This window comes from Abramis brama (genome assembly GCF_963993115.1).
Source record: "Abramis brama genome assembly, chromosome: 16".
Lineage (NCBI taxonomy): Eukaryota > Metazoa > Chordata > Actinopteri > Cypriniformes > Leuciscidae > Abramis > Abramis brama.
Window position 1 is genome coordinate 3,296,179 of NC_139978.1, and position 72,089 is coordinate 3,368,267.

The window sequence follows — 72,089 nt, forward strand, 5'->3', positions numbered from 1 at the left end:
TTAAATACAAGAGAAGTTCTGCTGGGAAATTACTGTGAAATTACGGTAATTTCACAATAAAAATTTTAACAGTTGATATCAAATATGTTGGTAACACTTTACAATAAGGTTCATTAGTTAACATTAGTTAATGTATTAACTAACATGAACTAACAATGAGCAATACATTTGTTACAGTGTTTATTAATCTTTGTTAAATGTTAGTTAAAAATCCAGCTGTTCATTGTGTGTTCAGTGTTAGTTCACAGTGCATTAACTAATGCTAACAAATACAACCTTTGATTTTAATAAAATATTAGTAAATGTTGAAATTAATATTAACTAAGATAAACTACTAGATTAACTAATAAATTCTGTAGAAGTAGCCTATTGTTCATTCTTAGTTCCTGTTAACGTAGTTAACTAATGTTAACTATGAACCTTATTGTAAAGTGTTACCAATATGTTATACTGTATATTGCTATATCTACCTTGTGAACAAAAGCAGAAAACACTCTAACTCTCTTTCTCACAAACACACACACACACACACACACACACACACACACACACACACACACACACACACACACACATTATTGTCAATGGTCTACAGTCACAGTGGGTTGACTGATGGTCAGTGTCAGATCACCCGTACGTTCACACACAGAGAGGGAACTGCATGACCCATGTGAGTACTGTACAACTTCTTGTTTCTTTATTCTGCTGTACAATTGCCTTTTTAGAAACAATAATGGGTAAACATCAATTTCTATATGATTTATTTTCAGTACTGCATTTGAAGTGTCATAATTTAATTTTGCAACTGAGTAAAAGCTAATAAGCATGTGGTCTGACAGTAATATATTTTGTGTTGAGTATCTTATTCTCATGTTTGTTTTTAAAACCAAATGTGTTTGTTTTAGCTTGAGCTGTTACAACGAATCCATTAAACAAATAAAAGTTGTGTGAATCGCTTTGAATCATTTACATTTCTCCATGAATGATTTCAAATGTCTTGTCTTATTCACAAAAATGAAAATCTAATTAACAAATAACAAATCGTGCCAACAAATGATTTAAAATTAATGATGAAAAACATTTGTAACTAATTTATTTAGTAACGTTGGCAGTAATATCTGCACAATTTTATTGTTTTTCTAATCATTGTAATATTTCTTCCTCTATGATGCTTGACTGAGCCATAACCAAAACTGTGACCAACAAAAACAAAGTGTTTCTGCAAAATCTCACAGATACACTGAAGCGAGCAATATCACTTACTCTAAAAGGATATTATACTTTTTCCATAAATTACCTAATAATTTCTCACTACAGAAATGGCAATCTAATGTTATTTATCACCTAATAGTCTGACAGTGATTATTAGATTATACATATAGTTCCTTTCACAAATCTGTACATATATCTGTATGTATATATAGATAAACACACACACACACACACACACACACAGACATGGAGAAATGTTGGGCTTAGGTTGCCTGGTTTTCTTTTCCTTGACTATAGCACAACTTTAGACAATAAATATCTGTATACAGAACTAATGTCAAGCAATATATAGATGCCAGCCGCTAGAAGAGCATGTGTCGGACAGTCTGTAGCTGTGTCACCCTCCTCTCCTCTCCAGAACGCACTGGATCTCGGCCCACAGAGGTGCTGTCACACTGCCTGCATTGATGTGATTCAGCTCAACACAATGCCACTTTTACACAGCACTGAATGGCTGATGCAACGCTCTGTGTGTGGGTTAGGTTTGCCGACACTGATGCGACCAAATGTAAATCCCCAGCAAAAAAGTAAGAACTTAATTCACTACTATTAAAAAACAGAGAATGTGTGTGTGCACACACTCAATCACATTCACACCAAGAACGATAACTGTAAAGATAACTATATTAGCATCCACATCAGCACAAAATATTATTCTGTTCACAATAGGCTAGTTGCATATGGCCGCCATGTTGGATTTTCGATCTAGCGAGTGAAGCAGTGAACAGCTGTAAAGCAGCTCTGTAGAAAACAGTGATTTCAACGTCCAGCTCAGTTCAGTTCGCATCCAATAGTGTCAGTACAGTCAAATCAGTAATATTGCTGAATATTATTTGTCCCCAACTAGGCACGCCAGAGGAACCTAAACTCCATTAGGTGACGGAATGGAGAAACAAACCTTGGGTGAAACCATCCTCGATCTCTGACATCTGAACTGCGCCTTGATGAAACGGCCGTTCAAGATGCTAACATTGAGACAAATCCTCTAGCAAGTATGCCCAGGGGACTGGTTATTCTCAGTGGATCTGAAAGATGCCTACTTTCACATCCAGATAGCTCCTCATCACAGACCTTTTTGAGATTCGCTCTTATCAGGATACTGTCCTTCCATTCGGACTGTCTCTGGCACGCGCACATTCACGAAATGCATGTCAAGTCACCTTTCTTTATATACCGCTTTTTACAAGACTGAGTGTTTCAAAGCAGCTTTACAGAGATAACAGGAAAATAATGCAACAAAGTTTGTTTCTAGAAGAAAATAGCGTCACAGTCCAGCTTATTCATTAATTTTATTCATTTAATTGATTTATAAAGCACAATTACAGCTTAAGTAAGTTCAGTGATGGTTCATTTTTGTTGTAAAAAAGTTATTAATTTAGTCCATTTATATATATAGCCACTCTGGAGAAAACCGTGATGTCATCGTCCAGCTCAGTTCAGTTCTCATATAATGGTGTCAATGCAGGCAAATATTATTTGGGCCCATGGATGCGGCCCTCTCCCCTCTAAGACAGAATGGGGTGTGATCCTGAATTATTCGACGATTGGCTTGTATTGGCCCGGTCCGAGATCGCGTTGGACACTCACAGATCCTTGCTCCTCAGCCATTTGGAACACCTGGGACTCAGGAGCAACTTAGCCAAGAGCTCTCTGTTTCCAGCTAGCGAATTGCCTTCCTGGGAGCAGTTTTCGATCCGGCCCAAATGTGGTTCAAGCTCATGTCAAGTCAAGTCATCTTCATTTATATAGCGCTTTTAACAGTGTAGTTTGTTTCAAAGCGGCTTTACAGTAACAAACGGATAATTTAAGGTAACAGAGATTGTTTTGGCTTTATAGCGGTTCTTGAATAAAGATATTTTCCAGCTAAAGTTAGTTTTGATTGATTACTGGAGCGCGTTGTGGCTATCCTTTCAGAGGATTCTGGGCCTAATGGCGTCCACATCATCTTTAAACCAAGGAACGGCTATGTACTTGAGGTGCTCTCTACTCCGTTCAAAGCACAGGTCATTACTCTCTCTGCTCTTTCCGTTTCAGAGGATGATCAAGTGTTGCACTTACTCTGTCTGGTTCGGGCCTTAAGAGTATAAATCGAGTGCTCTGCCCAGTTCAGGCAGTCGAGCAGCTCTTCGTGTGCTTCGGGGCTGCACCAAAAGGCATCTGGTTAAGAAGCAAAGATTATCGCACTGGAAAGAGGACGCAATTGCGTTAGCTTAAGCTTCATTGGGCCTCCAATGCCCCATCAGAGTGAAGGCCCACTCCACTAGAGGCATGGCCTCCTCCTGGGCGCGGTCCAGTGGAAAATCCTTTGGCGACATCTGTGTGGCGGCCCGCTGGTCCTCACCGTCCACCTTCGCCAGATTTTATAATTTCGACGTCCCTGCTCTTCAAGCAGTGGTCCTATCTGTTTAGCTGGGCTTTGACCTCTATGCGAGCTCAACCCACTAGAACTCTTTCCCTTGGTGCTCCGGCCTAGTGGTCTAAGCCCCTTAGTCTCAGGCGAATGCCTCGCCCTATCTTAGCCTTGCTGCCTTAAGGACCCTTATCCTCAAGTGTCTTAGGCTAGGGTCTTAGAACGATTGTCGTTCTGCAGTTATAGCATTGCACCATTGGATTGGGTTCCCGTAGCATCTAGCGATGCAGTACAAGTGAACCGTATCAATAGGGAACGTACTCGGTTACTAATGTTACCTCTTTTCCCTGAGATAACAGGAACGGGAATACTGAGTACTGCGTAACTGGCCATGCTACGCTGCACAAATCGGCGTTCGGCGTTTCAGTTGAATTGTCCTGAGATCCTATGGCAGGTGGCCCGCTTATATCGTATTGTAGCATTTGCATTATCCATTGTAGCATTATAGCATTATCTTTTACCCAAAAGACTTTAAAACGGACTACTTGCACTTCTACTTCTGCGTACTACTTATTACGGCTCAGGTGTTTCTGAAAGCAGTGTTCAGACCTACAGACCTCATGAGAATGCAGATTATACTACTTATACTACTACTAAAAGTTGTCAGGTGATTTAAAACAGCGCACCATAGTTTCAGCATTAACATGATTTATCGTAAAAACGAACTTACTGAAACATTCCTATAAATATATTTTTGTTTGTATAAATGTGAATCCTTAATAATTAATAAAATGTATTTCTCCACTATCTTGCAGCAGTTTTATCCTGGTCTTCTCATGAACTCTGTTTTCACTCACTGATCATATCCCAGATTTCAAGTAAATATTGAAACAATGCTGAAAGTCAATGTTGATGCATCAACGTTAGTGGAACTGAACTAACATCAAAGTGCTGTTTGTTCATCATCACTTTTGTACCCTCAGTTAATGTTGAAACTGAAATAATGTTGAAAATCAATGCTTTTAAATCAATGCAAGTTAACATAAAACAATCAATGGTCATGTGATTGAAACAATGTTACAATATGATATGTTGAAAATGCTGAAATTCCAACAAAAAAAAATCAATCGTTATAGGTTAGATAATAGTGTTGATTCTAGATCACTATTGGTTGAAAGAACATTGAAAATGTAATGTTAACATAGTTAAATAAATGTTAATAATTAAAAACAGAAAAGAAGAGTTGAGTCTTTTCAGTAGTTGAGTCACTTTTTTTACACAGTTTAACACGATCAATGATAAAAAAGACAAAGGTAAAGGTGGGACAAAGAACAAAATATTACATCAGACTTCTGCCTCTTTTCCTTCTGAAAAAGAACGCATGATGTCACCTAATACTGATTTAGTTCTGTGAATGATTACATGATAAAGCTGTAATCAGGGAGCCAGAGTTTAAAGTGTAATTTTCTTGCTCACATACGTGTCATTTGCTCCTGAAGGGATCTACTAAATAATGCTGGAACTTAATCGAGACAAAGACTTTAAATCTTTACTCCAACTTATAAAATGTATGGTTTATTCAAACCCTTTAATGACCTTTAAAATTAATATATTTAATTTTTTTTTAATCAGTAACAAAAAAAACACAGAAAATCACAGAAATCGCACACTCTCGAGTGGGTACTTATTTTGAATAATTACTAGTATAGCTGAATAAGTACTACATCCGCCATGTTGTCATTATCATGTGATCTACTAGCGTCAGTTGCGTCGCTTCAGTGTCATTCATAAATCCTCTCCCGTGGCCTCATGGGATAGTAAAGTGTCCATCGAATGCACACTTCAGAAGTAGTCCGTCATCCAGGTGCTCTTTTATGAGTACTGTGAATTCCGACACACTACTCTTGTTTTTCACCTACTATAAAGTAGGGAAGTATGCAATTTCGGATGCAGCTGTAGAGAATTTGAGTTTGTCAGGTGGTTCATCTAACAAGACTAATAGGGAAGCATCGGTTTGCAGTTCACATGATCTTGTGGTCATCAACTACAACCCACCAGGCTCATTTGAGATGTCTTGAAAGTAGGCGAGAGTAGATGACTGCGGTCAGTGGAGTGAAATACGTGCAGTCAAGAAATTCTCACTTCTCATAGTGTATCAAACTCCTATGAAATCATGTGACGGAGATGTGATTTAATTATGTGATCTACTCTCATGCGCTTGGTTGCTAAAAAACTGGATGTAATTTAAGTTCTGTTGCTTTAATATTAAATGAAATATGATGAACTCAAAGTACCGGTTATAAAGTATTCACTGATGTAAATCCCCCAGAATGCAGTGCGGGCTGAAATGTCCAGTGATCACGAGGAGAGGTGGCGTCCCGCAGGAGCGTCAGCTGAGAGCATCTGTGCCAGAAACACTTTCTAAAGGGATCTGCACTGACACACCTGTCGAGACCGTCCTCATCATCTCATCATTCCTGCAGTCCACCGACCACACACGACGGGTGAGTAACGTATGTGTGTGTGCCTGCTGCACGTTTATACAGTTAGAGAAAGAATTAGAGCCAATGGGTGGAGCTTGACGTCCAGCCACACCCAAACCCTAACCATAACCATAGACTGTAAAAAAAATATGGACGTAGTATCCGTGACGTCACTCGTAGTGTTTCTGAAGAGCATTTTTCAGAGCCGGCCGTCGCCATCTTGGCAGCGCGTCACTATCATGGCAGCGCGTCACTCCCAGATAAACAAAAATGGGCAGTGAGGCGGATTAGCTGAGGTGACGTGACGCTAACAGACAGCAGACAAACGGCAAGTAGTGACATCAGCGGCAATCCACCTGTCACTCGAGGACACGCCCTTAATTATGCATAACTTTAAGGCTTAATATAATTTAAATGGATGCGTTATAAAAAAATGCATATCCCTCACAGTTACATTTGTTTTTCTGTAAACATTTGTTTTTCTTTTTGAGAAAAGAAAGAGGGATTGACTCTCTTTTGGAGCCTGTCTCTAGTGGCCAGTCGGTGAATTGCAGTTTAAGTCACTTCAGTGTTGGATTCAAGAGAGAGACAGGAAGGTTGTCGCTTGATCATAACCCTATTCTAAACCTAAATAGCACAGGTGGAGCTGGACTAGCTCAAACTCCACCCATGATGTCCAGAGAGACGGAGCTGGACGTAACTTGGCTCTGCAGTGAGCACCACTTGGAAAAAATGTAACTCCTTTTGAAAGAAAGTCACTCTGTGACTCTGTGTTCACTCTGTGGCCATATTTGCAACGCAGCTGTTTCGGGCTATCTACTTGAATGGGGGAATCCTGTATTCTCAAAAACTGCTCAAATACTAACCGAGTCTCAAAAACATGTTGTTTCTTATGCTCAAATAGTGTTAAAAACGTATTTTTCAGGCTAGACCAGCCAATCAGCCGCGATGACTTTTATCAATCAGTGATTGGCTTTTTATTTAGATGGCCATTTTGCGCTTTGCACTTTCTCCCATTCATAAATAATATGAGTGCGGCGTCTTTGGAAAATCCACAAATATCTGGACTTCACCATCATCTACTCAAGCCAATCAGATAACGGACATCTTGGCCCTGTTTACAGCTGTATTTAGATGTGTTTTGGTCGATCGGATCACGAGTGGACGACTCTAAATACAGGAGTAAACGGGTCTAAAACGCTTTGAGCTCGTCCAGTTTCCTCCACTTCCAGAGTTAGTTGAAAACACATTCGACCGGATTGCTTTCGTAGTGTAAACGCTCATGTGACCGAATGTGTTCAAACAGCCACTAAAGACCGTCTTCTCTCCGTCTACTGGTCTAATGCGGGAACATTATGGGAAGAGCGACAGCCAGACGGGATTTAAACTCTGTCGACTGAAGACTCAAGTTTGGTTTGAAGATGAAAAACGTACGAAGCTCAATGTTCTCTCTCCATTCCTGATTTCTAACACACACTCACAGCGTTCGGCTGATCTCGCGTCTGTCAGAGCAGAAACTGAAGCTGATGTTCTCTGTGTGTTTCTCCGTCGTCTCCGAACGTGTTCATATGTAAATTACATGAGCTTATTGTCCATTACATTGAAAGATCTGAAAAACCCATACATTTACTCACCCATAGACCCTCCCCTCGAAGAAATCAGGACAGAAGTGTTTGAAAGTGGACAGAAGAGACGGATTAAAACACCAGGTGTAAACGGGAATGTGTTTCCCTCGTCTACTTGTGATCCGATCGACCGAAACGCATCTTAACACCAGCTGTAAACAGAGCCCTTGAGCCCAATAGCAGCATGTTCTAGCTTCAACCAATCACGCTTTGTTGGGAAACAGACTTGTTTTGAACTCCTCGACCTGAAAAGAAATGCATTATTTATTTAGTAATATTAAAGAACTCAGCCCATACAGTATATGCGTCTGTGAATGCCAGAAACCCTGTTTAACAGCTCCAGTGAAGAACTAAACCGCCCATAACGCTGAGAAGAGTGTGTTGAAGTGTTCGACAACACAGCTGCTCTGCCATCAGTACAAATAAAATATGTGCACTTATAACAAGTATAGAGTGTTTTGTTCTAATGCACACCACTGTATTTTGTTGTTGTTTTATATGCAAGTTGCTTCTGCATAAGGACATGATGGTCCAAATCACTAAGCACTGAAACTTACATAATTTATAGTCTTTATTTAGTTGAGTTGAGTTGAGTTTGAGTTTAGCACCTTATCTAAGAATTAACATTAGCTGCATCATTTATTTAAGGATTATTGTTTATGTTTAGATGGAGTGTGTTTTTGGTAGATAATAACATGTTTTTGTGGTTCTTGTGTATTGTGTGTATGATGGTATAGTCTGTAACAGCAGCTGAGCAGATGTAGAAAACACATGAATGGTTGTTGTAGTTGAGAATACGGTTTCATGTTTAAAGTCGGGATGAAAAGGAAGTTGCGCTAGTGTTTTCTTCCCTATTGTGACAATTAAGTTTTTAGTTAGTTAGTTTTTAGTTCCCTGTTTAACTCTAACAAAACCATCACCAGCTCCCTTTTTTCTTCTTATATCAGCTCAGAGAGCCGTTTATTTAAAATACAAATGAAGAAAATATTTGAAAAGTGTGAATAAGGTGTTTAACGTGTAGTTGAAACTGTATGTGGTGTTGATGGGATCGGTGTGACGTGAGCATCTCGTATCAGATCCCTTCAGTTACTGACCAACAGGTTTAATACAGGAGGAGTGATTACAGTAGGTGTAGGAGAAACTTCTGGGATTGAGACAAGCAATGTCCCAAAAAGGCAGCAACAAAAATAATCATATATACTGAATACACTACTAATATACTATTGCAACTCTCTTTACTTTGGAATTGCATTGGCGTGTCTTCAAAAAATACAGAATGCTGCTGCAAGAATGCTTAAGTCAGCCAAGACATTTGAGTCAATTACTCCGTTTTTAATTTCGTTAATAATCGAGATAGAACTACCTATAAGATCCTGTTACTTGTTTTTAAGGCCCCTTCTTATCTTTCAAGTATGCTGGCATTTTATAATCCATCTATATCTTTGAGATCCGAAAATCAAAATCTTCTCTGTGTTGTCAGAACAAAACACAAACATAAGGGCGACAGAGCGTTTTCCCGTGTCGGACGCCAGACTTTGGAATGATCTCCTTCTTTCTGTAAGGTCAGTAAAGTCACTACCGAAAATTAAGGCCATGTTAAAAGCTCATCCTGGGCATCTTCATAATGGGTGTTTTGATCATTACCTTGCCCATGTTTTGTGCGTTTTTGTTTTATTTCTTTTATTTCTCTCTCTGTACTCTTATTTTTGTGTTTTTTTGTGATTGTGAAGCACTTTGGGCAACAGCTGTTGCATTAAATGTGTACGGTGGCCCAGTAGTGCACAACACAACGAAATTTAAAAAGCAAACATAAGTTCACAACACTACGAAATTAAGCCACAACACAACGGAAATGCTCCCGACCACTAGAGGGCTCTTGGAGCGCGGTAAAGTTAGTTTTCCTTGTCACTGTTCTAAAGAGTCGGCAGTCTTAAAGGTGCCATTGCATGGATTATTTTATTATTTTAGAATGTTTCCTGGGGTGCCCTTATAATGTTAGTATGTTTTTTAGATCAAAATTTGTTATAATTTAGAAATAAAAGGCATTTTTCCTAGCCTGATTTTAGCCTCTGATTTGAACACTCTGTTTGAAGGGGCGTGTCTGTGTGAGACTTCAGTGTAAACGCCCACTGCTGTGATTGGCTGCTGAGAGACTTCAGTGTAAACGCCCACTGCTGTGATTGGCTGCTGTGAGACTTCAATGTAAACGCCCACTGCTGTGATTGGCTGCTGTGAGACTTCAGTGTAAACACCCACTGCTGTGATTGGCTGCTGTGAGACTTCAGTGTAAGTCTGTTGATCACGTGAATGAAGATCTTATCATTGCAACACAGTTTTCTGCACTCTCACTAATGATTTCTCCAATGCAAACATGATGTACGTACAGTAAGAGCTTCGTTGTGCAGTGTAACAGCTTCATTGATTTCATAACGAGTTTTGGCAAGTGTCCAGATAAACTTGCGCCGTGTGATTGACAGTTTGGGCGATTGGAAAGGGATTGTTCTTTGATCGCTATCTGTATATTAATCACAGTTTAAGTAAGATTATTTTCATCCTACTAAGAGAAACGACGTGAAGTTGATCGTTCAGTCACTGGCTTGATTTGCTGATGCATAAACAGTATTGAACGACTTTGAGAGAATTGATAATCTGTCTGAACTTGAACAATTACACATCAGACATTCACATAACCCACTGGTTCTTCAGAGGCTCGGATGAAGGAACTAAAAAAATACCTTTGTGTTCATTTGTACATCCAAACACTGAGCAACTGCCATGCTTCGCTCGTTTGCAAGCCATGATGTCTCTCGAGGAAAAATGATTCGGACGATGATTCGGCTGCGCAGTTCCGCCTGGCCTTGAACATGGGCTGGCATATGCAAATTTTTGGAGGCGTACATATTAATGATCCCGACTGTTGCGTCACAGTCGGTGTTATGTGGATTATTATGTCGGTGTTATTCGCCTATTTTTCAGGGGTGTTTTTCAAAAACGAGATTTAAATAAGGAGAAAACAATGGTGTTTGAGACTCACTCTATGTCATGTCCATGTACTGAACTCTTGTTATTTAACTATGCCAAGATAAATTCAATTTCAAATTCTAGGGCACCTTTAATATATCAATACCACGATTAGTTTTAACAGTATGTAACCATTGTATATCGAAATAAAATATACTTCAAAATCACCTACATGAATTATAGCTGCGTATTTATACTGGAGAATGCTTTGACGCGCCTCCACAGCGCATGATCCCTAAGGGAAGGCAATTCCACCAAGTGCCACCAACGTATAATTTATTATAATATAATTTGATAAATAAAAATATAAAAACCATTTGGTGAATTGCAAACTTACAGGAAGGTATTGGCACAATTTCACCTGTAATAAGTCAGTCTGGTCACTAGGAACCTACCACAAGCTTTGGGACATGAAAACAAAAAACCTTTAGGTGAATTACAGTAGGCCTAATGTTTTTATAGAAAACAAATTGTGTACTGTGCATACAGGGAGCTATTGAGACAATTTCAGCTGTTGTAAGTCAGTCTGGTTAATAGGAAATACAACCTTTGAAACATGATAAAAGAAAAAAAAAACTTACAGAAATTTTCTACAAAATAATTGTTTACTGTAAATACATGAAGGGAGGAGTTGGAAAAAAGTCAGCTGTAGTAAATCAGTCTACTACCAATACATCAAGCTTTGGATTTGGAACATTTCTGTTTTTGAATGTTAAAAGTAATTTTAATTAATACAAATTATACGTTTTAACAACTTGAAAGAATTGGCGGACGTTCCCTTAGGGATCATGCGATGATAGCGCGACAAAGCATTCTAGAGTATAAATGCAGATATAATGCGTGATTTTTAATTAATTGATATACAATGGTTACATACTGTTAATATGTAATATGTTAATATGTGATATATTAAAGTCCAACTGAAATCAAAATTGACCCTACTTTGTTAGCGCATATTACTAGTCTTGTGGTGAACAATTAATCCGTGCAAGTTAATACACAGAAAAAAATTGTTTGCCATCGTAATCTTTAATCAAAGTCTGAAAAGTTACTTCTGGTCTGGAATGGCGTTCCTTCTCTGATGATGTAGGTTTGACGGCTTGGGTTGGGAAACGCTTAACCACTCCCCTAAAACCGCTAGTCTGCTATGAGCAGAGATGGAGAGGAGGAGCGCTAGAGTAAAACCCTGCCCTCTATTCAATATTCCCTTTCACTGGGAAATACGTCACAACACTGGAGAAAAGTCGTTTGCAACTTCCAGTTCACGCAGACTTTAAGACTGCCGACTCTTTAGAACAGTGACAAGGAAAACTAACTTTACCGCGCTCCAAGAGCCCTCTAGTGGTCGGGAGCATTTCCGTTGTGTTGTGGCTTAATTTCGTAGTGTTGTGAACTTATGTTTGCTTTTTAAATTTCGTTGTGTTGTGCACTACTGGGCCACCGTAAATGTGCTATATAAATAAATAAATGAAATGAACATGTTGTTATAATGTACTACACAACACTGGGGTGCAAATAGTATCTGCTACTATTTCCACTAAGTATAAATACCATCTAACTAACACTTGTGTACAGTTGTTCTCGATTGCTTAAACACTTTAACCAGGCTTTTGAACTAAAATTTCAAAATCATAACGCCATTTATCAAAAAGCACACCCATTTCCCTAAACTATAAACACGATTCCCCTGTTTTGACACATCACATTTGTTGAACTTCCACTGCAAAACTACATACACAAATCATTTCTCATTGCCTACACCATGTGGTCATTTAGAAAGCACTAGCATTCAATATTGTTCACTCAAGTCAGCACAGCTTCAGCTCAGTTAGCACACAATTACCCAGGTGGAAACTCTAAAGTTATGTTTACACAACAACGATATGCTTAAAACGGAGACACTGCGTACAGACGACACCAATGTCAAAATGATCCCCATTCACACGGATCCACGAAAACGACTAAAAACGCTGTATTCTGCTGCCAGGCCATTAGATGAAACACTATAGACTGAACACGTAATACGCATGTGCATGACGTCATCGTCTTCAGAGATTCATGTTTTTGTTGTTTACACAGAGACCGTTTTCAAAAACTTGCACTTTGAAACCTGTTTTCAAAAGTTTGTGTTTTCAGACGCCCAAAACGCTGTTGTCGTGTAAATGAACGGCCAAAATGCATAAAAAGTTTTAAGTTTTAAAGCTACACTGTGTCATTTTTTAAGTTGATTCTTAGCAAAAAAACACTTTGTTCTTTCAAAATGATATGTGCTCATTAATGTGTAATTACTTCTACCAACTAATCAAGTGTTCTCATAAGCGTAGAATCTGCCATTTAGAATACATACGAGCGAGCCATGTTGCGCCTCCATCTTGAAAATACATTAGCCAAAGAGGGACATACCTGGAAATTCAAGCTTCGCCTTTCGCGTTATACACTCAGTGGCACCGTGACGAATGCGAGGGGGAGATTACTCGCGACTGCCGGCAGATTTGAAATAATACAGCCACTGTAGGAGTTAAAACGCCCTCGGAATGGGAGGGGCTAGAAAGTAATATTCAGCTGGTAGTCATAAACAATTTCACCGCTAGATGGGAGAAAATCCTACACAGTGTAGCCTACAAAGTGTGAACAGCCCCTAAGAGTCAAAACTGATCACACACCAATCAGAACCTTCAATAGATAGTTTTGGAACAATGGATCCAGAGAGACGTGATAGAAGAGGTCGAGGACGCCTGAGATGAGGAGGACGAGGACGAGGAAGGGCAAGGAAACCAGCAGTCTCGGATGTTTCCCACAGGAACACACTCCCTCATCCGGACTGAGTGGCAGAAGAGCTGCTGAGGGCTGTATTTAATAAGGGAAACTGCGAAAACGCCAGTAAAACGAATGATTATCAGCTTAAACTAAAGGTTGGACTCTATATAGTGTTCCTTACAACTTACCAAAGATCCAGTGATTCATGGATGTTGACATGCCGGCCGCCAGGAATCGTGTTTCCGGACATTTATATGAGCCTGATTGTGACGCCGGGGAAAAACATAAAGCAAAGCTAGAAGCTTTCAGTTGATGCGTATCAGGAGTGGATCAGGCGTGCTAGAGGATTTTATCTTGACAATATTTTTGTTATTGTTGTTTGGTGAATTGAACTGTACAGTACATTCAGGAATAAAAATGTGCAAATATATACATTTGTTGTGTCTTTTGTTGTGTTCATCATGTGGAAAGGCTTTGAGAGGAAGAACCACAAGCAAAATAGCTCATTACCGGTTTTTGCAGTATTGTTTTGTATTCCTCTCAGCAGTGTGTTAGGGCGTTTTCACACATATAGATCGTTTGTTTTGTCCTGAAACAGGGACTTTCAGTTTCTCTGAATTGCTAAAACACTCAATGCCTTAACTATGTGAACTTGTTTAATGTTTTACAGAAAGAGTGATTTATTCGACAAATTGGTTTAGGCTATTGAGAATTTGCTTCAGAGAATGGGATTTAGTGTTTAGCAATTCAGAAAAACTGTAATTTGTTACAATGTTGCATTTTCTTCTTGGTTCGGTCGGCTTTCACAAGGGAACCTTTCAAAGCAAAATGTGTTTATGCAAGTCACATGCGAGTACAACTGTCCTCTTTTTAATCAGAGTTTCCTCTGCGTCATCCATCAAGGGTCTCATTACACCCCTAATATACGAATGATATAATGCAGATAGTGCAGGAATCAAGACGTCATCAGGACAGCATTCTGGCGCGGAGAAGCACAATTACACAACATTTTACAGTTTTTCTCGATTGTTTACACACATTTTCTGAAAGCATGCCTCATATTCTCAGAACAAATCAAAAAACACACACATCATGGGCAAACCCCCTCAATTCTCCTGCAAAATGAAACTTTACATTCAAAACAATGTTATTTCTTCTCAAAATGGTATTTTGTTTTCAAATGACACACACAAACCATCATATGAATAGACATTTATAAGAACCAGTTGAACACTGATGTGCTCAATGTAAAACACTGATGAATGGAAAACACTTCTTCTCCATTCATCATAATGACTTAGGCCTTTTTTTTGTTCAGTGTTACACTTTCTACAGACAGTACATACATAAGTCAAGTCAAGTGTATTTATATAGCGCTTTTCACAATACAGATTGCATCAAAGCAGCTTCACAGCATTAAACCAAAATAACACAACAAGGTTGTTTCTAGTGTAAATTTATTGATTGATAAAATTAAATTAATATCCCCAAAATATCCCCAACTGAGCAAGCCAAAGGCAACAGTGGCAAGGAACCGAAAACTCTATCAAGTGACCTAATGGTGTCCTAAAACTCCATCAGGTGACCCAATGGAGAAAAAAAACCTTGGGAGAACCCAGGCTCAGTCGGGGGCCAGTTCTCCTCTGGCATTTATGAACTAGAGGCCAGATTGTAGTTTGAACAGTAAGATTTAAAATGTTATATGAATGCCTGGCTGAAGAGATGCGTCTTTAATCTAGTTTTAAACTGGGAGAGCGAGTCTGAGCAACGAACAGTATCAGGAAGGCTATTCCAGAGTTTCGGAGCTAAATGTGAAAATGCTCTCCCTCCTTTGGTGGATCTGGATATCCTAGGTATGACCAAAAGTCTCGAATTTAGTGATCTTAAAGAGCGCGATGGATTATAGGGCGATAGAAGATCCGTTAAATAGACTGGAGCTAAGCCGTTTAGGGCTTTATAAGTCAGTAGCAATACCTTGTAATTAATACGGAACTTTATAGGTAACCAATGTAGTGATGATAAAATCGGTGTTATATGATCATATTTTCTTGATCTAGTAAGAACTCTAGTGGCTGCATTTTGGACTAACTGTAGCTTGTTTATTGAGGATGCAGGACAACCAGCTAATAAAGCATTACAGTAATCTAGTCTCGAGGTCATGAATGCATGAATTAACTTTTCTGCATCGGAAACTGATAGCATATTACGTAGCTTAGCAATGTTTCTAAGGTGGAAAAAGGCTGTTCTTGTAACATATGAAATATGATTTTCAAAAGACAGGTTGCAGTCTAGTATAACACCCAGGTCTTTTACTGTAGAGGATAAAGTAACAGGACATCCTACGATGTTAAAATTGTATTGTGAGAGGTTTTGTGGGCGTTTTTTTGAACCGATAAGTATTACCTCTGTCTTGTATGGATTTAATAAAAGAAAATTACGCGTCATCCAATCTTTGATATCTTTAACACATTCTGTCAATTTGGATAATTTAGCGTTTTCATCCGGCCGTGATGAAATATATATTTGAGTGTCATCAGCATAACAATGGAAACTAATTCCATGTTTCCTTATAATATTTCCAAGTGGCAGCATATATATTGAGAATAATAGAGGGCCCAACACAGATCCCTGCGGCACTCCATAGTTTACTGGAGTTATGATCGATTTTTCTCCATTTAAAGAGACAAAATGGTCTCTTAAACATAAGTGTGTTGTAAAATATTTGAGAATATTGTTTTTATACTCAGAACCCACAAATACACCGTAACAAATATATTTTATTTTTCCCACAAAAACAATGTACACAGTGTATATCACAACCAACACAAAGTTGTACATGTACATACAGTGGTCTACATACAAAACAACAGAATCATTGACTGTATACAGTTACAGTAAAAAAAATTTTTTTTTTAAATCCATTGTTGACATCCATTGCTCCATTGAAGAGCTCACCTGTTGCCCTTTTATGCTAAAGCTCTGATTGCTAATTGTAAAACTGTGTGATGGGTGTTTGCCCATGTGATGAGTCGGTGTGTATATCTGAATGGCAGTGTGTTCCTTGTGAAAACAAGAGATTTTCTGCATGAAAATTGTGCCAAAAGCAGAGAATTGTGTGTAGTGTTTTGAAAAAAGTGTGTTTTAGAACTGCAATTTGAGTGTAAAGCAGGAATTGTGCTTGTAGTTTAGCAGGATTGGTTCAGGCGGTTGGTGCATGAGTTACATGTTGTGGTCATTGTGTCTCAAGTACCAGTATTTGTGTGTAAACAATTGAGAAAAACTGTAAGATGAAGAGCTGCTCAACTGTGATAACTAATGTGTTCTCATAGAATCACCACTGCGTTTTATATAGCACATTTCATGTTATTAATTATAATACCATTTGGTTTGTTGATCCATTGGGATTGCTTTCACATCTCAAGCGAACCGTCCCAGAGTTCGTTTGCAATCGGGCCGAGACCACCTCGTTCAGTCGATCTTTGAGCGATTGTTCTGGTGCGGATCCGAGCACGATTGCAGTGTTCACATACGCCTGAACGAACCGAACCAAGGGAGAAAATGCACCAGGTTGCGAAAGGTGTGAAAGCAACCTAAGGCCATTTTCATTTGAAAACGCATCTTTTTCTCTCCATTTTGGCCTTGCATCCACACTGACACTGTTTTCGCGTTGTAGTGTGGACTGTCAAAAAGGAGGTATTTAAAAACGATGATGTAAGTTTAGTCATGTGACGCATATTGTACCAATAGATATTCATGTCTATACCGGTGATGTGCCTGTTATGTGCGATTCACTTTCACACTGTTGCTAAAATGTTACTTTGCACACTCTTCATATCACAGTCCTGCAAAGATGACAGAAAATTCACTCACATTTGCTGTCCTGCGGCGAAACATGAGAGCAGTTTTAGCGTTTTAGACCAAACATATAATGGTGAGCGAGAGCGACCTGGACGATCAGTGAATGCTGAGATATTTAGCTAAATTGTGCAGTAACTTTATTATTTATCTGTTTTCAAATGTATCCGGATTAATGTAGACATAGCCTATAAAGGGCTGTTTACAAGACACCATTTTCAACTAAAAACTCTAAACTTTTTATGCGTTTTGGCCGTTCGTTTACACGACGGCGACGTTTTGGGTGCCTGAAAGTGCAAGTTTTTGAAAACAGTCTTCATGTAAACAACAAAAACGTGAATTTCTGAAGACGATGACGTCATGCACATGCATATTACGTGTTCAGTGTATAGTGTTTCATTGTGCGCAAAGTATAATATTTATGCTTTTTTATAATGAAAACAAAAAGGGACTCGAGGCATTTCTATCTCTATTGAGTTTATACTATTTTATGTTACCCCTGGATCAATCTTTTTTTTTTTTTTTCTTTTTTTTTTTTTTCACGTCTTTTTTTTTTCTTTTCTTTTTTTACTTTAATTTTGTTGAACTTGCTATTTGTCTACTTTTTGTAATTCTATTGTTATTGTAGATTAAACTGTACTTGCTGTTATGTTCAATAAAAAAAAAAAAAATAAATAAAAAAAAAAAGTGTATAGTGTTTCGTCGCCATCTACTGGAATACAGAATACAGCGTTTTTTCGCGGATCCGTCTGTACGCTGAAAACTCAAAGGAAAAACTTCTCCGTTTTAAGCATATCGTTGTCGTGTAAACGTACCCTAGGCTAAGACTATGTTGTAGTGTGCGTATTTTTGAGTGCTTGTGTGTCATGTCTGAGGGCAACGTTAGTTTTTTCAGCAAGATTGAATGATTTTAAGTGGAGAGCTTCATTTTGACCAGAAAATTGGAAGTTTATGGACTTTGGAAGAAGTTTGGGATTTGTGTTTAGAGTTTCGAGAAAAGGAGGCATTGTCTCAAGAAGCTTAAGCTTTCGAGAAAAACTGTAAAAGGTTTGTCTATTGTAGCAACAATAGGAGTCTGTGGTACAGTATGTGCCCGTATAAGTACACGTGTTTATGTGTGCGTGTGTGTGTGTGTGTGTGAGAGAGAGAGAGAGAGAGAGAGAGAGAGAGAGAGAGAGAGAGAGAGAGGGAGGTGGGTGAGAGTGTTTCTGCTTGTGTTCGTTCAGTGTTTGTCAGACAGGATGGTTCAGCGATTCAGTCTCCGCAGACAGTACTCGCAGGTAACACTTTCAGTGTGTGTGTGTGTGTGTGTGTGTGAGAGAGAGAGAGAGGGGTGGGTGAGAGTGTTTCTGCTTGTGTTCGTTCAGTGTTTGTCAGTCAGGATGGTTCAGCGATTCAGTCTCCGCAGACAGTACTCACAGGTAACACTTTCAGTGTGTGTGTGTGTGAGAGAGTGTTCAGAATACCTTTGAAAATGTTCGATTGAGGAGTATACACTGATCTATGAGAATGAGAGGGCGGCTTATATGTACATTTCTGAGAAGCAAGAGACAGAAGCAAAAGTCTCTATTTGCACACTGTGAAATCTCTTTCCAGAGAAACATTCGAGACATTAAAGAGATTTTTGAGGCATTGAAATGTCAACATCTGTTATGTTTGCACCTGATGAAGTTTTAACTTATTGACTGCATGTGTCAACAATCCCAGTGTTCTCTGACACAAAAGACCCTTTACAGGCTCAAACTCTCTCACCACAGAGACACAACAGAGTTTCTCTACTAGACATTTTAAAACTTTTAATGTATATGCATATCAAGTGCAAATCCTAACTTTGTTCATCCTCTCAAATTCAAGTCATGTGAAAACACTACTAAAGCAAAAGATCCAAAATGAACTCAAGATCTTCACTTACATGCATTTTGACCACACTAATAAACATTAAAAGAATGCCAGCTTTAAATCTGCAGGATTGTATCATAACAGTAAAATGGAGTAGATTGCATATTTGGATGCATTTGTTAAGTTACAGAGTGTGTGATTTAACCGACTCTCTCCTGTGATTACAGTCACAGACAAAACTCTGTTCCTGGTTCTCAGAGATTGAATGATCATTACCTTTGCAAACAGTGCTTCTTAAGTTGCATGCAATTATGCATAATTTATAGTTACTACTATAGTAACAGCATGTAAAGACACTGTTACTAAAACATCTCGAGCACATCCTCACTACTGGGAAGATTATTTTCTGATATCCTCTTTGCAGCAAAGGTAATATCTGGTTATTTCGGGGTCTGTGAAAAAGGGCTTTCCTGTTGTTCTGTCATTCCTCTCATTCTTTAACTTCTTGCATTAGAGTCCCAGGGCTCTTTTTTGATGAAGATGTTTCATATTGTGAATGAAGCATGACCTGCTATATACTTCATCCTCCTTTATGAGCTCATATTAACGGAGCTAAAAAAAAAAAAAGTGGATAAAAGTAGTGAATCTGTATGGGGTGTCACAATATATTGCAATACAAAAATGCAACTATATTGAGTTTTAGTGTCAGTACTACATTAAACTACTATATATGTTGAATATAATGTATAATAATGCAATGGGGGAATATTTGTGGCTCCTGATAATGCCATATGTCTGATGTTACCAGTACAAAGTTACCCTGGTAATCCAGAGTTCTCGTGAGAGCACAAGTTGAATTTGCTCAGCGAGTTGCTCTGGTGTCGAGTAATGATGCTCATTAAATATGACCTTGTATCCGAGCTGCACCAATCACATCGGGTTATCTGATATAGACGGGCCAGAGGCGAGATGACGACAGCGCTGTGACGTCGAAGTCATTAGGAAACATTGCAAGATGGCTATGGATGAACACCAGTTGTTTGAAACGGCTTTGATCGCTACAATGATCGAGTTAGACGTGGCTTTTTCTCTAAAACAGGAACAGGAGATGCCGCTCGAATCCTTCCTTTGCAAGAAGGACGTTTTTGCTGTAGACGTGTCCGCTGGTAGCTAAGCGTATGGGGTTTATTGTGATTGGTCGTAGTGTTATCCAATTGCGTGCAGTGAGATTTTCAAATGCATGCTTGGTGCCGCCCCTCGACCTGGCCGAATTTCATTAGTCGACACCAGACCATTAATCTTTCAGATTTAGGTCTGGATTTCCAGGCTAGTAAAAAGTGGACAACATTATTTTAAATATATCTAGTCAGAGTTCAAGCATACAGTATTCATCTAAAATAATTCTGTATTTTCAGCTTCAGAATCATGACTATTGTTATTCTGGTGTCTCTGTTGTCCTGTGTATTGGGTTTCCAGCACCAAGCCTATTCATATTCACCCAGTAATACCACATTTAGCATTTTAATCAACAGAAAAAAAATTGTTAACCTTTTATTACTGTAAATGTCTTGGAGTATCGCAATAATATCATATCGTGAGCTCAGTATCGTGATATTTATCGAATCGTGACATGAGGGTCTTGTTACACCACTAGTGAATACATACAAGCACCCTGGGAATACAATAGACCCAAACTAGAGAATCCACATTAATATGGATATTAAATACATTTCCACAAATACATATTAAATTGATATATTTTTAGCTGAGTCTTGAAGATAGACAAAGTTGATACATCACGAAGTGAAAGGGGTTGTGAATTCCATAATTTTGGAGCATTAACACTAAATGAACTTCCACTTACATTGGACAAACGGACACAGGAATGGACAAAAGACCATTATAACTGATGCATTGACTTGACTTTGACCTGAATGTGTGCTGCATGTGTCGTTTCCAACATGCTTTGCAAAAAGCAGCTACATCATTGATTGATCATAGAATGTGTGAGAAACTGAGGTATGAACTCAGTTCAAAACCACAAACTGTTTCCTGTTTCCTGTGTGAGATTCCACTGGCAGCTATTATTGTCGCTCTATGCTCATTGTTTGAGTGCAGTGATGAGCTAAGAAAACACACTATCAGTCATATCCATAGCACATAGTTCTCTTTAATGTCATCACCCTGTTTCATCTGCATGTTTAATGAATATTCATGACTAATTATTTATCCGGGTCAGACCAAGATCAGATGATCTCTGCATATTTGACCCTTAAGCACAGACAGATAATGCTCAGTCTCTTGCTTTGCTTCCATAACACAGAGCTTAAAGTCCCCCTGTGGTGAAAATCCAGCTTTTAATGTTGTTTATGTGTCTATGTGGTGTTTTTAATATGCTTTAAGACAAACCATGTGTAAATTCATAAGTCGACTCCATTGCTGAGTATTTCCTCCTTAAAACTGCAGTGAACCAAAGACAGTCTCAAAAACATGCTTTGAAATCGCTGGTGTTTCTGACGTCACAAACTACCTTGTAACCAATCAGATCAACGTGTGATCGTCAACCAGTGGATCTCTGAGCTGAGGGAGTGAGTGGAGGCGGGGCTCATTTGCATATTCATAGAACTGCGCATACTAAATGAGGCAAGGGTGTCGAGTTACATTCAAGATATTACAAATGGCTGTCCCTTCAAATAACGCCCTATTTGAGGGTATAGGGGGTGATTTCGGGTTCAGCCCTGGAATGACATGCGTTATCTACTTCTGCGGCAGGGCATATTTGGAGTTTCTGTGTGAGACACCCTCTGGCCTTCTGATGGAGCAGCATTTACCATTGATCACAGATCACTAAATTAATTGCAGCCTTTGCCAAATCGCGTGCGGTTTCATTTCAATTAATCGTACAGCCCTAGCACCAAGCTTGTTCCTCTGCCTGTCCCGTATCGACCAAGGAGGCCGTTTTTGAACTCTGTCTGTCCCTTATCGGCTAAGGAGGCAATTCTTGAAATCTTTGCCTGTCCTGTAACAGCTAAGGAGGCAGTTTCTGGACTCTCTGTCTGTCTTGTATCAGCCAACGAGACGTCTCGTAACCCTCTGCCCTTATTACCTGGTTCTTCAGTCCTGTCTTCACTGACTCCCTTCAGTCCTTCGACTCCCCCTTCGTTGGCTCCTCTTAGAAGCTCAGAGTCGCCTTGGACTCCCTGTTTGCCAGCTCCACCCTGGTGTGTCGACCCACTGGCTCCACCTCGAACCACCATCCCCATCACTCAACCTCGGTCCGTCAACCAGTCAGCTCCATCTTGGCTCCGCCTGGGACCATTGTCCTTCCGGCTTCACCTGGCTTTTCTCATTCCTCCGGCTCAGCCTTGGTCAGTCGTCGGTCTGAATCCATCATGGACTTCTGCACCTTGTCCCTCCACCCCTTTAGCTTCGTCCTGCTCCTCTGCCTCAGGCATCCTGACTCCACCTCGGCCGCTCGTCCCTGAGGCTCCACCTTGGCCTCCAGGGCCTTCGGTGTCACCCAGTCTCTTCAGCTCTTTGGCTCCACCAAGGCTCCTCCCTCCATCGGTTCCACCGTGGGCCTTCAGCCTGGTAGTATTTTTTGGAGTTACTCACTGGCTCTTCCCTCGTTCTGGGTTGTCCCCTCTATCACCCCGTGTCCTCCTCCGGAGCCCCCCTCCGCCCTCCTCTGTTGGACATTCAAGTCCCCCTGTGGTGTAAATCCAGCTTTTAATGTTGTTTATGTGTCTATGTGGTGTTTTTAATGTGCAAACCATGTGTAAATTCATAAGTCGACACCATTGCTGAGTATTTTCTCCTTAAAACTGCAGTGAACCAAAGACAGTCTCAAAAACACGCTTTGAAATCGCTGGTGTTTCTGACGTCACAAACTACCTTGTAACCAATCAGATCAACGTGTGATCGTCAACCAGTGGATCTCTGAGCTGAGTGAGTGAGTGGAGGTGGGGCTCATTTGCATATTCATAGAACCGCATAAACTAAATGAGGCAAGGGTGTCGAGTTATATTGAAGCTGTTTTAAGGTATGAAGATTTTTTTTTAAAAAGCTTAAATATGTAATTTTGGTGATCAAAGAAGTAGTTTTAAGGGATATAATTATTGACTACAGGGGACTTTATGATGCATCTAAAGTAAAGTCTGTTCTGGGTTTGAGATTTGTGTAAGTTGCTATCTTGTTTGATTTTTACAGTTTTTTGTTCAGTTTTCTGTTAGTTCATGTTTCTTTTTTTTCTTAGTGCATTAGTTGCATTAGTAGTTCATCGGTTTTTGATTTGCCCTCATGTGTTTCAACTGTGTCTTGTTAATTAGCTCGTTTTGTCCCTAGTGTTTTTCTGTGTTTATATAGCCCTCATTTTCAGTTGTTCTTTGTCAAATCTTGTCCATTTTTAGAGTGGCTGTTCTGTTTATTGAGTTTTTGTTTCCCTGATATCCCTGAGAAGTGTGATTTACATGCATTTTTTTCATTAGTTTTCATTAAACTAATTCCAAATAGATCCAGCTCTTTATTTCTTTAATTTGACATCTCCTTGACAATTAACAAATGATTTTTTTTTAGCTAACTGAAAGGTAGTGCTTACATCCATTTCAACCTGAGTTTAGCATTTCTGTAACACTTTATTTTACCGTGTCCTGTTACACGTTACATGTGCTTATAATATAACAGTAAATTATGCATAATCACATGCAACTAAACCAAAACCAAAACCTAACTCTATAATAAGTACATGTTGTTCATTGATATTATTCAGTACTTAAATGTGTGTGTGTGTGTGTGTGTGTGTGTGTGTGTGTGTGTGTGTGTGTGTGTGTGTGTGTGTGTGTGTGTGTGTGTGTGCACTGAAAAAAATTTGGAGTAGGATTTACTTGAAAAAAGCTAGGCAACTTTTTCCACTCAGAAAATGCTATTAAATTTACAAAGATTTGCCAAGTAAAAACCTAAACATATTTATCAGTAGCTTTAATTAGAAATCTTTAAGTTAAATTTACTTGGAATATGGAATTAAGTAAACTTTACTTAACCTAGTTAAGTGAATGTAACAAAGAAAATAAGTAATTTTAACTTGGCTAGTTAAAGGTTGATTAATATCGATTTAGTTGAAATTTCCTTTGCATTACATTTGACTCAAACAATAATATTGAATTATACCAGTAATTTATAGTATGTGCTTTACTTAGATTATCTAAGTAATTTATACTACATCATGTCAGATGTTAAGCATCATGTGAATGCAAAGACCTCAATACTTGGTAGACAATACACAATGACGGTAACATTTGATGGATCATTTTTGTGTTTGAATGTGTCATTTTGAGCAGAAAATTTACTCGAAATGTCACAAAATGGCAAGTTACTAATCCTGACAACAAAAGCAATGATAAACAGTGTAAATACAGCTGGAAACCAGTGAAAAATGAACCTCATTAATTATTCAAGGTCCAGTGCATGATGGGAACCCCAGTATCAGAAAAGTTGAGTTATTTTTACTTAATTTTATTGAATTGATATTTACGCTTTCATTTCTACTTGCTTGAATTAAGTACTGATATGGAATTTACTTAGTTTTTTAAATTCTTGCCTGAACTAACTTTTTCATGTAAATTACATTGTTTTTTTTCAGTAGTATTTACTTCACCAAAAAATCATTTTTTACAGTGTGTATAATCGTGATATATATTCCATTTGTGATAGCGAAGTGTGTGTGTGTGTGTGTGTGTGTGTGTGTGTGTGTGTGTGTGTGTGTGTGTGTGTGTGTGTGTGTGTGTGTGTGTGTGTGTGTGTGTGTGTGTGTGTGTGTGTGTGTTCATTGATGTGTCCGGCTGAGTCATGTTTCCTGTTTTTTACTCCTCTTATTCTCTCAGGATTGTCTTATTTTGGGATGTGAGGATGTTTTCACACACACACATGCATGTTTGTTTCACAATATTAGTGAGAATGAAAGAAATAGAAAGTAATGGTTATACAGAGGTGATGATTTCTTCCCCACCAACACATATAAAGCACCACATGATTTGGGTGATTAATGAGCCTTTCAAAAGTGAGAACCACTTTTAAATTTCCCTTATGAAAGTTAACCATGGTTTTATTATAGTAAACGTGTAGTTGTTTTTTGGCTTCAAATACCATGGTTAAACTATGGCTAGTGAAGCAAAACCATGGTTAATTTGTGGTTACCATGGTTTAACTATATTAAGCATTGCTTTATTTGTAGTAAAACCATGGTTAATTTTTGTAAGGGTTCCTTTCAAGTCACTTTTTGACATGTTTCACTATATTTGAACAATTTAGTTTTTAGTTTTTTGGACAGTTGGACATTTCTGCTGATAGTGTAGTGTACATTCATTTGTTCGATGTTTTAAAACAAGATCATCCACAAATGTCCACTAAGGGATTTTGTTTTGTCTCATGTAAAGCTCAGCTATATGTCGCCTTTATGAAAACCCATTTTAGCCACATAAGAAAAAAATCATGTTTTTGTTTATTTTAATTATGACATAAAAAGGTGAAAGTCATGAAAAACTATGTCATAATTATGAGATGAAAAGTCATAATTATAACAAACAAGTTGATGATATAAAAACGTAAACGACTTAAAATGTAATGTAAAATGTAAATGTAAATGTCATGGCATTTTATAGGATGAAAAGAAAATTATGACAACTTTCTATCTCACAATCTCGATATTTAATCTAAGTTATGATTTAGTATGTCATAATTTCAACTTTATCTCATAATAAAGATTTACCAAAGCATGATTTTTATCTTCTTACGTGGCTGGTAGTGTGAGCTAGTTGATTGTTTTGGTGAAGACGGCATCGCCCTCTAGCGGGTGTGTGTGTGGCTGACAGTCTGTGAATGTCCATGTACTGTGTGATAGTGTTATTTCTCAGCATCTGTCCGTGAGGAGTGTGTTTAAACACAGCATTGAGTTCATTCTAGTCCTGTTGTGTCCAGGGTTAGGGCTTGTTCGGTGCTGGTTTTGGTTATTAGGTTCACATAGTATCAGTGTCACGACTCTGAATGTGTTTATGAATGGCAGCCTACCTGACATTTGCATATATTCAAATAAATATTGTGTATATTCATGTGATCTGCAATAGATTTGTATGAATGATTTATTTGTTCACATACAATTTAAGATCAAATTGTGCCTAATTTGAACCTATTTAAAATAATCTGTGGTTTAATTGGCATGTTTAAATTGTTTTAGACACCTGTGTGAAATATGAATGCTCAAAAAAGTGGGTGTGCACGCATGTGTCTGTGAGTGTGTGTTTGTGAGTTTGTGAATGTGTGTGTGTACTTGTACAACTATTTTTAGACCATTTGAGTGAGGACAAAGAGAGTAAAGTGAGGACATGTTGGCCGGTCCTCAGTTCCTGAGAGCCTTTAAAGGCCTGTTTGAGGGTCAAGACTTGGTTTTAGGGATAAGGTTATAATGAGGTCAAGGGTCGGTTTAGGGTCAGGGGTCGGGTTAGGCACTTTTGTGATGGGTAAGGTTAGGGTAAGCGGCTAGAGATTGCATTGTGTCAATGAATGTCCTCATAAAGATAGATGTACAAGAATGTGTGTGTGTGTGTGTGTGTCTGTTAGCTCTGAGAAAAGATTGTTTGCACATGACATTTTGATATTCCCCTATCCATTGTAATGGCACTCAGGCATTTTTAAATGTGCTTTAAGTGTCTAAATACCTGCAGTTCTTTCATCAGCTGAACTGTTTCATTTCCTCACCACAGAGATGTGTTCCTGGTATCAGTTTTGCTTTATTGGCTCTAACCAAGAAATGTTGCGTGTTATTTTACTGATCTTTGCATGACTGGTTTTATTTTAGCTCGGGATGTTCTGTATTCTACTGAGAACATTTCATGTTTCTGCTTAAAATAGTCTAATCCCTGAGATGTGACTCCATAACAAACTCTAGATCCAGAAACACACCAGACGTTGTTTTGGTTTAATGCTCTAAATCTAGATGAAGATAACAGTAGGGTGAATCTCTCAAAAACACATCTAATAACTCCTGTTGCATATGGGCATAATGAGTGTATGAGTCATTAATTGGTCCGATCTCGGATGAACACTCAAATAAAGAGGGATGTTACGTAAGAATGCACTCTGATAACCTGTGCAGAGACACACACCACCGAGAACACACTCGTTCTGGATCTTTCTGGCCTGTCTTCAGTCTTCAGTCTGTCCAGCTCATGCACGATGTCCCTGTAATTCAAATCTCAAAACAGTGTTTTATTAAAAATGTAAAAATGTAGGGGTGTGTGTGTGTGTCCTAGAGTTGTTCAGAATGAACTGGTTCTGCAAGTGAGAAGAAACGTAAATACCCGCAGCTCATGACATCATCTGTTACATGAATAAAGCAATCTGTTTGTTAATGCGGGAAATGTTTAAGGAATGTGGTGTGTATGTGTGTGTGCGCGAGCGTGTGTGTGTGTGTGTGTGCGCGAGCGTGAGTGTGTGTGTGTAAGTGAGCGTGTGTGTGCGAATGTGAGTGTGTGTGAGTGCATGTGTATACTTAATGTCAGAACATATTTAAAGAGAAGGAATGGATCTCTAAGTTTGTTGAATGCAACATTTGTATTCATGGTGTTAAAGGGATCATTCATGGATTTTTAAAAAAATTATTTTAATGTTCCTTGAGGTTCACTTATAATGTTAATAGTTTTTTTTACACAATATATATATATATTTGCAGAAAAATGATTAACTCTCCTTCTGAGCCTCTGTCTGAAATGATCAGTTTTTAAGGGGCGGCTCCTTTAAGGCTTGTCAGTAAACAGCCGCTGTTATGATTAAACTGTGCCTTGTTTACAACAAAATGACCCGAACAAACATACAATCTTACTACGCGATCTGGGATGCCGTTAAAATAAACCATCCACTTGTATCCCGACGCTTGGATCCTTCTGAAGTCTGTGCAGAGACTCAAACCAGCTGTTTAAACTGGACGAACGCTCTTTCACTCCTCCGTTTGTCCTGTCGTTGGCAGACTCAAGTGTGTGAGAAACTGAACACACATCTATATACTGTCTCAATGTAGACAGCATCAGTCATTATAATCTGAACACACATCTGTATACTGTATCAGTGTAGACAGCATCAGTCATTATAATCTGAACACACATCTGTATACTGTATCAGTGTAGACAGCATCAGTCATTATAATCTGAACACACATCTGTATACTGTATCAGTGTATCAGCATCAGTCATTATAATCTGAACACACATCTGTATACTGTATCAGTGTAGACAGCATCAGTCATTATAATCTGAACACACATCTGTATACTGTATCAGTGTAGACAGCATCAGTCATTATAATGGCTTCTGTTTGCTTTTAACATAACGTTCACATCCAGTGTAGGCGAATGTCAGCCGTTAGTGGGCGGGGCCTATTGTGTGATGATGTAAAATGATTCGTCGATGTCTTGTTCTGGAGGCGGGCATATGCAAATGACATCACAGATCACGCAATATCAAAACAAGCTGTTTTTGGAGCTTGAATAGATTAATGCTTTGTTTAAAATTAGATTTTAAGCAATGAAACTTGCAGGATGTTTTAATGGTACAAATACCTCTTATATGTCATTGACATATATAGAATATTACAGTGATTATCATAAATGATTTACCGGTGCACATCACATCTTGAATCAGAATAACTTCCTCTTCTCGGGGGCGGGGCTATAACCTGTCACTCACATGAGATCAGCCAATAGCAAACCACAACCATCCAACCAATTCCCCACAGACACAATCAAGCCCCGCCCACATTTGTTCTTGTTCTGGAAGCATTTCACTCAGATATACGCCACAATAGAGAAGAAAAGACAGCTAAATTTCCCTTTCATAATAACTTTAAGGTTCATTATTTCGGAAGTATAAACTTCATTTGTGCTACAGACATTAATGATACCTTAAATCATGCAACTTGTTAAAGAAAGTTGTGCTGTGACTTACAAAACAATCTTACAGACTTACACTGAAGGTTGAACTCAAATATGGAGTAATCGAGCATTTAGACACAATTCAGCAAAAAAAAAACTTGAAAATCTAGTTTAAACCATGTGCTGTGCTTCATTCACTGGACACAGCCGGTTTCTCTCCCGAATACACTGACTGAAGAGTCTGAATGAGGCCTAGAGTTACATAAGCCTTTTCTCACTTAAACCACAGATTCAGTACATTCTCTCTCTCTCTCTCTCTCTCTCTCTCTCTCTCTCTCTCTCTCTCTCTCTCTCTCTCTCTCTCTCTCTCCATTCAGAAGAGTTTTGGCAGTTTCTCGTCCAGCCCTCTTACGCACCCCATTACACACACACACACACACACACACACACACACAGTGGCTCAATACCTTTGTGTGCAGCAGTTGTGTGGAAATACAGTGTTTAGTATGTATTGTTTTGGAACTGAAAGCAAATCCAGTCATTAGCCTGGACACAGTGGATGGTTATGATCGGACTCTGTGATTGGTTGAGGTTGGTAGGTCAACATAACTCATTGGCTAAGCTCTTGAAACCCGTGAATGAATTCACTCATTAGTTGTCCAACACTGTTTTGTTGGCCAGAAGATTCCAGCCGAGACAAAACCCTTCTCATGGGCTCTGGCTCTCTCTCTCTCTCGCACACTAAACCTTCACGCTGAGCTTTTGGGGGTTTTCTTTCCGCAAGATTCCCGGCATGAATTCAGAACACTCGCTTTTCCAAATGCAGAGTTTCCATTGACATTTCAAAGTACTGTAAGAGTCCAGGCCTGAGTTATTATATTCCATCTCAGTTTTAAGAACGTCTCTCTCTCTCATGGACAAGATATCCTTTGCTCTTGTTTAAGCTTCTCTGCATGTTGTAATGGAATAGCAGAGATACTCCTGACGCTCAAACCGAAGCTTTGACCCGAGTGAAGTCTTGTCAAACCGGCTCAATGATTTCTCCAATGGACGTCATTCTCAACCTGATAACGCCAGACTCCTCGCCATCCACCTCCCCGACCAGCACCGTGAGTCCAGCGTGTTTTCATAAAACTTTTGCATTCCGCAAAATCGGAATATTGAAATGTGTATCAATACTCTTATGAAGTATGCCTGTATTTCAGCAAACTGCAGTTGATCGATTTATTGGTTTTCATGTTGAAATGTTTTCACCCAAAAAGTCATAATTTTCTGAGCCGTTCCAAACCTATGAATTTCTTTCTTCTGTGGAAGAACCCAGTTAACAGGGAATGTTCTCAAAGTTATGAACTAAAGTTCCTCCAGTAACATCAACAGAACGTTCTTTCAAAGTTATCTGGTATTTATAATAGATAACTCCATTTTTGTTCATTTTCATAAATCATGCTTGTGCATTCTAAGTAATATCAATCAAACTTTAGTTGGGTTGTTTTGATTAAGTAATAATAAATCAATAAAAAAATACAGGTAACTTACAAAATTAAAGTTCATTGAAACTGTTTTTTATATATAGGCCTATTAAAAGTTTGTTTTTTTGACAAAAGCCGATAACTCCACATTTCATGTTTCAGAGTTAAACAAAACCAAGTAATTGCTATGATATATAATAAAACACTCGGTTAATCTTTGTAACGTTAATCTCCTCAGCTGACATAGACGCCTGACAAACTTTGTTGTTGTGATTACATGCAATCCAGGGAGCTGTTCCCTCAACACTGTGTGCTGCTTTAGCAAGGATCCCTGAAAAAGTTTTTTATTTTCCTTTTAAAGGAACACTCAACCGTTTTTTCCCTTATGTTATTCCCTTAACTAAGACGAGTTGATACATACCTCTCTCGTCTCAGTGCGTGCTCTCAATCGCTCTGGCGCGCGGTGACACTTTGATAGCGCTTAGCTTAGCCCAGTTCATTCATTAGGATCCAAACAGAGATGAAGTTAGAAGCGACCAAACACCTCCATGTTTTCACTATTTAAATACAGTTACACGAGTAGTTACACGACCAAGTATGGTGACACAAAATAAAATGTCACCATACAATTGTGTCACCATACTTGGTCTTGTAACTACTCGTGTAACTGTATTTAAATAGTGAAAACGTGGAGGTTTAGATCAGGCATATTACTGGGGTCCTAAGCCTCAACACTTCACCACACCGGCTTTTGTGACAAAACGTGTTTAGGGTTCGGAACGTGCTATATGTAGAATAAAGCACGGAACACTGGAAAAACGTTCTTAAAAAACGGTTTCCAGTCCTTTATTCCGATTGGTCAAAAGCTGTGTTTTTATTCACGATACACAACACCCCTAGCAACCACTCTTAGCAACGTAAACAAATGTTTGTTCATTGAAGCTTATAGACTTTATCAGAGCCCGTCTGCGGAGAGCCTGGCCACTCCCTATTAAGTCCTATTGTACCGAATTTTGGTTGTAGTTCCACCAGAGTTCCACTGGGGGCGATCGCCCATGAGTGCAAAATGAATGGGAGTCTATGGGGCTAGACGGCTAAATTTGTCTCTTTCACCCGATTGCCATTGAGAAATCTCAGATTTGATTGTAGGTTTTGCAAGTTCAACATGGGTTATAGGTCGAAAGTTGAATGAACGAGTAATTATGTCCTTTCGATTTCTTACAGGTTGAGTTGTTGTTGCCCATAACACGCTAGCATTCTGCTAATGAACACTGATTGGTCAGTGAAGGACTGATTACGACCAGAGATACCGCTTGATGGCATCGTGTGTGTGTGTGTGTATTTTCGGCGTGTATTTACCTGTGTCAGCTGTGTTGTGTGTTTGCCTGTGTCAGCTGTGTTGTGTGTTTCCCTGTGTCAGCTGTGTTGTGTGTTTACCTGTGTCAGCTGTGTTGTCGATGCCTCGAGTGAAAAGAAAGTGCAGAGCGCGAAAGCACCAAAGTGACTGAAGGACTGCCGTAAAGCAGTATCTCTGGTCGTACGATGTGTATGACGTCATTGACATTTTAAAAGACTTTTTAAAGCAAATAAGTGACTCTAAAAAATCTAACACCCAGCAATGTGTAATTTCTTTGCATCTCCTTTCGAATACAACATTCAAATTACTATACAAAAAATGATATCCTGAGAAAAGTGGATTTTGAGGGGTATAGCGCCATAGACCTCCATTCATTCTGCACTCGTCCTGTGAGCGCCCTCATGTGGAGCCAGAGTGGAACTGCAACCAGTTCAGAAGCCGGAAGTTTACTGAGAGTGGAACTTCTCCCCTTATTAGACATTCTCTGACCTTATGCACCAGAAAAACAAGTGCACAGCCATCATTAGAATATTGTCTTTGAACTTCCGTTCTTGCGGTCGCTTTGTATATTTCTATGGCATCGCTGTCAAAAAAAGAGTAATTCGCTGGTGAAGTGGATTTAATTATTGTAGAGTTAACGAAAGTTATCATGAGTGATAAACAGTAATGTTTAAAGCAGATGTCTTAACAAATGTCAGTATACCGGGAAGCTTTTAAAACGAGCCGTTCATTCATAAATACGTAAGATTGCTGTGAAAATACAGACCGGAAGACAAAAGACATCGAGCGCAGCGCTGAAAAGGGGCGGGGCTACAGGAGGTCTATATAGTATAGAGACCATAGACTGTAAAAAATATGGACAAAGCGTCTGTGACGTCACCTATAGACTTTCTGAAGATATGGGCGGCGCCATCTTGGAAAATCTTGGGAAATCCTAACCCCGCCCACCTTCTGGCCAATCCATATATGGGTAAAGGACGCAGTGCGCGTCACTCAGCTCGCTCTGCTACTCCGGTTATCTCTGTGTATTTTAGGCAACGAAATATGTTATAAAACACCATACTAACCCTTTTCGTTTTCATTTAAAGAAATCTTAAACATTATAGCCACACAAATGTGGTTCAGGCAACGCGTATTGATTATATTCACTGCATATAACGTTTGCCTATTTATAAAAAAACAAAATATAAAACACAAACCTGCCTCTTTTCGTTTTAAATATAATATAAAAATATTAAACATTTTAATATGGTCCAGGCAATATGTGCATTTGTACTAAACAACAGATGTTGCAGTAAACAACATTACAGATCATCTTCGTTGTATTAAAATTTAAAATGACAAAACTCAACCCAGTCTTTTTTTGTTAAATTTCACTTTTATCAATATTAGCTATTATAAAAGTATAAGTAAAAGGTACAATAAGCTATACAAATAAAGCAAACAATTCAGTCAAACATACAAAGTCAGCGCTCTAGTCTAACCATACAACGGTAAAGTTATAAAGTTATGAAACTTCCCCTCAGCCAAAACGATTGGCCAGGGAACAAATTATAGATTCACAAGACCAAAAATCGCCCGTTAGATATACACAAAACAAATTATATCTCATGTTTAACCACTACAGAGACGCCAGAGTCCGCGGCAAACCTCAGAAGGACTAGCCGAGGAAAGGCTGCTCCAGGCGGGGTACATGACGCCGAGCGACCGGTCATCGCTGGATCTCACAACTGGATAAAATTTTCATAAATCTTTAAATAAACCACAGATTTGAGCTTTAAACAACTACATTCTCGCCTGAAAAACTCTTACAACTACATTTCATGATACAGAAACAGTAGTATTATATTTCAACTGTGTTAAAAAAATGGCGCTTCTTATGTTGTCATTCTCCTTGGCGCAGCCTATGCTCGTTATCAGCTGTCAATCAAGCTGTCAATCAAAGTTAACCACGCCCTTATTTGTCATACATTTTATATCTAAATACGATCTAAACTAATGAGTTAGAAAAAAATTCACCCCCCTCACAGTTGTCAGGCACTCGGAAGCTATCGAAAAATACAATAAAAGACCATGGGACCAACCTGTAAAAACATGAATTTATGCTGTGAAAACTGACATTTTAACATGGGGTCTATGGACATTTGCTCCCTTTTGGGACCTTCCTCTAGCGGATTTTCGATGTATTGCAGTTTTTCGCACTTCCGGGTAGGCTACATTTTTCAGATTAGAACATCAAGTAAGTGGGTGTATCTGTAGTATTAGATATTGCATTTTCCTTCAGGTCAGTCATATATTCGAGAAAAAGAATCCGTTTGAATGTCGGCAGCGATATCTTGTCCTTTTAACAGTTAAGGGGTTTTCCCGCGCCCTGACACACACGCTAGTCATTTGTCAAAACATTTGCTTGTCAAAACAATTTCAGTCCTTTCAAAATAAAAGTCTTCTCTACTGACTGACTCACTCATAAAGACAGTCTTCGCCAAAATCTAATGGAGAAATAATGTAACTTCTGTTGCTGTTCATGGTCAGGGACTATTTTTTTTCACACAAGGAGTGATTTTACTTGTGATTTTTAGTGATTTTACATATTTCCTCGTACCTTATTGCTTACAACACATTTTTGTTAGCTGGGAATGGCTCTCATAATGTTCAAGCTGCTCTTTTCTGTGAAAGTGAATGATGACTGCATTTGAAGAAGATGACAATCACAAATGTTCCTCTGTATGACTTCTGCAGTCATAGGACAGTTTTGTGGAACAATAGACCAAAATTGAATCTATTATTTACTGGAAATCTTCCCCTCTGTTGTGACTCACAAATCTCATTCTTAATCACAGATTAAAAAAGGTGATTCAATGTGCTGTACATTTCCACGTCGTACACGGTTGGAATTACACACCAGCAAGTAAATCAAGAATATCAGACACACTGATGTGAATCTTATTAAAAGCTTATAAGAGACTTTCACAAGTGCTGTTTTACACAATTACTTGTGAGAGATCCTCTTGTAGTTCCTGACCCAAGATAACCAGGAATTTATTCAGTTTCACAACAGTAACATTAATATTAGCAATGGCAACACTTGTGTACACATGCAATAATGGCATAAAGGGCAGTAGTTTGAAAGTTAAGTGCTATAAAGTTTTTGCACGACTAATCCTTGTTTTTGTTTTTGTGTGTGTGTGTGTGTGTGTGTGAGAGAGAGAGAGAGAGAGAGAGTGTGAGTGTGTGTGTGTGTGTGTGTGTGTGTGTGTGAGAGAGAGAGAGAGAGAGAGAGAGAGAGTAACACGTCCAGTGTAACATAGTCCAGTTATGTAATTGTCCACTGATGATGAATAAGGCATTGTTAGTGGCACCAGTCTCCCTTAAAGCAACAGTAAAGAGGATTTCCACCTTTCTCAAACTGGCCTTTGTGTAAATATAAAGGGCTTAGACTGGCATAATGAACTAGATAAAGAAACAAGAAGTACAGATAGAGAGAAATGTAAAAAAAGAAAAGAAAAGCACAAGTAATCAGATATCTCCATTGTGTAATTTAATTAATTTTGAATGTATTTTGAAAATCCCATTTTCTATGACATGTTTGTGATTAGTGGATTACCACTTATGTTTGCTATAGAAACATTTTTTTATGAAAACCTTTTTAAAATGGATTTTTCATGCTGTTTCATAGTTACTGAATAAGGATTATTTGTGTGTTTTTTTACATACAGCGTTTAAAAATAGCATTTTCTAGGAAAATAAATTAGTTAGTAGTTGAGTATTTAGATTTTTTTTTTAAATGAAAATACATTATGACCTTTTATTCTATTTAAAAATTTTAGACAATAGACCTTATTAATTTTCAGTCCTGTAATTTCCATGACCGTATATGAACAGTGTTATATATCAGTGTTCTCACTAATTTACTAAATATGCATAATATATGTATTGATCTGAAGGCAAATGTAAATACTGTACACATGTAGCATACACCTGAGTGAGAGCTTCTGATCCGAGATTGAAGTGGGATTATGGGATTGAAGGCCAGAACATTAAACTAAAGCAGCCTCAGTCCAGCAAATATTGACACCGACTGCCTCTGGAGATCAGATCACATCATTCAGACACTTTTACTTGCATAAATCCACTATAAAGGGGGCTTATGTCAATCTAGCATCAGTTGTTAATTTATTTAAACATGCACATGTGTGATGCCTCAAAATGCTGCCTATATAGGCAGCTCACTGGGTTTAGAGGGAGTTTTAAGAGTGGAAACCAGTTGAAAGACTCTGCATTGTCTTATAGTCCAGTCAGTTTATGAAAAAAGGTTGAACAAATTGCAACAGAAGCAAACTCAACTGATTTTGTATCCTCAATATGTCCTGAGTAAGGAAAAAAAAGTCCCGAAGAATCTAATTAGGGGAAAGACCCAAATATAGCCTATTCATACTTTTTCTTACGTGAATAGGGTAAAAATGTTAACCTTTAGATATCACCATGAAAATTACTGAGTTGATCACTTACATCAAGACAAACAAAAAATGTATTACAAGTTTTGTGAAATTGTTTGTTAACATGGACAAACGGTGCATAATCTAATTACGTATGTGCTAATTTGCATAAATACCACAACAGATCTAACATTGGGTATAGCCAGGTGAAAATGTCTCTAAAATACTTAATGTTAAGGTCTGAATGGAACCCATTTAGGCTACCCATAAGCATTAATACATTCTTCAGTTCAGATGTAAATTTTCCAGGAACCTCCTTTTCTGTAATGGAAAGATGCAGATCAGATCAGGAACCAACAGAATTCATTGTAGAATTGAAACGCTCATCATTCTTTGAATTCTACACACCCCCTGCTCCCTATTTCTTCTTTAAAATATTTGAGCGAACTTGATCATGCTTACAGCTTATTAATAACAGTGCTCATCTTTAGTCCCCCTGTGGTGAAAATCCAGCTTTTAATGTTGTTTATGTGTCTATGTGGTGTTTTTAATATGCTTTAAGACAAACCATGTGTAAATTCATAAGTCGACACCATTGCTGAGTATTTCCTCCTTAAAACTGCAGTGAACCAAAGACAGTCTCAAAAACACGCTTTGAAATCGCTGGTGTTTCTGACGTCACAAACTACCTTGTAACCAATCAGATCAACGTGTGATCGTCAACCAGTGGATCTCTGAGCTGAGTGAGTGAGTGGAGGCGGGGCTCATTTGCATATTCATAGAACCGCGCATACTAAATGAGGCAAGAGTGTGTAGAGTTACATTCAAGATATTTTAAGGCATGAAGGAAAAAAAACGTTTAAATATGTAATTTTAGTGATCAAAGATGAGTTTTAAAGGATCCAATTATTAACTAATGGGACTTTTAAATTTAGAATTTATCCCAAGTTCAGCAGAAAATATTACAAAAAAAGGTCAGATTGAACCTAGCTGTATGTCAGTCTTGAATTACTGTAAAAATTTCATATTTTCACATCCTTCAAAATCATTTCACTTTATTCTGAAACGATATGTGGCTAAAACAGTTTGAGTGCAAGCATGGTTTAACCTCTGACAGAAGACATGCTTTATTGTTTACCTGGATAAATGTGTGTTCTTTTGTCACACAAGAAGTAGAGCTGCACGATTAATCGTTAAAAGCTTGCAATCCCGATTCAAACGGCCTCACGATCTCATTCCTTAATGACAACGATTCTATTTATTAAACCTTTAACAAAATCACACCGGAACAGTCAGATCTGAAAGAAAGCAGTTAGGCTATATTGAGGTATGAAACAGCCTCACAAACAGTCTTTTCAACCACACAGTATCATTATTTCCATCTTATAATCACTCAGATTATCACAGAAGTGCTGGGAAAAAAGTTAATAGTTCAGATATAAACACTGATGTCTACAGTAGAGATCAAAATAGAGCAAATCAGCTTTTGAAAGTAACTTGACGCTTCAAATAAAGATTGTATCAATTACATCGTTACACCAGTAGGTGGAGACAAGTGACTGTTAAAAAAATATGTGTTTGTCATTGAATCATTCATTCAAAAGATTCATTCAAAAACACTGATTCATCCAGTAATGAAACAAGTGATGTATTTTTGAGTGATTCATTGAATCATTCATTGAATCATTCACTCAAGAGATTCATTCAAAAACACTGATTCATCCAGTAATGTAACAAGTGAGCCTTTATGAGTGAGTCAATGAATCATTCACTCAATAGATTCAAATCAAAAACACTGATTCATCCAGTAATGAAACAAGTGAGCCTTTATGAGTGAGTCATTGAATCATTTACTTAAAAAACACTGGCAGCCTCCAAAAATCTAAAAAGTAATTACTTCACGACCACTACAAAACGCCTCGGTTACGACTGTAACCTCGGTTCCCTGAAGAGGGAACGAGCGTTGCGTCGAGAATGACGCTATGGGGAACGCTTTGCGTGATGACGTCTTGAAGCACATGTAAAATCAGTCCAATGGTGTGGCGGAACGTCAGAGGCGGGTGACGTCACGTACCAGGAAGCTATAAAAGCCGGCCTGAAACAGAAAACGAAAGCTTCGTATAGTCTGAAGTCGGGCTGACAGGCATGAAGGAGATATGGCAGGGCGACGCAACGCTCGTTCCCTCTTCAGGGAACCGAGGTTACAGTCGTAACCGAGGCGTTCCCTTTCAAGGGAACTCGCGTTGCGTCGAGAATGACGCTATGGGAACGTCTATACCAACGCCTCCATAGCTACAAGTGTCTGTCCCGTGTGAAATCTGGTGAGCAGCACTAGGAAGACAAAACATGAGACCCTGGAGCAGAGTCTAGATCCAGAGAGTAGAACCTGACGAAAGTGTGCGGTGAGGACCAGCCTGCCGCATCACAGACGTCCTGTAACGATACTCCTGATATAAGGGCCTTAGAGGCCGCCATACTCCTTGTAGAATGGGACCGGACAGCCATAGGAGAAGGCTGCCCAGCCGCCTCATAAGCAAGTGAGATAGCCTCGACCAACCACTTGCTCATCCTCTGCTTAGACACTGGACCTCCCTTGTTAGGAGACCCAAAGCACACAAATAATTGATCACTTTTACGCCACAGGGCAGCTCTGTGGACATAAGCGTCTAACGCCCGAACTGGGCAAAGCAAATTATTAGCCTCCTGGTCCGCATTCTGAAAAGGAGGAGGACAAAAGGCCTGCAGAACAATAGGTCTGACCACATTAGTGGGGACCTTGGGGATATAACCCGGTCTCGGATGTAGAAAAGCTTTCACCATACCCGGAGCAAACTCTAAGCATGATGGAGCAACCGACAATGCTTGAAGATCCCCAATTCTCTTGAGAGAAGAAATAGCGAGAAGGAAAAGAGCTTTCAGAGTTAAAAACTTCTCAGGAACCTCCTCAATGGGCTCAAAGGGGGCCAGGGAAAGGCCTTGCAGCGCAACGGACAAATCCCAAGGTGGCACCCTAGAGCGAACTGCAGGCCTCAGCCTCAAAGTGCCACGAAGGAAACGAGATACCAAGGGGTCTTTCCCCACAGACATTCCACCCAAAGGAATGTGGTAAGCACCTATGGCCGCCACATAAACCTTTAAGGTGGACGGGGTCAGACCTGCAGTGAACCGGTCCTGCAGGAACTCCAGAACTGTACCAATTGGGCAGTTGACTGGATCCAACCGACGGTCACTACACCAAGAAGTGAAGACTCTCCACTTCAGGGCATAAAGTTTCCTCGTAGAGGGAGCTCTGGACTGTAGAATGGTCTCAACAACCTCAGTTGAGAGACCTGACTCTATGAGCTGGGCCCCCTCAGAGGCCAAGCCCACAGGTTCCACAGTTCTGGGCGGGGGTGAAATATCGAGCCCTCCGCCTGGGACAGAAGGTCCCTCCTGACGGGTAGCTCCAGAGGAGGCCCGTCGAGGAGCGACACAAGATCGGGAAACCATACTCTGCCCGGCCAGCGCGGGGCTATAAGAAGCAGGCAAACCCGGTCCCTGCGAACTCTCTCCAGAACTCCCGGGAGCAGAGCAACTGGGGGAAAAGCGTACAGACGTAGCCTCGGCCACGTCTGCACCATAGCATCCAGTCCCAGAGGAGCTGGATGCGTGAGGGAGAACCAAAGTGGACAGTGAGACGTCTCTCGAGACGCAAACAGATCCACTTGAGCTTGGCCAAACTCCCTCCATATCAGCTCCACCACCTCGGGGTGGAGCCTCCATTCCCCGGGCCTCGGCCCCTGTCTCGACAGAGTGTCTGCTCCTATATTCTGGACCCCGGGGATGTAAGCTGCCCTGAGTGACAGTAACTTCCCCTGGGACCACAAGAGGATATGGCGTGCCAAGTTGGATAACGGGCGCGAGCGCAAACCCCCTTGGTGGTTGATATAGGCGACTACCGACGTGTTGTCCGTGTGTACTAACACATGGTGTCCCCTGAGATCTGTGATAAAGCTCCTCAGAGCCCGGAAGACAGCTAACATCTCTAGGCGATTGATATGCCAGGAACGATGATGGTCTTCCCACAGACCTTGAGATGAGCGACCCTCCAGGATCGCTCCCCAACCCGTGAGGGAAGCATCCGTCGTTAGCAGTTTGCGACGACAAGGAGCTCCCAACACTGGGCCCTGGGACAGGAACCAAGGTTTCTTCCACATAACCAGGGCACGTAAGCATCGCCGCGTGACCTTGATTGTGCGAAATGGGTTGCCCCTCGGGGAAAACCCCCTGGTCCTGAGCCACCACTGCAGGGGCCTCATGTGCAGCAGTCCAAAAGGTATCACGTTGGAAGCTGCTGCCATGAGACCCAACAGTCTCTGGAACTGTTTGACAGTGAGTAGCTGGCCTAGCTTTACACTTTTCACAGCTGCAAGGATGGACTCTATACGTGGCGGTGACAGGCGCGCCTGCATCGACACTGAGTCCCAAACCACGCCTAAAAAAGTGGTCCTCTGGAGTGGAGAAAGCACACTCTTCTTGGCGTTCAGCCGTAACCCCCCAAATAACAAGGACAGATTTCAACACAGAGCGCGACTGAAGACTCAGAAAGCTTTCGTTTTCTGTTTCAGGCCGGCTTTTATAGCTTCCTGGTACGTGACGTCACCCGCCTCTGACGTTCCGCCACACCATTGGACTGATTTTACATGTGCTTCAAGACGTCATCACGCAAAGCGTTCCCCATAGCGTCATTCTCGACGCAACGCGAGTTCCCTTGAAAGGGAACTAATGTCAACCTCAAACCGAATTAAACATTTAAAATTAATTCAACATTTTAAATAGACTGCAGCAATTAACATTTTGTCAGAACATCTAGTAAATGACATGTTATTTGGTTTAGTTGTCTGTTCAGAATCAAAACAATTCTATCACTAGTCTTAAGAAGTGTTTTGTCACATAATAGGAATGATAAAAGTGATCAAATAAATACTCAAATTAATACTTAATGTCCATGTATTCAGCAGAATAAGGTTCAGTCAGACAGACATTATCGTGAATATTATTTCCTGCGGGGTTTTCTCATAATGACCGTCTAATTACTCCTTACATAATACCGCCTATTATGACTTTAATGAATTTGACCAATCTAATTGCTTTAATTTGTTTGTGTGCTTGTAATGGGCTTTATGGCTCCAGAACTGGTAGAACTGGTCAGTCGTTGTCACGTGATCACCGGAACCAGACGAGCCGAGATTACATCACAGATTACCAGAGCTAGATCCGTCCTGGACTGTAAACACACACACACACACACATAGTGTTGAAATCTGATGCTGTCTGGTTCATTCAGTATAATAAATCTTGTGGCAATATAAGCTTTATGCAATGCAACTTTGTTGTTGTTTTTGAAAATTTCTCTGCACTAGATTATTTTTTGATTGCTTTATTATAACTTTGTCATAATGTGGTGCATTGGCTAATTCACAGGTACAAAACAACAGCAACAACCAAACATTGTTAAAATAGCTTAATGTTCTTTTTCTCTTTTTCTTTTGGCCAGATGTTGTTAATATTTCTGCTTCTCTTTAAGGTGATTACAGAGTGTTGAAATTGCAGTCAATTTAAAATGTTTAGTTTTCCTATATTCATTATTTTCTAACTCTTTACTTAAAGCCTTTATGTATAATGCATTATAAAAGTATTTTTTAATGCCGTCATTATGCATTGTAATGCATTGAATGGTCTCGTGAATAATTGTAACTACAGTTATAAAACATTATAATACTTATCCAGTCATTGAACACCTTCACTGTAAACCCTAACGCTCAAAATAATTAATTGGTTTGAGTAGGACTAACTTAAATTAAACTAATTAGTTCAGTCAAATTAACTGTTATGAGTATTTAGCACTTTCTTTTTCTTTCAAGTTCACAGAACTGATATATTTTAAGTAAACTGAACGGTTTCATTGTTTTGAGTTTTCTGAAAGTATTTTTTTTAAATTTAGACGAACTTAAGTTTAACTGAAACAGCTGGGATGTCTATTTCCCAGCATGCTTTGCCGATGGCACTCGAAACGGAGAGTAAATGCTAAAATTAAGTGTAATATAATGTTTGTTTTTGTGCAAGATGAATGTTAAAGGCAGGGTAGGTAGAAATGGTCTAAAAATTTTATTTTTCAAATTTGTTTAAACTTTATGTACATATCAATACATAATTAAAATGTAAGTACTCTGAAAAAGAAAGTATCAAAATCGAGTGTCTGTAGACCTCTCACGACTGTTTTAAAGACATCTCATTATTTCCATTCACTCCACCCCCTCATTTCTGTGCTTCTTCCAAAGCCACGTCCCCAAAACACATGAACGCGCGACTCCGACCGCTGAGCTAGAGGACGCATTATTTACCTGAGACAAGCGGAGGGGAAGGGGCATTTTTTTGCCTGGTTTGCCTTCACTAACTGCATATGCCGGTACTGTAAATTTAGATTGCTCTTTCTCTGCCATTGTTTTGGTATTCCTAGGTTCAGTGCCTTCTTCTTCTTCTTCGATAGATTTTATTGGCAGCTTGCAAACATAGTGCATTACCGCCATCTACTGGACGGAGGTGTGATCAGGTTCCGTGCCTCTCGCACTCCTCAAATCAAACGGTCGCGCGCAAGTGGGTAGGTGCTGTGTGGCAAAAGGGTGGTTGCCATGGTTGCGAGAGAGTGACAGTCGCCTAAGCCAATCCTTTGATTCGTCCCGAATCGAAATAATGAGCTGTGTTTAATACAGATTAAACGGTCTAGAGTCACTTGATTTTTATACTCTTTTTTTCAGAGTTCTTACATTTTAATTATGTATTGATATATATAGAAAGTTTTAACAAATTTGGATCTTTAATTTTTAATAAATCCTACCTACCCTGCCTTTAAGTGGGAGATTTGATTAATGTTTTGTTATGCTAATTTAGAAGAATTTCTGTTAATGTTGGTTTTAGGATAGTTATCATGATGACAAGTGGTGCATGAGCTTGATTAGAGAGCAAATAAAACTTTATATGGCTTCACTCATACAGCAAGTGCTACTGTATAACTGTATTACCACAGTTAACATGTTAACAAATTATTATGTTAACAAATTAGCTTGTTAAAACTAGATAATTTTATACCAATATATATTTATACTTATGCTGTCCGTGAGGAGGGCTCCGAGCTCGGAGTTCGGCCCAAACCCAGAATACATGAATACGGCCCGAATTCATTATGAATAACTTTATAATGCATTATACAAAAGTGCTTTAAGTAAAGTGTTATCCATTATTTCTATAATGAATTTATAATCTCCTATAATTTCTGTAAGGAATATACACTGTTCTAGCTGCTAAAATCCACTTTAAGATAATTATTGCTCCTGTGTAGATAAATAAATTACAATTACAAATTTAGTAACATTTAGTGATCGTTCTTCTGAATGATGCATTCAATTTGTTCAGTTGTTCACATTGAATAAATGAATCTATGTACTATTATTCGATATCGCAACAGTAATAATCACATAAAACCCCTAAGAATACATTAAATGACATGGACAGTGTTGAAATTGCAGTCAATTAAAAATGTTCAGTTTTCCTATTTTCACTATTTAGTAACACTTTACTTAAAGCCTTTATGTATAATGCATTATAAAAGTTTCATTTTACAAATAAAATGGAAAAGGATGACAAACAGAGGAAAGTAGATTAAACCTCATCAATAGTTTCACCAATTTTCTGGATCTGTCGCATTTTTTGATTTGAGAAGTAAGTCAAGTAAAACGTTTTACTATTGTTTTTAATTAATATAACAATAACAATATGGAAATACAGAGTCATAAAACACTTTCATCTACAAAAAAAATAAGAAGTTAGTAAAACTTAGTGATAGTTCTAAATGATTCGTTCAATTTCTTCATTTGTTCACATTGAATAAATGGATCTGTGTACAATTATTCGATATCGCAACAGTAATAATCACAGAAATAGGCTACCCTAAGAATACATTAAAATACTGATTCGAAAACCTGCACATGGTCTAGTTGAATTCAAGAATCAATTCGGCAGGATTCAAACGATTCACTAAAGAGAATCGATTCTGATAACGATTCGTTCGCGAGCGCTGTAGGGATGATGTCATGTTTAAAGCTCCACGCTGGTTCGAGGCGGTGGGAGGAGCTTAATAATCCGCCAGTTCAACGGTGGGACGAGCTTAATCCGCCAGCTCAGCTGCCAGTGACACTTCAAAACCAGTTTGGGGAGTTTCTGAGAGAGGAACCGGCGGAGCGGCGTGTTTCCCGCAGAACTCACTCGACTCTTCAAATGAAGCGGTGTTGTTTTCGCTCGAGCTCGTTCAGAGAATGCACTGGGATCAGCTGTTGCGCGAGAGCAATGGGAAGGTGAGAGGACACAAATATCATCTTTAGACATGTTATATTAATAGGCGAGAGTCTAAACACTGAGCCGTTCATTAGACCGCCGGGGAATGTAAAGTTTGAAGCTGTGTCTTCCAGGGCTCAGGATGTTGTGGTGAGATCATGAGTGATGTGTCACTGATTGGTCATGCTGCACCTGTGTTGTGTTGTCTTTGTGTAGTGTAGTGTAGTGTAGTGTAGTGTTGTGTTGTGTTGTCTTTGTGTAGTGTAGTGTAGTGTTGTGTTGTGTTGTGTTGTCTTTGTTTCCCTTTATGTCAACTTGACTCTCCTTCTTGAGTAATATCAGAGCTACTGAAATGTGCATTTCAATGCATGCTTATAACCTTAACCTTTAATACAAAAAGTTACATTTCCGTGGTTTATATAAAATATTGGTGACACTTTACAATAAGGTTAATTAGTTAGTTAACATGAACTAAGAATGAACAATCCTAGTTCATATTAATTTCAACATTTATTAATACGGTAATAAAATCAAAGGGTGTATTTGTTAACATTAGTTAATGCACTGTGAACTAACATGAACAAACAATGAACAGCTGTATCTGTATTAAACATTAACAAAGATGAATAAACACTGTAACAAATGTATTGCTCATTGTTAGTTAATACATTAACTAATGTTAAGTAATGAACCTAATTGTAAAGTGTTTCCAAAATATGTAATAATTATTGCATACTTGCGTTAAATCAGTAATTAATGAACATTTAGAAAGGTAGGCATGCGGTTAAGATGTTTTTACACCCCTGGATTTATGTTGATAATTACTCATAATATTTGAGTCGTTATTACTGTTGAGTCATTATTACTCATATATAGGTCAGATACACAGACAGATCTGGACTATATGATCAGACAGGCTTTTTGAGAGTTTCTGACCTCAATATTCAGCTCATTTTGTCTAAAGCGATTGTCAAACTATGAGGTCGACACATCCTGTACATCCTGTACTGAACAATGTTTTTGCTAGATGAGTATCTTTGTCTTTTTTCTCTCTTTTTTCCATTAAAAAATGTAATTTAAACAAGTTTATCTGAAACACAAACTTGCCCTAAAATACTGTTTTCAGTTCTTTGAATGTTTACGTAGTTAAGAAAGATATATTTATATATATATATGTATGTATATTTACAGTATACAAACACATACACACACACACACATAGCACATGTGTGTGTTTGTATACTGTATTGTATGTTTGCATATGTATAGGCTATATATACAGTGGTGGCCAAAATTATTTTTAATGTTTTAAAAGAAGTCTCTTCTGCTCACCAAGGCTTCATTTATTTGATAAAAAATACAGCAAAAACAGTAATATTGTGAAATATTTTTACAATTTAAAATAATAGTTTTATATTTGAATATATTTTAAAATGCAGTTTATTTCTATGTTGGTAAAGCTGAATTTTCAGCATCATTACTCCAGTCTTCAGTGTCACATGATCCTTCAGAAATCATTCTAATATGATGATTTGATGCTCAAGATGCATTCATTATTATTATAAGTGTTGAAAACAGTTGTTTTCAGAATTATTTGATGAATGGAAAGTTCAGAAGAACAGCATTTATCTGAAATAGAAAGCGTAATTTTCGAGATTCGGACAGTGACCTTTTATAGCCTCTTCATGCTGATTGCAGAAGCGGGCGATTGCTTCATTGCGTCAGCAAAAAGTCACGCAAAGCCCCATTTTCCATGAACTGGCATGACCTCTGTTCCTCCCGTTCTCTCCTGTGTGTTCCTGCAGATCGAGAGGCTGGAGGGCGGCCTCTCTCAGGCGGTGTCGTACGGGGCCGATGGATCCGAGGACCCCAGTCTCGACCCCCAGCGCACACGCCAGGCTATAGCTCAGCTCCAGCAGAAGATCCTGAAGCTCACCGAGCAGCTGCGCATCGAGCAGGCGTCCCGGGACGACAACGTGGCCGAGTACCTCAAACTCGCCAGCAATGCCAACGACAAACAGCAGAGCACCCGGATCAAACAGGTCATTATTATTTCACCTTTTCATTGCATCTTACACACTGTTGTCACACTACTTTTCTGTGTGTCTTCAAAACCTGTCTGGAAAAGGTCCACATTTGACCCCAGATGAACAGAAGGCAACTAGAAATTGCATGAAAATAACCCTAACCCTTTATTAGGCATGCCCCATCTGTCTGTATTTCAAATCTTATTTATTCACTCTGGCTTTTAACACTCCATAGTTTGTCATCCTGGGTTCCTCTTTTATTCTATTGATTGCTTATTACTTATTTTGGCTTGTTTGATATGTATATTATTTGTATTTATTGAGTTTCTTTTACTCTTTGTAAACAATTTACACCAAAAATTTGGTTGTTTTAAACATGCTCTAGAAATAAATGATAAATGATTGATGAAAATAAAGCTAGTTTTTCATGAAAATGAAAGAAGGCATGAAATAAAAATTAAAATCATGTTATTGATCTTATTGTGAACAATAATCTGTACAAAATCTACATTTAATTTAGTAAAAATGTTTTTGACTTTTAATGATGACCACAGTGATTTAGTCAGTATAAGCCCCGCCCCTGCAAGCTCACGCTCATCTGCATACAATTTCGAGTGCCACGCCCACATCTCAGCATCCAATCAAAAACTGATGCACAGAACCAAGTCCCGCCCTTCTTTTTTTTTTTTTTTTTTTAATTTGTTACACGGATGTACATCACAAAAAAGATTTTTTTCTCAAATTTTCATCACCGTAATGCAATAACTTTTCATTCTCATTACTATAATAAAAAACGATGTATTAAAATGTTTACATTTTGGATATTGGTGTATATATTGCATAGCCTGTCAAAGTTTAATCCATTTGATTCAACATTAATGCTTGATTAATGCTTGTCAGGTGTTTGTGCTATTTCTCTCCTTAAGTTATCGACTGATAAAATTGTCTTTGTACTCGTTTAAACTACAGTTGCGTGCATCTCTTAATGCTCTCGTGCAAGCGCTCGTCTATTGGTGTTGCGTCTCCAGTACTTTGTTGTCTCAATCGTTTATTTTTCGACTGTGAAACAGTGGGCCGGGTTTATAAATAAAGGTGACCTGACTTAACGACACTTCAAGTGTTCGAGAAGAAGAACCAGAAGTCGGCCGCGAGAATTGGATGCGATTAATCGTTGCACAGCACTACTAAAAACTGGTGATTGACACCGTTTCTTATACTCGCCAACACTGATTTTAAAGTGGAATGTTAATTTTAGACCCTGGTTAGACTGGTTTCCAGCTATAAGTGTGATTGGGTCCCTCACTCTCCCTCCATCTTTTAATCCTCATCCTTGTCTGTGTTTTGATTGTCAACCCCACAACGACTCCTCAGGTGTTCGAGAAGAAGAACCAGAAGTCGGCGGCGAGCATCGCTCAGCTTCAGCGTAAGCTCGAGCATTACCACCGGCGCCTGCGCGAGGCGGAGCACAGCGGCGTTCAGCGGCAGCCCAAAGATGTGCTGCGGGACATGCAGCAAGGCCTGCGGGACGTGGGCGCCCGGGTCATCACGGGCCTCAGCGAGGGAGTGGTCGACAGCGTGAAGGGAGGCCTGTCCAGTTTCTCCCACGCCACACACTCCGCCGCCGGAGCCGTGGCCTCCAAACCCCGCGAGATCGCGTCGCTGATCCGCAACCGGTTCGGGAGTGCGGATAACATCAGCGTCCTCGAGGACAGCGTGACCGAACCCGAACGCTCTCCGGGATCCGCCGCGGGACTCCTGCAGAAGTTCGGGAGTGACGAGGACTGTTCGAGCGCGGCCTCGAGTGTGACGGGAGCTCCCGGAGGTCCTCCGAGCTCCAGAGGGAACACACTCGAGAGGGGCCGCGGCTGGGACATGTTTCTGCAGGAGGTGCAGGAGCTGCGGGACACTCAGGCTCGGCTGGAGGAGACCCTGGAGACGCTGAAGAGCGGGTGTCTGAAGGAGTGTACGCTGATGATGCAGGCGCTGCAGGAGGAGAGGTTCAGGTACACACACACACACACACACACACCACACAAAGCCAATCTGTGCTTTATTTAAAATGTTGTGTGCTGAGATGTGTGAAACGATGCGTGTGTTTATGACACTGCAGAACAGTTTTCCTAAAGCACTGCCCACACTTATCCCGCGGTAATTATTGGGGTCGAATCGATCACCGCTCTTAAATATGGGGGTGATGAGTCCTTCAGACCTGATCTCAGGGAAGTGTCCAGACCATAAAACCAGATTAAATAATTTGGCTAGAGTTTGAATCATGATGGGACTGCTGAGTTTAAGCATTTCGTTATTAATGTGATCACTCACTCACTCACTCACTCACTCACTCACTCACTGACTCACTGACTCTCTCTCACTCACTCACTCACTCACTCACTCACTGACTCACTGACTCTCTCTCACTCACTCACTCACTCACTCACTGACTCACTGACTCTCTCTCACTCACTCACTCACTCACTCACTGACTCACTGACTCTCTCTCACTCACTCACTCACTCACTCACTCACTGACTCACTGACTCTCTCTCACTCACTCACTCACTCACTCTCACACACACTCACTCACTCACTCACTCACTCACTCACTCACTCTCACACTCACTCACTCACTCACTCACTCTCACACTCACTCACTCACTCACTCACTCACTCTCACAATCACTCACTCACTCACTCACTCACTCACTCACACTCACACACTCACACACTCACTCACACACTCACTCACTCATTCACTGACACTCACTCACTCTCACACTCACTCACTCTCACACTCACTCACTCACTCACTCTCACACTCACTCACTCACTGACACTCACTCTCACACTCACTCTCACACTCACTCACTCACACACTCACTCACTCTCACACTCACTCACTCACTCACTGACACTCACTCACTCACTCACTCTCACACTCACTCACTCTCACACTCACTCACTCACTCACTCTCACACTCACTCACTCACTGACACTCACTCACTCAATCACACTCACTCAATCTCACACTCACTCACTCACTCACTCACTCACTCAATCACACTCATTCACTCTCACTCACTCAATCTCACACTCACTCACTCTCTATCACTCACTCTCTATCACTCACTCTCTATCACTCACTCTCTATCACTCACTCTCTATCACTCACTCTATCACTCACTCTATCACTCACTCTATCACTCACACGCACACTCACGCTCATGCACACGCTCACGCACACTCGCTCACGCACACTCACTCGCTCACGCACACTCGCTCACGCACACTCACTCGCACACTCACGCACACTCTCACTCACTGACTCTCACTCACACACACACTCACTCACACCTCACACACACTCACACCTCACACACACAGACCTCGGGTGCGATGTGAGCACAGCAGGAAAGCCAGTGCAAGTGTGCTTATTTATAACTATAGATTTGCTTCAATCATACACTCACAAATATGCAGGGATAAAAACAACCCAGCGCTGGGTCAAAAAGGGACAAACCCTTTCGATTAGTTTTTTCCAAACATATTACTGTCATAAGTGGACAGGTGAAGTGGTATCGGCACACACAGAACCGTTTGCATCTCTTTCAAACCAGCGCCGTTGAGTTACTGACTATGAATGATTATCAGCCCAAACTGGGTCAAATCAACCCAGCATTCTCAACCCAGCGTAAAAAATAATCAAGTGCCAACCCAACATAGAACCAGAGTTATTTCACATGCAAAAGTAACAAAAATGTCCTGATAGTCAAACATTCAAATTTATGAATTTTTGCACAGAACAAATTGTCCCATATATATTGTGCCGACAGTCAAAACGGTCATCGATGTTGATAGAGGTTTTGCTTTTTTGTGTATATCATGGTATGTAAATATATGCGTGCTGTTTTCAGTAGAATTATCAAGACATCAGAACTCGACTCTGAACGGTGGATTTCTGTGGCACTGAATTGTAATATTTTCATTTAGCATTTTCCCCTCTCTCTCCAACTATACCAGGAAACAGATCCGCAACTCATTTGTTCAGATCAGTCACGACTCACGACCCACCGGATTTGTGTCCTGAAATAGCCTCAACAAGGACGTTTTCCTCTTACATGGTAAAAGATTGAGAAGGAAAATTAGGAGAGGGAAGAAGAGAGAGACAAAGAGAGAGCGAGAGAGCTTCACCTATGAATGGACAAAAATATTTCTGCCCTAAATGTCCAGCTCGTGGTCAAGTGTTTTATATTAATAACTGCTTATAATAACAGAAGCACAAAAATAGCCGAAATATCAACATGCTTTGAAACTAATGGAATATTAAAGGAATAATTCCCCCAAAAAGGTTCAGTCATTGTTCACTTGCCTTCATGCTGTTCCAAAGCTGAGTGTGCTCGTGTTTTCAGCAACGTGACGTAGTCCTGGGTTAACTTGTTCATCATATCATAAATCATATTTTTGTTGAGCTTAACTTTGAACAGTTATTTCATGGAAAAGAGCTTTGTGGAGTTTGGAATAACATGAATGAATTAATTCATGTTTTTATTTTCTTCTGTTTACTGCATTTATATAGGAGCCCACTGCCGCTACATAAGAAAACTCATTTTTGTAAATCATAATTATGACATAAAAATCTGAAATTATGGTATACTAATGTATGTCGTAAGTCTTGTCAGTGTCTTAAGTCATAATGATGACATTAAAAATGTCCATAATCCTTAACTTAGTGTCATGAATAAGTATGCCATACTTTTCTTCAGTCAAAATAGAAGATGGCCCTAGAGGGTCATAATTTCAACTTATGTTATATGTTTGTTATAATTTGGACTTTTAATTTAAAAAAAATTGACAAAAAGTCATTATTATTATGGTATAGAAAATCATTATTTCTACATTTACCTTATAATTTCAATTGCATCTCATAATGATATGTTATAATTTGGACTTTTAATAAAAAAAATCTGAAGTTGACATTCACATAAAAAGTCATGATGATTATGGTATAGAAAAATCATAACTTCTACTTTTTTCAACTTTTTAACCTCATAATTCTGACTTAGTATGTCATAATTGTTGCTTTTTTATGTGATTATTCAGATTTCCCAAAGCATGTTTTTGTTCATACAGTATGTGTCAGAAACGGGCTTCATGGACATAAACATCATGGACGAGTGTTAAAGCGGTTTACAAACGAATCCATTAGTCAGCAGTTTCAGTTTGTGGCGTCGCCTTTGAAAACTTCCCTTTTCACAGGAACAGTGAAGCTCCGTCACTCTCTAACAAACACACATTGTTTTAGAGGGGTTAATACGTCTATATGAGTACAAATCAAGTCTCAATCACTCTCACACACACACCACAGCTCTATCACTCTCACACACTCACACCACAGCTCTATCACTCTCACACACTCACACCACAGCTCTATCACTCTCACACACTCACACACTCACACCACAGCTCTATCACTCTCACACACTCACACCACAGCTCTATCACTCTCACACACTCACACCACAGCTCTATCACTCTCACACACTCACTATCACTCTCACACACTCACACCACAGCTCTATCACTCTCACACACTCACTATCACTCTCACACACTCACACCACAGCTCTATCACTCTCACACACTCACTATCACTCTCACACACTCACACCACAGCTCTATCACTCTCACACACTCACTATCACTCTCACACACTCACACCACAGCTCTATCACTCTCACACACTCACACCACAGCTCTATCACTCTCACACACTCACACCACAGCTCTATCACACTCACACCACAGCTCTATCACTCTCACACACTCACACACTCACACCACAGCTCTATCACTCTCACACACTCACACCACAGCTCTATCACTCTCACACACTCACACCACAGCTCTATCACACTCACACCACAGCTCTATCACTCTCACACACTCACACCACAGCTCTATCACTCTCATGTTTGTCTACACTGCCGTTCAAAGGTTTTGATCCGTAAGATTTGTAATGTTTTTAAAAGAGTCTCTTCTGCTCATCAAGGCTGCATTTATTTGATTTAAAAAAACAACAACAAAAAAACAGTGATATTGTGAAAAGTAAAGTGTAATTTATTCCTGTGATCAAAGCTGAATTTCCAGCATCATTACTCCGGTCTTCAGTGTCACATGATCCTTCAGAAATCACTCTCATATGATGATTTGATGATCAAGAAACATTTATGATTATTATCAATGTTGAAAATAGTTTTTTACATTTTTATTTCAGGATTCTTTGATAGATAGAAACTTCAAAAGTTCTGAAATCTAAAGCTTTTGTAACATTAAACACTACCGTTCAAAAGTTTGGGGTCAGTAAGAATTATTATTTTATTTTCTGGGGAAAGAAATAAAATGAATCAATACTTTTATTCATCAAGGATGAGTTAAATTGATCAAAAGTTACAGTAAAGACATTTATAATGTTACAAAAGATTCTATTTCAAATAAATGAAATATAACTTTCTATTCATCAAAGAATCCTGAAAAAAAATGTAAATAACTGTTTTCAACATTGATAATAATCATAAATGTTTCTTGATCATCAAATCATCATATTAGAGTGATTTCTGAAGGATCATGTGACACTGAAGACTGGAGTAATGATGCTGAACATTCAGCTTTGATCACAGGAATAAATTACACTTTACTTTTCATAATATTACAGTTTTTTTTGTTGTTGTTTTTTTCAAATAAATGCAGCATTGATAAGCATAGAAAACATGAAGAATCGTACCGAACCCAAACTTGTGAACGGCAGTGTGTGTGCGTGTCCTCGTGTACAGTGCGTGACTCAGTGTGTGTGTGTGTTCTTCTGTGGTCCTGTAGATGCGAGCGCTTGGAGGAGCAGGTGAACGATCTGACGGAGCTCCACCAGAACGAGATCCTGAACCTGAAGCAAGAGTTGGCCAGTCTGGAGGAGAAGATGACGTATCAATCCAACGAGAGAGCCCGTGACCTGCAGGTGTGTGTGTGTGTGTGTGTGCTGGTAGATGTGGACTGGCACAGAAATGCTCGTCAGGTTTCTCCCCGAGGAGGTTTAAATCAGGTTATTGATCACAATAATACACACTAGACTGCCCTCTAATGGCGAGACGGAGCTTGTACAGTTGATCAGACGTGTTCAACATCAACTAAAGCTGTGCAGAATATGAGCCCTCAAATGTTGGTAAAGGAGAGATTACTTTTACCTGTGAGGAAATTATACATTTTGACTTAATCAAGAAAAATCGGTAACACTTTATTTTTAAAGTGACTTAGTTACTACATGTATTTACTATAGTAATAACAGTAAATTATGCATAATTACAAGTAACTAACCCTAAACCTAACCAGAACTCTAGTAAGTACATTTAGTTGATTATTATAACTCAGTACTTATTTGATTAAGTATAATGCCACTACGCCACCTTAAAATAAAGCGTAACCTTTTGTTAATATTATTTAATGGACCTGAACTAACTTGCATTGACTAACGTCAAAAATTATTGGGACCTTTTTGTAAAGAGTTGAAGGCCGTATCAGAGACACTTTTAATATTATTATTCCAAACTATTTTGTTCCTCAAATATTGTGATTTTATAAGAATAATTTGGTATTGATAGTGAATCAAAATTAGTGAAATGCATACAGAAATGTGCAGTAGTGTGTGTGTGTGTGTGTGTGTGTGTGTGTGTGTGTGATGGGTAGGTTTAGGCGTAGGGTTAGTGTGTGTGTGTGTGCGTGTGTGTGATGGGTAGGTTTTGGGATTGGGTTAGTGCGTGTGTGTGTGTGTGTGTGTGTGAGATGGGTAGGTTTAGGGGTCGGGTTAGTGTGTGTGTGTGTGTGTGTGTGTGTGTGTGTGTGTGATGGGTAGGTTTTGGGATCGGGTTAGTGTGTGTGTGTGTGTGTGTCTGATGGGTAGGTTTAGGGGTCGGGTTAGTGTGTGTGTGTGTGTGTGTGTGTGTGTGTGTGATGGGTAGGTTTTGGGATCGGGTTAGTGTGTGTGTGTGTGTGTGTGTGTCTGATGGGTAGGTTTAGGGGTCGGGTTAGTGTGTGTGTGTGTGTGTGTGTGTGTGTGATGGGTAGGTTTTGGGATCGGGTTAGTGTGTGTGTGTGTGTGTGTGTGTGTGTGTGTGTGTCTGATGGGTAGGTTTAGGGGTCGGGTTAGTGTGTGTGTGTGTGTGTGTGATGGGTAGGTTTTGGGATTGGGTTAGTGCGTGTGTGTGTGTGAGATGGGTAGGTTTAGGGGTCGGGTTAGTGTGTGTGTGTGTGTGTGTGTGTGTGTGATGGGTAGGTTTTGGGATCGGGTTAGTGTGTGTGTGTGTTTGTGTGAGGGGTAGGTTTTGGGATTGGGTTAGTGCGTGTGTGTGTGTGTGTGTGTGTGTGTGAGATGGGTAGGTTTAGGGGTCGGGTTAGTGTGTGTGTGTGTGTGTGTGTGTGTGTGTGTGTGTGTGATGGGTAGGTTTTGGGATCGGGTTAGTGTGTGTGTGTGTGTGTGTGTGTCTGATGGGTAGGTTTAGGGGTCGGGTTAGTGTGTGTGTGTGTGTGTGTGTGTGTGTGTGTGATGGGTAGGTTTTGGGATCGGGTTAGTGTGTGTGTGTGTGTGTGTGTCTGATGGGTAGGTTTAGGGGTCGGGTTAGTGTGTGTGTGTGTGTGAGAGGTTAGGGTTAGTGTGTGTGTGTGTGTGAGGGGTAGGGTTAGAGTGTGTGTGGGTAGGTTTAGGGGTAGGGTTAGAGTGTGTGTGTGTGTGTGTGTGTGTGTGTGTGTGTGTGTGTGTGTGTGTGTGAGATGGGTAGGTTTAGGGGTAGGGTTAGTGTGTGTGTGTGTGTGTGTGGGTAGGTTTAGGGGTAGGGTTAGAGTGTGTGTGGGTAGGTTTAGGGGTAGGGTTAGAGTGTGTGTGTGTGTGTGTGTGTGTGTGTGTGAGATGGGTAGGTTTAGGGGTCGGGTTAGTGTGTGTGTGTGTGTGTGTGTGTGTGTGATGGGTAGGTTTTGGGATCGGGTTAGTGTGTGTGTGTGTGTGTGTGTGTGTGTGGGGGTAGGTTTAGGGGTCGGGTTAGTGTGTGTGTGTGTGTGATGGGTAGGTTTAGGCGTAGGGTTAGAGTGTGTGTGTGTGTGTGGGTAGGTTTAGGGGTCGGGTTAGTGTGTGTGTGTGTGTGTGTGTGTGTGTGATGGGTAGGTTTAGGGGTCGGGTTAGTGTGTGTGTGTGTGTGTGTGAGGGGTAGGTTTAGGGGTAGGGTTAGAGTGTGTGTGTGTGGGTAGGTTTAGGGGTCGGGTTAGTGTGTGTGTGTGTGTGTGTGTGTGTGGGTAGGGTAGGTTTAGGGGTCGGGTTAGTGTGTGTGTGTGTGAGGGGTAGGGTTAGAGTGTGTGTGTGTGGGTAGGTTTAGGGGTCGGGTTAGTGTGTGTGTGTGTGTGTGTGTGGGTAGGTTTAGGGGTCGGGTTAGTGTGTGTGTGTGTGTGTGTGATGGGTAGGTTTAGGCGTAGGGTTAGTGTGTGTGTGTGTGTGTGTGTGTGTGTGTGTGTGTGTGTGTGTGTGTGTGTGTGTGTGTGTGTGTGTGTGTGAGGGGTAGGTTTAGGCGTAGGGTTAGTGTAAGGGGACGGAATATACAATTTGTACAGTATAAACACCATTATGTCTATGAAGAGTCCCCATAAACTGTGTGTGTGTGTGTGTGTGTGTGTGTCAGGAGGCGCTGGAGGCGTGTCAGACGCGAGTCTCTAAGATGGAGCAGCAGCAGGTGGTTCAGCTGGAGGGCCTGGAGAACGCCAGCGCTCGGACGCTGATGGGGAAGCTCATGAACGTGTTGCTGGCGCTCATGGCCGTCCTGCTGGTGTTCGTGTCCACCGTCTCCAACTGCGTGATCCCGCTGATGAAGACCCGCAGCCGCTCCGTGTCCTCGCTGCTGCTCTGCCTCCTGTTCGCCGTGCTCTGGAGGAACTGGGACTCGTTCTCAGGACACACCTACCGCTTTCTGCACGTGCCCAGATGAGCCGACCAGTTAAAGAGGAACTATTCTGCCCTTTTTAAAAGTCTTGATGTTGTTTCAGGCTCTAGAACAGGTTTTCCTGCTTGAATGTTGATTATTTTCCTCATATTCTCCATTGTTGCGGCTCCTCTCTTCCCAGTCTGTCAGAAACGCTCTGTTTACTTCCTGTCTCTATGAAGCCCCTCCTTCTGAAAAGCACACTGTGCTCTGATTGGTCGGCTGGAGCCGTGTGTTGTGATTGGTCGAGCGCGTGTGTTTGGGAAATGTCCCGCCCCTTACCATAACCACCAGTTTAACACACTACTAACTAACTCAACCAGGCCCCGCCCCTTTATTCTGCGCATTAATTATTATAATGAGGAATATTGTGACGCGTTCGTTCCCGGAAGAAAGGGCGTTTCAGGAGTTCAGAAACACTGACACTGATATAGAGAAGAACTGGAGCTTTTTCATGATCAAACATCACACACTAAACACAGATGGACATGGTGAAGAAGCATCTTTAAACCCCTAGCGATCTTCAGAAGAACTGCTGGTTTCAGACTGTTTTTCACAGTGTTGTTCCCCATTGAATGCCTTTGAATCGGTTTAATGTTGTTGTTTTTGTGTATTTCTAATATAATTTAGTTGAATGTAGCATTAGTTCCCACAGAAATGAATAATTTGCTCAGTGTTGTGAGTGAACGACCGCACACGATTCTGAGCAGGTGTTTTATGTGCAACAGTAACTCGAGATGACGAACAAAAACCGTGATCTGTTGTCGGATGGACAATCTTCCGTGTGAAGATTCTTCTGTTCAGCGGAAAGAATAAAAACATGAGGGAGAGTGAAGAAAACCACGACACGACTCTGAGACTTGAACTCTGAACTTAGGCGTGTTTGACCTTTGACCTGTGATGGACGCCAGTGTTACGGTGCTTTCCTGACTTTGACGTCTGAAGGACACCGCAGAGACCAGCCTGTGTGTTTAGGTTATTATTTTCAAGAAGTTGATTTTCTCTTGTATTATCTGATGTAAAAACACTGTTTTAAATGAAGTATTAATTTATTGAACATTGCACTGTCTTACTGGACCGGTGACCGCAGAGAAACACAGTAACAGCAGCTGTTATTGCTTATCTGTGATGTGTGTAATATCAGTATTTTTGATATTATGAGGGAGAGATTGTTGATGGTCTGTAAGTTCCCATGTGTACTGTAGTAACCGATCGATCGGGACTGTTGTTAATAATTCAGCGCGTTGTATGTGTTTGATAATGAGCTCTGTTTGATCTACTCACACCTCAACTCATGCAGATCCTCATGGATTGAGCACAGCCGTCTAACTGTACGATAGTGATATAATAATGCTCAGGGGAACGTGCTCTGCAGAAGCTGTATTACGAGTTTACGTGAATGATGATTTAAACCACTCTAGTGCCTTCAGCTCATCTTCTGTAAGACTGGATGACATCTTTGTAATAAAGATTATTTCTGACTAGCAGTGTTGTTTTAGTATCACTAGTGCTACCATTGTTTGTGTTATATTATGAATATTTATAATATTTTTTGGTTGTCTTTTCTTTTTAAAGGATTAGTTCACTTCATATTTAAGATTTCCTGATAATTTACTCTCCCCCACGTCATCCGAGATGTTCATGTCTTTCTTTCTTTGGTCAAAAAGAAATGAAGGTTTTTGAGGAAAACACTCCAGGATGTTTCTCCATTTAGTGACTTCAATGGGGTCCAACGGGTTGAAGGTCCAGATGTGAGTTTCAGTGCAGCTTCAAAGTCTCGACACGATCCAGCCGAGGAATAAGAGTCTTATCTAGACAAACCAGCGGACATTTATAACAAAAATAAACATTTCTATACTTTTTAACCACAAATGCTCGTCTTGTACTAGCTCTGTTGAAAGATGAATGCGGAAGAACATACCTAGTGTTTACAAAGCGAACGTGCAAAGACTCAGTCAAACGCCATTTACAAAAAAAACAATAAAAATAATAAAACACAAAACAATTATTTTGGACTATTTTGAAATTGGAGGAGAAATTGAGAGGGAGTTTTTCGCTCTACATTTCTGAACCGTAACGCGTGTGAGCTTTCAACGTGATCACGTAACGTGTGTCGCATCACAGCAAGTGCAAGACGAGCATTTGAGGTTAAAAGTATATAAATGTTTATTTTGTTATAAAATTTTCGCTGGTTTGTCTAGATAAGACTCTTATTCCTCGGCTGGATCGTGTCGAGACTTTGAAGCTGCACTGAAACTCACATCTGGACCTTCGACCCGTTGGACCCCATTGAAGACACTATATGGAGAAACATCCTGGAGTGTTTTCCTCAAAAACCTTCATTTCTTACACATGAACATCTTGGATGACGAGGGGAGAGAAAATTATCAGGAAATGTTCATTCTGAAGTGAACTACTCCTTTAAGAAGTCAGTCCCATTTTATATTAGGTAAGTTATCTTTATTATGTACTTACATAAGAAAATAATTATTGTTCGGTTCAAAATACGTATTGTGTTTATATGTTGTATTGTAAAATACGTGTGGATACAACTAAGGTTAGGACAGGTTTGCTGGTTTAGCTGGGTTTTAAGGGTGGGTCAACAGTGTAATAGATGTAACTCTAGAAATGAATTACATGCAGGTATTTTTAAAATACAAGTACATTGTAAAATCATGCATGTTCACAATAAGTGCATTGTATCAAATAGTTCATTTAAAATATAGTTATATTTATTTTTGGTTGAACTGTGTTTGGGTTTATTTATATATATATATATATATATATATATATATATATATATATATATGTCCAAACATTATCAGCTGTGTGACTGACATATCTCGTTAATTACAAGACCAATGAAATATAAGAACATTGAAAATACATTAAAAAATAAACCCAGATCCAGTTTGATCAGCTGAAGAACCAAAGTATGATCAGTATTGAGGCCTGTGAGCACTAGTATTGCATTGATATGTTGATGTGTTTAGTAACTGCTTCTGCTAGAGAAAGCTGTGAGAATAACATGTTCAAACACCCACACTTGCGGTCTGTGCACTTGACCACTTGTCTGCTTGCATGATGTTTTGAAGTGTTCAAGTAGGTGTGAAGACTACAAGTGTGGGAAAAACTTTTGTTTACCCAATAATTAGACACACTAATAATTGTGTTAAAATGCAAGTGTTAACAGAGCTTTCAATACTTTGCATTTTAAAATAAACTTGTAAATGTCTGTCCATTATCCCATGTAACAAGACAATTTATAATTGCGGTGCTTCTAATTCAGTTGTGCCGATGCAAATGTACAAAATACACATAGCCTGCTCATCTTTGCACCAATGAAATGTGCAACACTTTATGTTTTACAACCAAATTACATGTAATATCTAATTAATTTAACTTGCAGTGATGCATGATGGGATACGCTTAGCCTCGAACACCTCTCCGAAGTGGTGTCCGAGATAGTGTGGGTTTAGTGTGCGTTGAGGGCACTGTGCTTTGGCATATTTCACACATGGGACATTCTTGCGCTCTTACTTCCCGTTGCACGTACACGCTCTCAAGTGGCCAAGACAAGTGTGGGTATTCAGACAGACCCACAGTTTCCATCATTTATAAAAAGTGCGTATGCAGAGATAAGAGTGTTTGTATGCTAAAATCCACTCCAACGTTCCCATTTATAAAAAATAGTCTTTGAAATTGAGATGGTCCACATGGACAACACTGTGACTGTTGCGCACATCAACCGCCAAGCTGATGTTGCAAGTCAGAACTCGCACGCCATCTCCTTCTCTGGAGTCCGTTTACATCCCGGGAAGCTCAATCATGCGGCCGACACGCTCTCATGACAGCTCACGTTCCCTGGAGAACGGACACTCCACCCCCAGGTGTTCCAGCTGATCTGGAGTCGATTCTCGGATGCACTGGTAGACCTGTTTGCCTCCCAGGAGTCCTCACACTACCACTTGCTCTGTTCCCTGACCGAAGGGACCCTCAGCACGGATGCACTGGCACACATTCACTGCGTTCCCCCCAGTGAGCCTTTCTCGCACAGATACTGTACAAGGTCAGGCACGACGATGAGCAGGTCTTACGCCTTACTGGCCCACCCGGACCTGGTTTTCGGACCTGATGCTCCTTGTGACAGCTCCTCCCAGGCAGATTTCCCTGAGGAAGGACCATATTGCACCCGCATCCAGACCTCTGAAACCTTGTGTGAAAAACACTGTCATTCTGATGTTTCATTTTTTAATAAATCATCAAACTAAACACTGAAGATTTAGTGAAAAGAACATACAGTGTATTTTAAACCCTAAAGATCACCTTATGAAGACTTCAGATGCAAAAGCCTCTAAGTGCCAATTTTCTTCTAAACTGAGCATTTTTATCAAGCTTGTATGTTTATGTTCAGTTATTTCACTGTAATGGCAATGAAAATTATCCATAAATTGTCATTAAAGTGAAATTACTGAACTTAACCATACAAGCTTGAAAAAAATGCTCAGTTTAGAAGAAAATTTCAGATGGCACTTAGAGGCTTTTGCATCTGAAGTCTTCTAGATTAAAAAGTTCGTTGAGACAAACTTTAAGTTGGCTTGAGAAAGTTTGGACCATACAGTTTGAAAAAAGTTTAAAAAGTGTTGGCGCTTGCAACGCCAAGGTCATGGGTTCGATTCCCAGGGAAAGCAAGAACTGATAAGAATGTAAATGTGTACTTGAAATGCAATGCAAGTCGCTTTGGATAAAAGCATCTGCCAAATGCATAAATGAAAATAAATGAAATACAGTGTATTTTAAACCCTAAAGATCACCATATGTTCACCCAAAAAAAATATTTTCCCACCTTGTTTCAAACCTGTTATTTTTTTCCATTATACACAACTGAGAAGTTCACTGTGAAGTTCACACAATTTGTGCGTTATATTCCAAGTGGATCGATAGCTTTGAGAGGATCAAACTTAAACGCGTGTTCCTTATAAAGATGTGTTGCAGAAGATTTGAAGTCAATGGCGCCAAACACAACTGACCTTGACGCACCACATTTGAATATGCAAACGTAGGAAAAAGGAGACATTCAGTCAATAATTACTCACATTTTTGTGAAATTTAATTTGAAAGACTTGGAATATAGTTCAGTTATCCAACCAGGAGGTATTGCTGTGAAGCTTTTACCATAGTAATTGCTTCATTTACAGTATTGTGAGTACAATTCTTGACTCAAATGGTGAACGTGTCCCGAATGGGTCTGTTCAGTAGCTTTGACCAGGTGGACTTTGGCTGGTTAGTTGATTAGGGATCTTCAAAGGTTGAAGAGCCACTGTCCAGTCCGTGCATAGATTCGGAGGAAAACACTTGGGTCGGTAATGCCAGCACATTGGGATCTTGCCGGAAATTTCCCAAGACAAGGTTTGCTAACTAAATGAAAAGATCCAAATGTATAAGCGTAAAGCAATCGGTCCACATAAGCCAACAGACACTCCCGTTTAAAGGCACAGTTACCTCATTGATTCATTTTTCTACATGATGTAGTTTTGTTGGGCTCATTTTGAGTTCTTTACTATAATACTGAGACGTAGATCATTTCGTCAGCGAGGTCCTCTTCACGTTTGCTGCTCGTGTCCGTCTCCTCATCGCTGTAGTCGCGAACACTGCTCTGACACAAGCCCGTCTCTTCTGCCTCCGGCCCGTGGCCTAGCGTGACGCTCAGTAAGTTGCTAGCAGCACTTTCCATCTCATCAATTGTCATTTCACAAGCATCTGCAATCTCGTGTTTTGTCACCGTGACAAACTTTGGATCCTTCGCATATTTGCCCAATCCCCCAGATATCATCACCTACAACAAAAGGCATCGTGTCAGTTTTGATAAGTTTGTCACTTATCACTACATACAAAGCCCAAGATCTACACAGGATCATGAAATGAAAAATAAGAAAACTAATTACAATCAGCAAAACAAGCAACAGACAAATTAATATCCATAAATGGAAATTAAGTCCATAAAGTCCTTCCAGTCAATATTCAACAATGGAGGCGAGTTTTACTTGCAGTCCAGTCTACAGATGTATGATATAGTGTAAAAGATATACAGTATGTCATGATTTCCCCATGATTTACTCTCCTTCAAGCCATCCTAGGTGTATATGACATTCTTCTTTCAGACGAATACAATCAGAGTTATATTAAAACATATCCTGGCTCTTCCAAGCTTTATAATGGCAGTGAATTGCAACCAACAGTTTGAAGCTCAAAAAAGTGAATCCATAACCTGGGTGCCAGCCGAACTTAGCCCCGCCCACAACATTTGAGGTCGGTAAGTTCGGTCTGGACTTGATCCGTTGTGGAGCGACTATGCTCGAACCAGAGCTGTTCAGACCAATCAAATTGTCAGGGCGGGCTTTATACGATGATGGACAGATGATCAACAGTAACGTAATCATCCACGTCACCAAAGAGCGCTTGGGTTGAATTCGTTTACAACAAAGATGGCTGCTGCTGGAGAACTGAGATGTGTAGATTCTGCCATCGCGTCTGTTATAGAAGATATCGACAGCGCATTCATTTTCAAAGAGGAACAGAGAACTGCGATCAAGGCATTTGTCGATCGGAAAGATGAATGAAGAACATACGTCACTTACTCCTTTGCTCTGATTGGTTGTAGGTCTATCCAATTGAGTTCAGAGGCATTTTCTTTCCTGGTTCGGTTGAAACACGCCCCATAATCACAGCCCAATGGAGCAGATCAGACTCACATTCTGACTAGAATCTGAATATGACGACGTCAGGCTAGTGAATCCATCCATCATAAACAAAATCCACACGGCTCCGGGGGTTAATAAAGGCCTTCTGAAGCAAAGCGATGAGTTTGTGTAAGAAAAATATTCATATACATACTAGCTTCCGGCTAAACGAACATACGGATTCGCCTAAAGTCTAAAGCGCAACTTATGCGAGTAATGCGACGCACTGCTAATATTTACTCTACGGCCATGACGCTCTACGCTACTTCTGACACAACCAGTAAGTTGCGCTTTAGGCGTAAGTACACTGCATATGTTAGTTTAGCTGGAAGCTAGAATTTTACTTTGTAACATGTTAAATATGAATATTTTGCTTCAAACTGTTGGTTGCAATTCACTGCCATTATCAAGCTTGGAAGAGCCAGGATATTTTAGTATAACTCCGACTGTATTTGTCTGAAAGAAGAAAGTCATATACGCCTAGGATGACTTGAGGGTGAGTAAATCATGGGCTGATTTTAATTTTAAGTGAACTACTCCTTTAAGACAAACAGGACCAAACACATGTGTAATGAGGTCTCTCACCGCTTCCACCAGGCTGTGAGCGCTGCTGCGCTGCTGCAGGTGATGGCCACTCAACCGGGGGGGAACCTTCAAGAGGGAGGGGGTGGGGGGACGCGTGGACCAATCAGAGCCGTGCTGGGAATTCCAGAAGCCCCTGTGAACCAATCCGGGAGTGCTGCTGGCGCTGGGCGTGGCCTGAGGCAGGGGCGTGTAGGGAGGGGGCGTGGCCGGGGGCGTGACCCACGAGCGGATGGAGCGGGTCGGAGAGAGTCGCGATCGACTCGATTCTTGTCCGGTCGCCGTCTTCACCTGTGGAACCGCGAGGACAAATATTAAATAAATAATACATAAATAAATAAATAATAAAGCTGCTGAGATGTTGGGTGACCAACACTTGAGAGCAACCCTCCAATATCAACACTTTACACACATCTGTTTTGAAAAAAAAAGTATGGGTAACACTTTACAGTAAGGTTCATTAGTTAATAACTACATGAACTAACAATGAGCAATACATTTGTTACTGTATTTGTTAATCTTTGTTAATGTTAGTTAATACAATTACAGCTGTTCATTGTTTGTTAATGTTAGTTCACTGTGCATTAACTAATGTTAACAAATACAACCATTGATTTTAATATTTGATTTAACAATGTATTAGCAAATGTTGAAATTAACATTAACAAAGATGAATAAATTCTGTAGAAGTATTGTTTATTCTTAGTTCATGTTAACTAATGTAGTTAACTAATGTAACCTTATTGTAAAGTGTTAATGTGTAAATTAATAATGAGAATACTGAGATATTGGTTGACCAACACTTGAGAGGAACCTTCCAATTTCAACACTTTACGCACATCTGTTTTGAAAAAAGTATGTAAATGTGTAAATGAACATGTAGGTTCATAGATGAGTTTGTGTTTGAGTGAGAAAACAATATAATTTGAGTGAGAATTCATATCATTTGAACAATATCACTGAATGCATTTTGTGCCAAAGCATGTTGGGTGGCCAACACTTGAGAGCAACCTTCCAATTTCAACACTTCACACACATCCAGGGTCTGAAATTAACACCCGCCAACCCGCCAAACACGGGTAAAAATCAGCTGTGGTGGGAAACGCTGTCAAATCACGAGCCAATTTGGTGTGTTAATCATTATGTTTACTCACTTTGCTGGGGAAGTTTGTGTAAACCAAATCTGCGCAGGTTTAGCGCAAATAGTAAACTCGTGAGTCGTCACGATATATTAAATACAGTGTATTGCGCAGAATCTGCTCATATCTGGCTCACTTGAACACACACGTCACTACACAACAAATAACGGCGCGCTTGTTCATTTGCATTGAAGCAATAGCGAAGATTAAACAGCATTTGGTTAACAGAAAAGACATTGGCTGAATCCGAAATCGACCCCTAATCCCTCATTCACTATTCCCTGCGTTAGTCCACTAATACTGTTCACTTGAAGGAGTGAATGAAAACGAGTGAGCGAATTCGGACAGATGTTGAACGCGTACATCGGTTGTACACTCGTTATTGCAGTGCATTGTGGGATTGAATATGAATATATATGGTTTCGGACACCACTACAAATGGCTGTCCCCTCAGATAACGTGCTCTATGAGGGTATAGGGGGCGATTTCGGATTCAGCCATTGTTATTTTCCAATATCCTAAGTTTTTTTGATGTACTGAATTGATATGATTGATATCTATCCACCTAAAACACATTTTTTGGTGATGAGGATGAAAGAGGAAGAGAGGAGATGCTGGATGACGGGATTTAGTTTGAATTGTTTGGATTTTGTCCCATCACCGTCTTCACCTGTTGAACCGTGAGGATAAATAATAAATAAATAAATAATGAATAAATAATGCTGTGAGATGTTGGGTGACCAACACTTGAAAGCAACCCTCCAATTTCAACATTTTACACACTTTTGTGATGCGAGTTTGCTCTTAACGTGTTTACTGTAATGCACGTTCAGTGGAGGATTGTTCACTAGGACACATTTCTCAATACTTTTTCAAAACTCTTCACACGGTTCTCCTTACCAACTTTCAGCTTCACACAGCAATAAATGTCATATCCAAAATGCACAAAAACACTTCATACGTCACAAGTCAACTCATTCTTCCACAACAAAGGTTTCATCCAACAAACACACAATCAATGAGCAAAAAACTAAATAAACACTAACAACAGGCAGAATTATACAATTTCTTGTGTAAAATTTCTTTACAAAACAAGAATGACATAATAATTCACTGCAGTTTATGCTACATGATCAATGTTTACATTCCAGCACAAAATTATTCCCAAGTTTCCACTTTTGTATAGATGGTAATGAAACTAAAACACTTCATTATCAGGTGTTCAGCTTCATCTAATTGTTGTGATAGTATTTAATTTAGTGCAGAATATATTTCAGTATGGTTTTACTGTAGAAATGTAGCAAATTGCTGTCTTAGTTTTGTTTGTATTATGATCACTGTGTGAAGAGATTTGAAAAAGTGACCAAAGTATTGAGAAATGAACCTTAGCGAATGTAAAAACTGTAATGTCACCTGTCATCCTCCATTCTACCATTGTTCTTAATCTATTATGTTGGTGATAGAGACAGTCTATATGATATGATATGATATGATATATGATATTGTGACCCTAGACCACAAAACCAGTCTCGAGTCGCACGAGTATATTTGTGGCAATAGCCAACAATACACTGTATGGGTCAAAATTATAGATTTTTCTTTTATGCCAAAAATCATTAGGATATTAAGTAAAGATCATGTTCCATGAAGATATTTTTGTAAATTTCCTACCTTAAATATATCAAAATTTTATTTTTGTGAGTGAATGCAGCACAATCGTGAACATAAATGAACAATTTTAAAGGCGATTTTCTCAAAGTTTCGATTTTTTTGCACCCTCAGATTCCAGATTTTCAAATAGTTGTATCTCGGCCAAATATTGTCCTATCATAACAAACCACACACCAATGGAAAGCTTATTTCTGCTTATTTCTTCAGCAGATGATGTATAAACTTCAATTTAAAAAACTTTACCCATAAGACTGGTTTTGTGGTCCAGGGTCACATATGATATGCTATGTTATGATATGATATGATATGATATATGTTATGATATGATATGATATGCTATGCTATGCTATGCTATGCTATGTTATGCTATGATATGATATGCTATGTTATGCTATGCTATGATATGATATGATATGATATGCTATGCTATGATATGATATGATATGCTATGCTATGCTATGCTATGATATGATATGATATGCTATGTTATGCTATGCTATATTATGCTATGCTATGCTATGATATGCTATGCTATGCTATGATATGATATGATATGATATGATATATGATATATGATATGATATGATATGATATGATATGCTATGATATGATATATGATATGATATGCTATGATATGATATGATATTTGACAGCAGTAATGTCATGTCTGGTTTTGCGATGATCACCTGATGCTGTGGCGGTAGACCTGTGGGATGCAGGGGAATCTCATCTTGACTGTTTTGTTTGCGCAGACACTCGAAATTGAAAGCGGTCTTGTGAGAGGCTGTGTGAAAGAATGCACATACATCATTATATGCGCATTTATTACAATGGAGGAACGTTCAATAAACTAACAACAAAGATTGTAGCTGTTGCAAGTCTTTGCCCAGAAGTCTAAACATGAACAATGTTCAAAATTCTCTAATAATCTCTAACAAACAAACAAACAGTTAAATTAATGCTAGCTCTCAGCTAAACTAATGCTAGCTCTCAGTTAAACTAATGCAAGCTCTCAGTTAAACTAATGCTAGCTCTCAGTTAAACTAATGCTAGCTCTCAGTTAAACTAATGCTAGCTCTCAGCTAAACTAATGCTAGCTCTCAGCTAAACTAATGCTAGCTCTCAGCTAAACTAATGCTAGCTCTCAGCTAAACTAATGCTAGCTCTCAGCTAAACTAATGCTAGCTCTCAGCTAAACAAATGTTAGCTCTCAGCTAAACTAATGCTAGCTCTCAGTTAAACTAATGCTAGCTCTCAGCTAAACTAATGCTAGCTCTCAGTTAAAAGCAGTTTGAAAGCCAATCAGTGCGACACTATTAAAAGAGTATTATTTATTTTCTTGTAATATCTCACATTGTCGTTTTGATGACCTCTGAGACTGCTGGGATATGAGCTGCTCATCATCGTCACAGACACATTCACACACATCCAGTTGTCGAACTGCAGAACAGTCACTCAGAGTGTCCTGAAAGTCTTTGTACGACCTGGCAAGAGAATCAAAGAGAAGATAAAGATATTTTGATATTACTGATACACATTCTGAAGAGTTTTCAAGCGATACCTGTCTCTAGCCAGCATGAAGTCATCCTCGTGAAGCTCGTCTCCGCTGTAATACTCCGTAACAGAGTTTCGGTCTTCATCACTGATGTCAGCATGACTGGGGTTTTGCACGTGGATAGTCGGATATCCGACAGCACTAGAGCAAGGCCTGCAAGACATGGGGGGGGGGGTAACTTTGCTTTTAATTTATTACTTAAAGCTCACTTGAAGTTCTTCGATACTACATCAAAAACTACAAGCCTAACTGATAAAGTTCAAGCATTATTAAAAACAAGTGAACAGTCAGTAATAAAATATGAACAAATACACAAATTCTAACAATAATTAAGCCTAAATGTAAAATAACACTATTTGTTCACTGTAGAAATTAAATATTGTTTAATCTTTGTTAAAGCTGTATTTTGTTGTTTTATTAACATTAATGACACAAACAGTAGGAATATTAGGCTGCTGTCACTTTAAGACTGTCAAACATCTGGTTTCTTTCTCAAATGTTCACTTATGACAGAACCAGGAGAATACTTGCCGAGACGGGGATTTAGACATAATTTTGTGTTTATGTGTCCGTTCCAGGACAAGAATCAGTTCGGTGAGCGCTATCTGAAACGTGCCTCTCTCTCTCACTTAAAGCTCTAGAATAAAGTTATTGTTATAGTTTTTGATTGATTCACTTCCATTGCACAGATCATTAGTTATTAACGTAGGGTCCGCTTACAGGACACCGTCTAACTGAAAACAGAAAACTTTTAATGAGCTCCGGCCGTTCATCTGTGTTTGGTGAGTTGGGGATGGGTAAGCCCAGATTTTCTTGGTTTTTGTTTCCCTGTGGTGATCTTGTGGTCATGTGACCTCTCACCTCTTGGAGTGAGTCCTGAGCTGTGTTTCTCCATCACTCCTGAGGTTGAGGTAGGAGCTGAGAGAGGACACCAGGCCCCTGGAGGGCCGACTGTGCCAGCCGTTGGTGAAGACGCCGCCCGCCGGCACACTGGCACTGTTGATATTAGAGTTGGACGATCTGGTGTCTGACTGGCAGTAAAGAGGGAGCGGGAGCTGCAAAGGACGCTGGGTAACGCTGGTGCTGTACTGATCTCCACTCGCATGATTGACCAGACTCCCAATCACAACTCCATTCCTCTGCAAATACACACAACAGATTCAGCAGGATTCCCATCGATTCCTTAATTTTTCATCAAATCAAATTCATTAATCTTTTAATTATATACACTGACTTGTTTGATATATGTAGAGATCCTTATAACAGGATTTTATAACAGCATTTAATTTGATTTCATATATTATTTTTCAAGGTTTTTGGTGTTGTTTTAAACATAAAACCCAAGTTATATATTAGAATTTTTAAGTGTCCATTTTATGCTCATTTACAAGATCATAACTTTATTTTTGTGGTCTGCTAGAATACATTTACACCATTTAAAGTTCAAAAAACATACTGTACATTTCTGAAGCGCCTCTTTTTACCCTCCGCCTGAAACGCTTTGTTTTAGTTCTTGTCTTCTCTGATTGGTCAGCTGGCCCAGTCTGCTCTGATTGGTCAACTGGCCCAGTCTGTTGTGATTGGTCAGCTGGCCCAGTCTGCTCTGATTGGTCAACTGGCCCAGTCTGTTTTGATTGGTCAGCTGGCCCAGTCTGCTCTGATTGGTCAGCTGGCCTAGTCTGTTGTGATTGGTCAGCTGGCCCAGTCTGCTCTGATTGGTCAACTGGCCCAGTCTGTTGTGATTGGTCAGCTGGCCCAGTCTGCTCTGATTGGTCAGCTGGCCCAGTCTGTTGTGATTGGTCAGCTGGCCCAGTCTGCTCTGATTGGTCAACTGGCCCAGTCTGCTCTGATTGGTCAGCTGGCCCAGTCTGCTCTGATTGGTCAGCTGGCCCAGTCTGTTGTGATTGGTCAGCTGGCCCAGTCTGCTCTGATTGGTCAGCTGGCCCAGTCTGTTGTGATTGGTCAGCTGGCCCAGTCTGCTCTGATTGGTCAACTGGCCCAGTCTGCTGTGATTGGTCAGCTGGCCCAGTCTGCTGTGATTGGTCAGCTGGCCCAGTCTGCTCTGATTGGTCAGCTGGCCCAGTCTGCTCTGATTGGTCAACCATTTAGTGTATGTGTCGGAAACAAAACACCCCTTACTATAATAATTTTTCAGCTCCCGAGGCTTCATCAGCAGCTGTAAGCAGTATTATATCTATAGTTACTATAGTCTCAGCCTCAGAACGTCTGATGCATATGGCACACGAAAAACACTTCAGGAGTTTTGAATTCATCATGTATAGGATGTCCGGGAGACGTGTGTGTCGTGTTCTTTAGCGGTCCGCCCCGATGCCAAACCCCCTCATGGAAAAGGAAAGCCGTCGTTTTTTAACAGAAAATGAGCATTTATCAGGATCAACTAAACTCTGGATTTTCAAAAGTATGTGAAGTTTACGGCATAGACTCTTTAAAATACGTCCAAGAGTTTTACACACTGGTCTGTTATTGTAGGGTCATCGACGTTACATTTTCAGAGGTTTGTCAGCCCATTAAATTTCATTTGATTAGATTTACGCTTAAAACAATACTATTTGCCAATGGAGTAAGAAAAAAAATGTTAAACAAGACTGAAGAAATGTTGATTGAATGATTCCACTCAATTGGTTATGATGAATAATGAAGATGCTTAAAAAAACCACACACACACAAAAAAAACATTAATTATAATTATTAAATTAAATAACTAAAAGTCTTCTGATCCAGTTCTGTTACAGTTTTTATATTTGTTTACACTACAAATCTAAACGAATTCAAGATTTGTCAAGAATATTAAGAGTATAAGAAAAATAGTATAACCATTCTATAATCTGTTTCAGTTATTTAGTGACGTCTTGGTTATCTTACCCCATATATATTATGTACACATATTTTGATGCTTTTATGTTGCTTTTGAAAAAGGTATATATTTTATCAGTTCACACATTCCCTTGGAATCAAATCCGAGACGTTTGGTCTGCAAGTGCAATGCTCTACTATTTAATAGAGCTGCACAATTCTGGTTCAATTGAGAATCATGATTTTTTTGGTTTCAAACAGAGATCACAATTCTCCCACAATTCTAACCAGACAACTAAACAAAATAACATGTAATTTACTAGAGGTTCTGACAAAATGCTAATTTAAAATGTTAAATCAATTCGAATTAATTATTTAAAAAACAGTTGAATGAATGATTCAATGACTCACTGATTAATCCAGTTCTGAAACAAGTGAACGTATCTCTCCAATGAATGATTCAATGACATACATTAAGTCACTTGTCGCCACCCTGTGGCATAACGATGTAATTGATACAATTGTTATTTGATATAGTTGTAAAAAAAAAAGTAATAATTTTATTATTATTATTATTGATATAGTTCTGTGAACACAGATCTGATGTTCCGGTGTGATTTTGTCAAAGTTTTAATAGACACTGGCGAATCGTTGTCGATCAGGAATGAGCGAGTGGGAGTTTGAATTGATTTCGCCATCTTTTAACGATTAATCGTCCAGCTCTGCTGTTTAAGTCAGATGTGCGCTGATAACCACTGAATCGCTTTACCCCGTAGATCTCTTCCTCCTCGTGAAGGTTCCTGAGG

The 72,089-nt window shown here is 39.6% G+C and overlaps 2 protein-coding genes across 14 annotated transcripts in view; one reads left to right on the top strand and one right to left on the bottom strand.

Moving 5' to 3' along the window:
- The first annotated feature begins 613 nt into the window (after positions 1–613).
- Positions 614–58,267, top strand: tmcc1a (transmembrane and coiled-coil domain family 1a). Of its 6 annotated transcripts, none has more exons than XM_084087078.1 (6): positions 614–670; positions 5,952–6,126; positions 46,556–46,792; positions 48,149–48,780; positions 53,649–53,784; positions 56,486–58,267. In XM_084087078.1, the coding sequence occupies exons 2-6, from the start codon at positions 5,953–5,955 to the stop codon at positions 56,786–56,788; spliced, it is 1,482 nt and encodes a 493-aa protein (XP_083943204.1). In that variant the 5' UTR covers positions 614–670; position 5,952; the 3' UTR covers positions 56,789–58,267. The 6 variants fall into 6 exon arrangements, with proteins under 6 accessions (XP_083943204.1, XP_083943203.1, XP_083943208.1 ...); XM_084087077.1 differs by lacking the exon at positions 614–670 and adding an exon at positions 1,641–1,799; XM_084087082.1 differs by lacking the exons at positions 614–670; positions 5,952–6,126 and adding an exon at positions 18,586–18,643.
- Positions 58,268–61,863: 3,596 nt separating this feature from the next.
- cacna1db (calcium channel, voltage-dependent, L type, alpha 1D subunit, b) overlaps positions 61,864–72,089 on the bottom strand; it is an 84,660-nt gene continuing 74,434 nt past the window's right edge. For all 8 annotated transcript variants that reach the window (XM_084087058.1, XM_084087057.1, XM_084087055.1 and 5 more), the window contains 7 exons: positions 72,053–72,089; positions 69,331–69,608; positions 68,476–68,622; positions 68,268–68,398; positions 67,601–67,698; positions 64,108–64,395; positions 61,864–62,618 (listed from right to left, as the gene is read on the bottom strand). The exon at positions 72,053–72,089 is cut by the window's right edge and continues 83 nt beyond it. In XM_084087058.1, coding sequence (XP_083943184.1) covers positions 62,343–62,618; positions 64,108–64,395; positions 67,601–67,698; positions 68,268–68,398; positions 68,476–68,622; positions 69,331–69,608; positions 72,053–72,089 — 1,255 coding nt within the window. In that variant the 3' untranslated portion in view covers positions 61,864–62,342. The remainder of the gene's footprint in view (positions 62,619–64,107; positions 64,396–67,600; positions 67,699–68,267; positions 68,399–68,475; positions 68,623–69,330; positions 69,609–72,052) is intronic.

Coding starts and splice junctions, on each gene's coding strand:
- tmcc1a (XM_084087077.1), top strand. CDS start 1,723: ATGGCTGATGCAACGCTCTGTGTGTGGGTTAGGTTTGCCGACACTGAT. Junction 6,127..46,555: donor CCACCGACCACACACGACGG/GTGAGTAACGTA, acceptor GTGTTCCTGCAG/ATCGAGAGGCTGGAGGGCGG. Junction 46,793..48,148: donor AGAGCACCCGGATCAAACAG/GTCATTATTATT, acceptor ACGACTCCTCAG/GTGTTCGAGAAGAAGAACCA.